The sequence below is a fragment of the Salvelinus namaycush genome, chromosome 6 (assembly GCF_016432855.1).
Source record: "Salvelinus namaycush isolate Seneca chromosome 6, SaNama_1.0, whole genome shotgun sequence".
NCBI classification, from domain to species: domain Eukaryota; kingdom Metazoa; phylum Chordata; class Actinopteri; order Salmoniformes; family Salmonidae; genus Salvelinus; species Salvelinus namaycush.
Window position 1 is genome coordinate 21,891,007 of NC_052312.1, and position 72,089 is coordinate 21,963,095.

General features: G+C 42.8%; 2 protein-coding genes across 2 annotated transcripts; one reads left to right on the forward strand and one right to left on the reverse strand.

Annotated features, from left to right (window-relative positions):
• Positions 1 to 9,244: 9,244 nt before the first annotated feature.
• Positions 9,245 to 13,645, forward strand: wu:fd46g04 (endonuclease domain-containing 1 protein). The gene is made up of 2 exons (XM_038995530.1): positions 9,245 to 9,594; positions 13,016 to 13,645. The coding sequence occupies exons 1-2, from the start codon at positions 9,292 to 9,294 to the stop codon at positions 13,526 to 13,528; spliced, it is 816 nt and encodes a 271-aa protein (XP_038851458.1). The 5' UTR covers positions 9,245 to 9,291; the 3' UTR covers positions 13,529 to 13,645.
• Positions 13,646 to 23,298: 9,653 nt separating this feature from the next.
• Positions 23,299 to 54,870, reverse strand: casq1b (calsequestrin 1b). The gene is made up of 11 exons (XM_038995531.1): positions 54,479 to 54,870; positions 31,136 to 31,229; positions 29,846 to 29,946; positions 29,348 to 29,459; positions 28,973 to 29,046; positions 28,532 to 28,662; positions 28,215 to 28,260; positions 28,047 to 28,101; positions 27,724 to 27,824; positions 24,472 to 24,546; positions 23,299 to 24,254 (listed from the first exon to the last, which is right to left on the reverse strand). The coding sequence occupies exons 1-11, from the start codon at positions 54,713 to 54,715 to the stop codon at positions 23,964 to 23,966; spliced, it is 1,317 nt and encodes a 438-aa protein (XP_038851459.1). The 5' UTR covers positions 54,716 to 54,870; the 3' UTR covers positions 23,299 to 23,963.
• Between the last annotated feature and the right edge of the window lie 17,219 nt (positions 54,871 to 72,089).

A 72,089-nucleotide genomic window follows, 5' to 3' on the forward strand; every position in this document is an offset into this window, starting at 1 on the left:
CAATACCGCATAATGTCAAAGTGGAATTATATTTTTTAGAAACTTTTACAAATGAATAAAAAAGGAAAAGCTGAAATGCCTTGAGTCAATAAGTATACAACACTTTGTTATGGCAAGCCTAAATAAATTCAAAAGTAAAAATTTGCTTGACAAGTCACATGGACTCACTCTTTGTTAAATAATAGTGTTTAACATGATTTTTTTTATGACTACCTCATCTCTGTACCCCACACATACAATTACAGTGCCTTCAGAAAGTATACCCCTTGACTTATTCCACATTTTGTCATGTTACAGCCTGAATTCAAAATGGATTAAATAAATAAAACATTCTCAGCAATCTACACACAATAACCCATAATGGCCAAAATAAAATACAGAAATATCTAATTTACGTAAGTATTAGCACCCCTGGGTCAATACTTTGTAGAAGCACCTTTAGCAGTGATTACAAGTGTAAGTCTTTCTGAGTAAGTCTCTAAAAGCTTTCCACACCAGGATTGTGCAACATTTGACCATTCTTTTTTGATGTCATAAATACACAAACAAGAAACGGCGAGTTGAAAAAAATAAATGGCTTCCAATAATTTCATTAACCTAACTATACAATTTCAAACTAATGCAGCTGCTCTACAGTTTATCAAATGTACAGTATTATGCAACTAAGTAACAGTATTTTACTTTATAAAGTTACTAGTAGCAGTGTTTTCATTTTTGTATAATGCAGGATGTACTGTGAATGTACTGTAAATAAGTGTTATCACAGAGAGTTCCCAGCCCATACAAGTACTGGGAAAGGTGAAGATGACGTTCGATAATAATACACACATCAGTGTTATAATCTTCCCATAACTGTTTACAGTGTTGGAAAACTCCCAGATGGTGTCAGTGCTTCCCCTCTAATAGTAAGGAGGCACTTCCACAAGGTCAAATGGGTTATGAGCAAGAAGAGGAGAATCAATTTCAAAGATTTTACAGATTTACTGTTAGTAGGAGAAAATCTGTCAATTGAAATACATTTGTTAGGCCCAAATCTCTGGATTTCACATGACTGGGAATACAGATATGTATCTGTTGGTCGCAGATACCTTAAAAAAATGGGCCTCACAATGGGCCTCAAGATCTCATCACAGTATTTCTGTGCATTCAAATTGCCATTGATAAAGTGCAATTGTGTTCAGTGTCCTTAGCTAATAACTGCCCATACCATAACCATACCGCCCCCATGGTGCACAGCAGCAAACCGCTCGCCCTCACAACGCCATACACGTGGTATGCGGTTGTGAGGCAGGTTGGACGTACTGCCAAATTCCCTAAAACGATGTTGGAGGCGGCTTAAGGTAGAGAAATTAACATTAAACTCTGGCAACAGCTCTGGTAGACATTACTGCAGTCAGCATGCCAATTGCATTCTCCCTCACAACTTGAAACATCTGTGACATTATGTTGTGTGACTGCACATTTTAGAGTGGCCTTTTATTGTCCCAGCACAAGGTGCACCTGTGTAATGATCATGCTCTTTAATCAGCTTCTTGATATGACACACTTGTCAGGTGGATGGATTATCTTGGCAAAGGAGAAATGCTCACTAACAGGGATGTAAACAAATTTGTGCACATTTGAGCAAAATAAGATTCTTGTGTGAATGGAAAATTTCTGGGATATTTTATTTCAGCTCATGAAACATGGGACCAACACTTTACACTTTGCGTTTATATTTTTGTTCAGTGTAAGTAGAAACAATTTATTTTAAAAGTTTTCAATTTTTTTATTTTAAATTAACATCACTTCTTGAATGGCCCTCCCGAGGGGCGCAGAGGTCTAAGGCACTGCATCGCAGTGCTAGCTGTGCCACTAGAGATTCTGGGTTCAAGTCCAGGCTCTATCACAGCCGGCCGCAACCGGGAGACCCATGGTGCGGTACACAATTGGCCCAGCGTCTTCCGGGTTTGGGTTTGGCCGGCAGGGATGTCCTTGTCCCATCGCACACTAGCGACTCCTGTGGCGGGCTGGGCGAAGTGCACGCTGACACGGTCACCAAGTGTACGGTGTTTCCTCCGACACATTGGTGTGGCTGGCTTCCAGGTTAAGTGGGCATTGTGTCAAGAAGCAGTGCGGCTTGGTTGGGTTGTGTTTTGGAGCATGCACGGCTCTCGACCTTCACCTCTCCCGAGTCCGTGGGGGAGTTGCAGTGATGAGACAAGACTATAACTACCAATTGGATACCACGAAAAAAGGGTAAATTATTTATTTTTTTATTAAAAAAATTAAAAATAAGAAAAATAAATTACAAGAAAAACAAAAAAAATCATCACTTCCTGAATTAAGTGCCTTCAATTCAAATTGACCGCAACCCTGATGAAGGCCTATCACCGTTTAACATGCTTTCATTTACTTGATTTAACTCTCTTACATAAATATTCAGACCTTTTACTTAGTACTTTGTTGAAGCACCTTTGGCAGCAATTACAGCCTTCAGTCTTCTTGGGTATGACGTTACAAGCTTGGCATAACTATATTTGGGGAGATTCTAAAAATGTTCTCTGCAGATCCTCTCAAGCTCTGTCAGGTAACATTCTCTGTTTCACAGAACATGGCTCTCTCGGGATATGTTGTCGGAATCGGTCCAGCCACCGGGCTTCTCCATGCATCGCGCAGACAGAGATAAATACCGCTCTGGGAAGAGGAAGGGCGGGGGTGTATGATTTATGATTAACAACTCATGGTGTGATCACAACAACACACAGGAACTCAAGTCCTTCTGCTCACCTGACTTAGAATGGCCGGCATTTGAATGTAAGGAATTCTATCTACCAAGAGAATTCTCGGCAGTTATAGTCACAACTGTGTACCCCCTCAAGCAAACACCCCCCAAGCAAACACCAAGATGGCCCTCAAGGAACTTCACACGACTCTATCTAAAATGGAAACTATATACCCGGAGGCTGCATTTATTGTAGCTGGGGATTTTAACAAAGCAAATTTGAGATCAATGTTACCTAAATTTTATCAGCATATTGTTTGCACAACACGAAGGGCTAATATTCTTGACCCCTGCTACTCTAACTCCCACGATGCATACAAAGCCCTCCCCCGCCCTCCCTTCGGCAAATCCAACCACAACGCCATCTTGCTAGTTCCAGCTTATAGGCAGAATCTCAAACAGGATGTACCAGTGAATAGAACCATTCAACGCTGGTCTGACCAATCGGAAGCCACGCTCCAAGATTGTTTTGATCACGCGGACTGGAATATGTTCCAGTCAGCCTCAGAGAACGACATTGATCTATACGCTGACTCGGTGAGTGCGTTTATAAATAAGTGCATTGGAGATGTCCTACCCACTGTGACTGTTAACCTACCCTAACCAGAAACCGTGGATGGATGGCGGCATTCACGAAAAACTGAAAGCGTGATCCACTGCATTTAAAACTTCTTCGGGATCGGTGTCCCTTCCACGGGACGGTTGAGCTAACGTAGGCTTATGTGATTAGCCTGTTAGTGTGTAGGGGGCGCTATTTTCACTTTGGGAAAAAATCGTGCCCAATTTAAACGGCCTCGTACTCTATTCTAGATCGTACAATATGCATATTATTATTACTATTGGATAGAAAACACTCTCAAGTTTCTAAAACTGTTTGAATTATATCTGTGAGTAAAACAGAACTCATTTGGCAGCAAACTTCCAGACAGGAAGTGAAAAATCTGAAAACGATGCTCTGTTCCAGGGCCTGCCTATTCAATTGTCTAATTTCTATGGATTTGCATGCACTGCATACGCCTTCCACTAGATGTCAACAGGCAGTGGAAGGTGGAATGGGGTGTCTAGCTTGATCTGAGGTCAAACAAGAGCTCTTGGAATGACGTGACCACAATTTCCTTTCTCTACCTAGGCGCGGGAAGGACATCAGCATTGGCTTCTGAAAAGCGTTCGGTATAGACGGCTAATATCTCCGGCTTTGTTTTTATTTGATACATATTAGAAAAACATCATAAAGTAGGTTTTTTCAACCGAGTTTCATCAGTTTATTTAACGTCTAATGGGTCTTTTGGAGTTTTCCGTTCTATGCGTCGAGAGGAGATGGACATCTTCACGCCACATGGCTAGCTAAGGTTGCTAATTCGACAGGAGAGAAGGACATTCTAAAACCAAACAACGATTTATTCTGGACCTAGGACTCCTTGTACAAGATTCTGATGGAAGCTCATCAAAAGTAAGAACAATTTATGATGTTATTTCGTATTTCTGTGGAAAATGTTTAGTCCTATTCTGCGCACTTTTTGCGGGCGCTGTCTCGCTATAACGTAAGCTGTTTGTTATGGTAAAGTTAATTTTAAAAATCTATGCGGTGGATAAATAGCGTTGTGTGTTTGGCTATTGTGGTGAGCTAACATAAATATATATTGTGTTTTCGCTGTAAAACATTTTAAAAATCGGACATGTTGGCTGGATTCACAAGATGTTTATCTTTCATTTGCTGTATTGGACTTGTTAATGTGTGGAAGTTAAATATTTCTAAAAAATATTTTTTGAATTTCGCGCTCTGCGAAGGCAGCGGAATGTTGTGGGTGTTTCCGCTAGCGGAACCCCGGGGCGAGAAAGGTTAAACAGAAGCAAACAGACCAAAATGTAAATAAACCTACCGGAATTTGTCCAATAGAAACTCTTGTTTGCAACTGTTGGACTAGGGCGAAGGTTCTCCTTCCAACAGGACAACAACCCTAAGCACACAGCCAAGATAACGCAGGAGTGGCTTTGAGACAATTCTCTGAATGTCCTTGAGTGGCCCAGCCAGAGCCCAGACTTGAACCCGATCGAACATCTCGACGCTCCCCATCCAACCTGACAGAGCTTGAGAGGATCTGCAGAGAAGAATGGGAGAAACTCCCCAACTACAGTTGTGCCAGGCTTGTAGCGTCAAACTCAAAAAGACTCAAGGCTGTAATCGCTGCCAAAGGTACTTCAACAAAGTACTGAGTAAAGAGTCTGAATACTTATTTAATTGTGATGTTTAATTTAATTTATTTTGCAAAAATGTCTAAAAACCTGTTTTGCTTTGTCATTATGGGGTAGTGTGTGTAGATTGATGAGGGGGGAAAAAGATTGAATCCTTTTTAGAATAAGGCTGTAATGTAACAAAATGTGGAAAAAGTTGATGGGTCTGAATAATTTCCGAATGACCTGTATATATTGTATCAACTATATTCTAGTCAGTGCCACTCCGACATTGCTCGTCCTAATATTTATATTTTCTTAATTTAATTATTTTGATATTTGTGTGTATTGTTGTGAATTGTTAGATATTACTACACTATTGGAGCTAGGAACACAAGCATTTCGCTAAACCCGCAATAACATCTGCTAAATATGTGTATGTGAGCAATACAATTTGATTTGATTTGATATTGCAGACTTATTAAGGACTCTTATTGTAGATTGGACCTTTTATTGTTACTAATGGCAAGCTTTGTGAAATCTCAACGAAGATACAGGCTATGTGTTGTAATGTGCTATAATGATTTGTACCTTGGTTTTTGTCTTGCTGTTGGTTTTTCTTCACAATAATATAGCAGCTGGATTAATATTGTATAATCAAATATGTTTTGGGGGGGAATGACATACAAGACAATCAAACCATTCAGACCTATTCAATTATTAAATATAGATTATGCTTAAAGATTGTGTATCTTCTCCTTAGCTTAGAAGGTACTTTTTGACCACATTTCTGGTGAATAAATAAAGAAATACATGAAGCAATAAAATATCAGAATAAAAATGTTTTTATTGCTTTTTAATAATGGTGATAGTCATTTGTCTTGGTCTTAAGCAAGCATACATAACATCAAAACAGCAATCACATCAGAAACCCAAGCCAATTTACAACATTTATTCTGGACAGATTGTGGATGTTTTTTTAGTTTAAAAATTAAATATATTTTTCAGGTTTCATTCTAGCCATGTAGATATGAAACATATGTATATAAATATACAAATAGTGTGCTTCCTTATGTTCAGAACTAGTTTCAATTAGGTAAATTAATGATCTAGATGTGGTTTACCCTCTTAGGACAGAACACGGGCACAGTTGTGTCGTTGCCACAAAATCTGTTCACATTCACCGGGTGTGCAACCCTGCTAATCATTAACCTTCTGAGATAAAAGGTATCTTTTGGATGCAAAAATACTTTTCCACAGTTAGTCTTCAGTGCCACATACAGTGCTACCATCTGGGCAAATACACATCATGTACTGGTTCGTACAGATGGGAACACGTAGATGGGAACACATCATGTTCCAGGTCGAGTACATCGCAGGCGTTGCATTCTATCAACCAAGGGTTGTGTGCCACGTCATTGACTGAGCAGACAGGCATCATATAGCTATACCATAATGATGTGGTTAACTGATTTGTTGAACACATAACCAGGCGTTGTGAGATCTGGCATGCTTCTGCAATGTAGTCGGCAGTGGTGTAGTGGAAGGTACACGCAAGCCTTATACCCATATCACATATTTTCAGTGGGCATTGCGCATACTCACTTCTTAATCCCCACAATGCGTATGAAAGTAGTGCGGCAGAGGTATACGCCATGTCAATTAATAAGGCTGATGGAACAGATCAGAATGTTTTGTTTAAAATGTTGATAAATTATTATTTCTTCACAATTTCAGCTCAGCAATGTGCACACTGCGGTAGGCCCAGAACTGTGAGAATGTTCTAAAATACAATTTGCAGGAGGAAACTCTGTTCTAAAATGCGCACCCCACGTGCGAGTGGTTTCATGGACAAAGATGGAAATATCCGTTAGTAATTTAGAGGGGAGATCTAAAGATGCAACAACTATCATATGTTGATAATGTGACTAGGATAATGCCTTTGGCTGCTAGACAATGAAAGAAAGTTGAAAGAAAACTAATAGGCTGGAACAGGAGAAATGCATATGAGGAAGTTTTTATAAAATAATTGCTTCCATGTTTCTATGGTGGAAGTTTGGCTATAGGCCACTTTCAATCAAGGTAAGACACCTCATAATATGAAGTATAATGTCCAGGTTGCAAACAATTAAACAACAGGAAAAACATACGACGCTAGTGATAGGTCTAACCATCTTATGGTAGATGGAAGGCTTTCCAAAACCTGAATTAAATGTTAACTAGCTACTGTACAAAGTATCCTATGCCTACCAGTGGCCAATTGTTTTGCTTTACTCCAACTCAAACACCGCTAACCAAACAACAGTGCTAGGTGCCTGTGCACTTGAATTAGAGGATAACTACACACCAAAAAATCTAAATGTATTTTATTTTAACCAGAGCTCAAAATTGGTCTAGTGAACGTAACACGCCAATGTAAACTCTGATTTTTTTATATAAATATGAACTTTATCAAACAAAACATACATGTATTGTGTAACATGAAGTCCTATGAGTGTCATCTGATGAAGATCATCAAAGGTTAGTGATTAATTTTATCTCTATTTGTGCTTTTTGTGACTGCTATCTTTGGCTGGAAAAATGGCTGTGCTTATTCTGTGGCTTGGTGGTGACCTAACATAATCGTTTGTGGTGCTTTCATTGAAAAGCATATTTGAAATCGGACACTTTGGTGGGATTAACAACAAGATTACCTTTAAAATGGTATGAGACACATGTATGTCTGAGGAATTTTAATTATGAGATTTCTGTTGTTTTGAATTTGGCGCCCTGCACTTTCACTGGCTGTTGTCATATCATCCCGTTAACGGGAATGCAGCCATAAGAAGTTAACCATTTTTGTGGAAACCAGAAAAAATGTGGAAAAATGTCTGACTTAGTTGACAGCCTCATTTATCTGTTTCAATGGTAAGCCTACTATTAGACTATTTGCACAGTACAGCTTTGGTTGGCCTGACTCTGAAAGACCAATATAGGATTTATCATTTTAGGTAATTCGGAGTGTATGTCACTGTTTCTCATAGAATCTTTCGCTCACTGGTAGTCAGCCTGGAATTTAGCCATAATGTTGACCCTGGGGAACTTCCAGGCTTGACAGTATCAGGACGTGCAGGAAAACATGCACTATATGACCAAATGTATGTGGACACCTGCTCGTCGAACATCTCATTCCAAAATCATGGGCATTAATATGGAGTTGGTCCCCCCTTTGCTGCTATAACAGCCTCCACTCTTCTGGGAAGGCTTTCCACTAGATGTTGGAAAATTGCTGCGGGGCCTTGCTCCCATTCAGCGACAAGAGCATTAGTGAGGTCGGGCACTGATATTGGGCAATTAGGCCTGGCTCCGAGTCGGCCAATTCATCCCAAATTCATCCCAAAGGTGTTCGATTGGTTTGAGGTCAGAATTCTGTGCAGGCCAATCAAGTTCGTCCACATTGATCTCGACAAACCATTTCTGTATGGACCTCACTTTGTGCACCGGGGCATTGTATTGCTGAAACAGGAAAGGGCCTTCCCCAAACTGTTGCCACAAAGGTGGAAACACAGAATCATCTGGAATGTCATTGTATGCTGTAGCGTTAAGATTCCCATTCACTGGAACTAAGGGGCTTAGCCCGAACCATGAAAAACAGCCCCAGACCGTTATTATTACTCCTCTACCAAACTTTACAGTTGGCACTATGCATTCAGACACATAGCGTTCTCCTGGCATCCGCCAAACCTAGATTCAGCCGTCGGACTGCCAGATGGTGAAGCGTGATTCATCATTCCAGAGAACGTGTTTCCACTGCTCCAGGCTGCTTGGCCTTGGAAACCCATTTCATGAAGCTCCCGACGAACAGTTATTGTGCTGACGTTGCGTCCAGAGGCAGTATGGATCTCGGGTGTGTGTGACAGATGATTTTTACGCGCTTCAGCACTCTGCGTCCCCGTTTTGTGAGCTTGTGTGGCCTACCACTCCGCGGCCGAGCCGTTGTTGCTCCTAGACATTTCCAATTCATAATAACAGCACTTATAGTTCACCATGGCTGCTCTAGCAGGGCAGAAATTTGACCAACTGATTTGTTGGAAAGGTGGCATCCTATGACGTTGCCACTTTGAAAGTCACTGAGCTCTTCAGTAAGGCCATTCTACTGACAATATTTGTCTATGGAGATTGCATGGAAGTGTGCTCGATTTTCGATAACTGTCAGCAATGGGTGTGGCTGAAAGAGCCGAATCCACTCATTTGAAGGGGTGTTCACATACTTTTGTTTATATAGTGTAAGTGGAAAGCCTGTGGTACTTCTCACCAGAGAACCGCAGCCCAGTCACCATTTTATCTCCACTAGTGCTGACCAAACGTCTTTCACCATGGGGCTCCGGTGTGAAGTTTTTGTTTTGCTGTTGTTTCCTCTGCTTTCCCAGGGGGAAGTGACCTCGTTCGTAAAATGCAGTCAGTTCTTTCTGAACCATGTTCCTCCTACGGTTCTCAGTGATCCTACGAACAATAATCGCTACCAGCAAATATGCCAGTGTCTCCTGGACAATAATAATAAAGTGCAATATTACTATGCCACACTCTACGACACCAATAATAAGATTCCTGTGTATTCTGCCTACGAGCTTCAACTTGCAGACATTGAACGAAAGGACTATTGGCATATCGAACCTCAGGTAGGCACAGAATTGTATTTACTGACATGTATAACATTTGTTTTCACACCTTAACATTTTTGTAACAGTTTACTTGGAGTGGGTATACTGTACATAAGGCAGTATACCTTTATGAGTGTCGCAGTATTTTCCATAACAACCTTCAGTACACATTTATTCAATATCATTCAAAAGGAGTTTTCAAACTAGATCTTTATTCATCCATTTTACAATGTACATTTTTATTTTTACTGCCACGGAACCCAACCCTCTGACACATAATAATGTAACAGGCGCAGGTTGGCATTTATTGGGATGACTCATGCACTGGAGGAAGCTCTGCAGAGTGGTCACTAGCTTTCATAAAAGTCATAAAATCTGATTTTAAGACCAAAAAGCCCATTTCTGTTTTCATGAATTTTATGACATAGCCAATTCTGAGTTTGCAGCTGACCCATCTAGCGTAAATTGTTCAATTCTGCCTCCAGGGCAATTTTCATGACAATAAATGTCAACATACTTAACAGGTTGGGAGTTAGCACAGGATTAGCGATTAGTGACTGTTGTACATCCTCTCTGATATTCTCTCAATTTGGTAGAATGCCACTGGGTAAACATTCCTTAGAATCATCATGAATTAGTGTATTCAATTCTGTACTTTTCTTAGACGATATCCGGGAGAAGGCGGATCTGAAGAAAACAGAGTACCTGGCCTAGAGCGAGTTCTGAAGCACTAGGCATACAGCATGTTCTCTGCCAAGATAAGCTAAAAACGTGTATTTATGTTATTTTGGGGGGTTGGGTACTGTGGTTATAAAAATGTAAATGTCTGTTGTACTATGGATACATAAAGATCTACTTGAAGGGACTATTCTTTTTTTGAAAACTCCTTATGAATGATGTTGAATAAATGTGTTATGAAGTTTGTTATGAATGAAATTGCAATACCCATGAAGGTGTTAATGTCTTGAGTGTACCCCCTTCAAGTAAAGTGTAACCTAAATGTCTATATATTAATGTCTATATATTTTTGGGAAACATACTGTATGTTGTGCATTCACCAACAAGGTACAGAGACAATGGTGTAACGGTTGTCATCGGAATGAGACCAAAGCGCAGCGTGGAAAGTGTTCATGATCTTTATTGTCAAGAATCACTCAAACAAAAATAACGAATACAAAACGAAAGCGAACAGTTCCGTCAGGCACAGACACTAAACGGAAAACAACACCCCACAAAACCCAAACGGAAAATGACAACTATTATATGATCCCCATTCAGAGACAACGATAGACAGCTGCCTCTGATTGGGAACCACACTAGGCAAAAACAACAAAGAAATATAAAACATAGATTCTCCCACCCGAGTCACACCCTGACCTAACCAAACATAGAGAATAAATAAGGATCTCTAAGGTCAGGGCGTGACAGTACCCCCCCCCCCCAAAGGTGCGGACTCCGGCCGCAAACCTGAACCTATAGGGGAGGGTCCGGGTGGGCATCTACTCTCAGTGGGGGCTCCGGTGGGGGCTCCGGTGCGGGACGCAGACCCCGCCCCGCTATAGGCTCCCCCCACTTCGGTGGTGCCTCCGGTGCAGGGATCGTCGCCGGGACCTCCGGACCATAGATCATAGCCGGAGGTACTGGACTGCAGACCGCCACAGGGGGCTCTGGATTGCAGATCGCCGCTGGAGGCTCGGGACTGCAGATCGCCGCCGGAGGCTCGGGACTGCAGATCGTCGCCAGAGGCTCTGGACTGGGAACCGTCGCCGGAAGCTCAGGACTGTGGACCGTCGCCGGAGGCTCCGGACTGGGGACCGTCGCCGGAGGCTCCGGACTGGGGACCGTTGCTGGAGGCTTCGTGCCATGGATTACCACTACAGGCTCCGGGCCATGGATCATCACTGGAGGCTTCGTGCCATAAATCATCACTGGAGGCTCCGGGCCATGGATCATCACTGGAGGCTTCGTGCCATGGATTATCACTAGAGGCTCCGGGCCATGAATTATCACTGGAGGCTTCGTGCCATGGATCATCACTACAGGCTCCGAGCCATGGATCATCACTGGAGGCTTCGTGCCATGGATCATCACTGGAGGCTTCGGACCATGGATCATCACTGGAGGCTTCGTACGTGGAGCCGGAACAGGTCTCACCGGACTGAGGAGATGCACTGGAAGCCTGGCCCAACACGTTCTGGCCGGATACCCACTCCAGCTCGGTGAGTGTGGAGAGCTGGCACGGGACTCACTGGGCTATGAAGGCGCACTGGAGGGATAGTGAGTAGAGCCGGCGCAGGATATGCTGGGCTGTGGAGGCACACTGGAGGTCTGGAGCGCAGAGCTGGCACAACGCGTCCTGGCTGAATAACCCCTGTTGCACGGCAAGTGCAAGGAGCTGGAACAGGCCGCACTGGGCTGTGCTGGGGAACTGGGGATACCGTGCGTAGAGCTGGTGCAGGATATCCTGGACCGAAGAGACGCACTGGAGGCCAGTAGCGCTGAGCCGGCACAATCCATCCTGGCTGAATGCCCACTCTATCACGGCAACTGCGGGGAGCTGGAACAGAGCGCACCGGGCTATGAATGCGTACTGGCGTCACCGTGCGCATCACTGCATAACACGGTGCCTGACCAGTCACACGCTCCCCACGGTAAGCATGGGGAGTTGGCTCAGGTCTAAACCCTACCTCCGCCAATCACCCCGTGTGCCTCCCCCCCAAAAAAATTGGGGGCTGCCTCTCGTGCTTCCGCTGTTGCCTTGACTCCTCGTATCGTCGCCGTTCCTCTTTCGCTGCCTCCGCCTGCTTCATTGGCAGGGTCTTGTCCCCTGCCATTACCTTCTCCCAGCTCCAGGATGTCCTCCACTCCCTTTTCTCCCGGGCCCAGGATCCCTGCTCCTCCTGGCCACGCTGCTTGGTCCTTTTTTGGTGGGGTGTTCTGTAACGGCTGTCGTCGGAATGAAACCAAAGCGCAGCGTGGAAAGTGTTCATGATCTTTATTGTCAAGAATCACTCAAACAAAAATAACGAATACAAAAACAAAAGCGAACAGTTCCGTCAGGCACAGACACTAAACGGAAAACAACACCCCACAAAACCCAAATGGAAAATGACAACTATTATATGATCCCCATTCAGAGACAACGATAGACAGCTGCCTCTGATTGGGAACCACACTAGACAAAAACAACAAAGAAATAGAAAACATAGATTCTCCCACCCGAGTCACACCCTAACCTAACCAAACATAGAGAATAAATAAGGATCTCTAAGGTCAGGGCGTGACAAATGGTATATATTTTGTATTTTAAGTTTTACGTGCATGTCACACAAATCGCTGTAAAATTCTAACTTTGTGAATTTCCCTTTGCCTAAGGTATCTACAGACTGCTAAAAAAAATGTGTTGCCTGTAATCAATGACTTTTCTTGACTCTCACAGCTCGATGGTGGTAGTCACCTCTGCATGAGCGGACTGAACCAAATCCCGTCCAACAATAGGGGTGACCACCAGGCCTTGAACCGAGACTACGAGAAATCTGGCTACGACAAGGGCCACCTCTACCCCGTCCATCACACCTCCACCCATTCCTCCATGATAGCCACCTCCACCTTGACCAACGCCGCGCCCCAAGACCCAGGCTTCAACCGGGGCCAGTGGAGGGTACATGAAGAGGACCTCGCTGAATTACTGAATAACGCCTGCTCCAAGGCCTATGTGGTCACAGGTGTAGTGCCTGGTGACACCCAGATAGGTGATGGTGTAAAAGTGGCTAAGTACTACTGGAGCGCATACTGTTGTGTTAGTAAGAGTCACACTACAGAGTCTGCAGGGTATGTTGGTCCTGATAACAATGGCAAAGTGCAAACGCTGACTGTGAAAGATCTGGAGACTAGACTCAGTGGTCCTGGATATTATGGTACACCTTTCTATGTGTTCCAAGGTAGATGCTAATGCTATATCAGCTAGCTAATGCTAATTTAATCTTGAACAACACTATAATTGTAACAATTGTACATTTTACTGTTTTTAACACATGCAAATTGTATTTTTGTTAAATAAAATACCAAATGTTCATCATAATAAGACAGATGTACCTCCAATATGTGTGAATTAGTTGACTTAGACAATGACAAGGATACTATTTGATGTAAATTAATATTTAATATAAATACTTGTGAGAAATATTCTGTAAATATCAGTAATTGATAATTAACATTTTATTATCTATAACATCATGTGTACCGTTCAGTAGATTCAATTCCTTTATATGTCAATTGACATACTATCAAGTTTCAAGTTTTATTAGTCATATGTACAGGATACACATGGTACTGTATACACCGTCCAACAAAATGCTTACTTGCAGGTTCTTTCTCAACAATGCAACAACAATACCAAATAATGAAAGCTTAGAATATGAACATAAAGTAAATGGCTCAGTAGAATATAATAAATATGTTAGCATAAGTATAATACAGGAAGGCACTATTTATAGTCCACTATACACGTGTTTTGGGGAAGGGGGGGATTGGGGGGCAAGTGTTGTGCACTATTTAGCAATAACAATAAGAGTCTGGTAGCAGCAGTTGTGATGTGTGTGTAGAATGAATGTGTGTTATCCAAAAAGTTATACTTTTGAATCACCTGTCCATAGAACATTCTTCCAAGTCTTCATGATCCTCCAGGTGCCTCCGGGTGCTTTTTGTCAAACTTGAGTAAACTTTTTCGATGACATGGGTACCATTATGCCTGGCAAAAAACCAAATACTGCATTCTACAATAAGAACCTCATACCAACGGTCAAGCATTGTGGTATTAGAGTGATGGTTTGGGGATGCTTTGCTGCCTCAGGACCTGGACAACTTGCCTTAATAGAAGGAACCATGAATTGTGCTCTGTATCAGTGAATTCTATAGGAGAATGTCAGAAGCAATGTCAGAAGCATAGCTGGGTCATGCAGCAAGACAATGATTCAAAACACACAAGTCTACATGAAAATGGCTAAAAAGCACCAAATGTTGAGTTTTGGAATGGCCTAGTCTTTAAGGGTCAATGCTGGAGACGAGAAGCAGGTACAGAGAGTGAACATTTAATGAAACACAGACATGGAACAGAACAGGAACAGCGCCTGGACAGGGGAAAAACATTGACATCAATGCTGACACAGAGAACAAAGTGAGTAGACAGATATAATCAACAAAGTAATGGAGTCCAGGTGAGTCCAGTATTTCACAGCTACACGTAATGATGGTGACAAGTGTGCGTAATGAAGGGCAGCCTGGTGCCCTCGAGCACCAAAGAGGGGGAGCTGGAGCAGGCGTGACATAGTCAAAGTCCAGACCTAATCCCAATTGAGATGTTGTGGCAGGACTTGAAAGGAGCAGTTCATGCTTGAAAACCCACATGAAATCTCTGCATGTGTGGTTCCCACTGTGAAGCATGGAGGAGGAGGTGGGATGGTGTGGGGGTGCTTTGCTGGAGACACAGTCTGTGATTTATTTAGAATTCAAGGCACACTAAACCATCATTGCCACCAAATCATTCTGCAGCGATACGTCATCTCATCTGGTTTGCACTTAGTGGGACTGTCATTTGTTTTTCAACAGGAAAATGACCCAACACACCTCCAGGCGGTGTAAGGGCTATTTGACCAAGAAGGAAAGTGATGGAGTGCTGCATCAGATGACCTGGCCTCCACAATCCCCCGACCTCAACCCAAATGAGATGGTTTGGGATGAGTTGGACTGCAGAGTGAAGGAAAAGCAGCCAACAAGTGCTCAGCATATGTGGGAACTCCTTCAAGATTGTTGGAAAAGCATTCCAAGTGAAGCTGGTTGAGAGATTGCCAAGAGTGTGCAAAGTAGTCATCAAGGCAAAGGGTGGCTACTTTGAAGATTCTAAAATATAAAATATATTTTAATTTGTTTAACACTTTTTGGGTTACTACATGATTCAATATGCGTTATTTCATAGTTTTGATGTCTCCCGGAGGTCATGATATTGTCATGACGTTGGCCTGGGGGTAGGTTTATAACAGTCATAAATACCTCTCCCCCCCTTTTTCCTTTCTCTATCCTACTGATGTGACATTTGAAAATCCTTTGGTTAGCATAGAGATTCTGGGAACATCAGAAGGTGGGGGGAAATTAACTATATTCTGGTAATCCGACCAATTGAACATATGCGGTGGTACTTAATGAATATGATGTCAGTTCGGTTGTCATCTGAGACATTCTCATCAATGATAGGATGACATAAACTCTACAGTGGAAAGTCTGCAAATTGTAGTTATCGGATTCACATGGAATTGTTGTTCAATTTAAATGTTTGAATATAACATTATTGGTGAAAAGATTAAATGTAATTTTAGCTTCCAAATGAGAGATTTTGGGTTTTCATAAGGTTAGGGCCCGCCCCTGTGAAGAGACATGGGTTATAAAACGATGAAGACACACCCTTCTCCCTTCACTATATAAAGCCTTGACGAAAATGTAACCTCCTGTTCCAAGTACGTGAGGTCTGCAGCCTCTGCGTTAAAAGGGCAAATAACTTGCTGTTCCGAGGATGTTAGGATGATGATCAGATGTCAGAATGGTTCAGATGTCAACTACAGAACTAAGCCAACCTCAGCGTGAGCTTTGGTTGCGAATGGTATGAACTTTGAACTCTTATTCACTACAGAAGTGATACCTCCTAGCCGTTGAGTTAGCAACAGCAGCTGCAAACTTGGGCTAGGAAAGAACAGACAGAGTATCCCGTCTACCACACAACGACGTTACTACAACGTAACCAATTTACCAGCAGAGACATTCTTCAAAGGACACAGCCTCTCATCTACCACCAACCTACCTGTCACGTTCTTGTATGGAGGAAGAGAGGAGGACCAAGGCGCAGCGTGATACGAATACATTCTTCTATTTATTAATAACGAAACGAAGAACACTTAAACAAACTAATCAAAACAACAAAACGAACGTGAAGCTATATATATAAAGTGCAGACACAAGCAACAAATACATAAACAATAACACACAAAATCCCTAAAGAATATGGCTGCCTAAATATGGTTCCCAATCAGAGACAATGATAAACAGCTGCCTCTAATTGAGAACCAATCTAGGCAACCATAGACATACAAACACCTAGACTAGAAAACACCCCATAAACATACAAAACCCCTAGACTAGACAAAGCACATAAAGCCCCCATGGCACACCCTGACCTAACCAAAATAATAAAGAAAACAAAGATAACTAAGGCCAGGGCGTGACAGTACCCCCCCACCCCCCCCCCCCCCACCCCCCCAAAGGTGCGGACTCCGGCCGCAAAACCTGACACTGAAGGGGAGGGTCCGGGTGGGCCTTCTTACGGCGGCGGCTCGGGTGCACTCCACCATAGTCATTACCCGCTTTGGTGGTGCCTCTGGAGCGGGGACCCTCGCAGCGGGTCCCGGACTGAAGACCATTGTAGAGAGCGCCACTGGACGGAGGGGCGCCTCTGGACTGAGGGGCAGCTCCGGACTGAAGGGCAGCTCCGGACTGAGGGGTAGCTCCGGACTGAGGGGTAGCTCAGGACTGAAAGGCAGCTCTGGACTGAAAGGCAGCTCTGGACTGAGGGACAGCTCAGGACTGAGGGGCAGCTCCGGACTGAAGGGCAGCTCCGGACTGAAGGGCAGCTCAGGACTGAGAGGCAGCTCAGGACTGAGGGGCAGCTCCGGACTGACGGGCAGCTCCGGACAGAAAGGCAGCTCCGGACTGGCGGGCGGCTCTGGCAGCTCCTGACTGGCGGGCGGCTCTGGCGGCTCCTGACCGGCGGGCGGCTCTGGCGGCTCCTGACCGGCGGGCGGCTCTGGCGGCTCCTGACCGGCGGGCGGCTCTGGCGGCTCCTGACCGGCGGGCGGCTCTGGCGGCTCCTGACTGGCGGGCGGCTCTGGCGGCTCCTGACTGGCGGGCGGCTCTGGCAGGCTCCTGACTGGCAGGCGGCTCAGGCGGCGCTGGACAGACGGGCAGCTCAGGCGGCGCTGGTCAAACGGGCAGCTCAAGCGGCGCTGGACAGACGGGCAGCTCAGGCAGCGCTGGACAGACGGGCAGCTCAGGCTTGCCGAGGCGCACTGTAGGCCTGGTGCGTGGTGCCGGAACTGGTGGTTCCGGGCTGGGGACATGCACCTCAAGGCGAGTGCGGGGAGAAGGAACAGGGCATACTGGACTGCCATGGCGCACCATAAGCCAATTTTTTTCAATTGTAAAAGAAAAAAAACTTTGACATTACAGAGCATTTTGTGTTGTGCTAATTACATTTAGATGATTGGACGATTCTAAATATATATCAACGTGGCATTTTTCGTTAGGGCAAATCTGGTATGTGACATTGAGTTACAGTATATATGTAAAACCTTACAGAGAATATCTAACGGGCTTTTATATAATTATAATGCAGGGTTACTAATAATAATAACAATAGTAATCGTTGTATAACAGATTGGCTATCTTCAATATAATCATTCATTCAGAAGGTTAAACCCATAGGTTTTAGGCCTGCAGTAGGATATAATAATCCATGCCTTCTGGGAATGTTAAAAAGTCAAATAATTAAGGGTGGAGTTAGAATTTTGTCTGTCAGAGGTATTAAAATCAACCAATGTCAGCCTTTAAATGCTTTATTATACAAATATTTAAAGTGTGTGTGGGTGACGGAGAGAAACATAATGGTGCAGTTTGAGGCCATGAGGCAGAGAGTGATGCGGGCGCTAGAGATAAAATAAATGAGTTCCAAAAACGATAAGGCAAAATTAAGCTTGCAACATGCATCGTATTTTTCATTATGAATAGGATCCATTTTACATTCTTCATTGTAACCACAATGTCACAAATAATTGAACACACACAACATGAGCAGATTAAATTGGTCAAACAGTCAAAACATTTCTTTGTTAAAGACTATCAGAAAGAATGTTGGTAGTTATTTATTTTGATCCAAAGCCATGAATGAGTGTGTCACTCAGCTTTATGCTGACAAATCCTCGCTGGACTCTTTCATTCCGTTTCTTCTTGACATCAGCAAAGAAGTACTCCGTGTTTCAGAAACTCATTGTATATAGAGGGGCTATCAGTCTTTCACACTGTGGTAAATAAAGCCAGTTTGTTATTTAGAATGATATATTTATGTTTTTAGAGGGAGAGAAACAAAAGCCCACAGTGCCTATTTTTTTTTAAATCGTCAGTCCACGTCAAGTGTAATTCCCCCATTGTATTTACTCAAGTTCTCTGTTAACTCCAGGATCAACAACAGTTTTTTTGTTGTTTCCTGATGCAGGACTCTAGTACCAGAGAAGAGAGTCTCTCAGATTGAAAACAGTTCAATTAATTTACAAATAGATAGTCAATTTGTGCCACAGTTTAGACTACTGATAGATCAGTGTTCTAACTCCCCCTTGTGATAGTGTAGTGCAATTACAGAATGCCACCATCTACCACTAATGGTCAAGGCATAAGCTCAAAACTTTTAACCTCTTGACGCTAGGGGTCAGATTTTTTTTTTTTTAAATAACGTTCCCAAGGTAAACGGACTATTTCTCAGGTCCAGATCGTAGAATATGCATATAATTTACAGATTATGATAGAAAACACTCCAAAGTTTCCAAAACTGTCAAAATATTGTCTGTGAGTATAACAAAGCAGATTTTGCAGGCGAAAACCTGAGGAAATCTAACCCGGAAGTTTTTTTTTTTTTTTTTTATCTGTGTTTCATTTCCCGTCTTTCTTCCATTTAAAGGGGTATCAACCAGATTCCTTTTCCAATGGCTTCCTCAGGCTGTGACCAGGCTTTAAACATAGTTTCAGGCTTTTATTTTTTTAAATGAGCGAGATTTTTCAAAACTAGTCAGGTGTCCTTTGATTAGTTCCTGGGCGCGAGAGGGGTAGTTCTCCATTTTCTTTCTCTCTTTTATTGAATAGGTTACGGTCCGGTTGAAATATTATCGATTATGTATGTTAAAAACAACCTGAGGATTGATTATATTGATTAAACATTTGACATGTTTCTACGAACATTACGGATACTTTTTGGAATTTCCGTCGAACGGAACGAGGCTGTAGTTTTCTGAACATAACGCGCAACCCAAATGGCGTTTTGTTTAAATATTTATCGAACAAAAAGAACATTAATTGTGTAACTGGGAGTCTCGTGAGTGCAAACATCCGAAGATTATCAAAGGTAAGCGATTAATTTTATTGCTTTTCTGACTTTCGTGACCATGCTAATTTGGGGCTAGCTGTTCTAGCATTGATTGATACACTCACAAAAGCTTGGATTGCTTTCGCTGTAAAGCATATTTTCAAAATCTGACACAATAGGTGGATTAACAACAAGCTAAACTGTGTTTTGGTATATTTCACTTGTGATTGCTAGATTATAAATATTTTTTGTAATATTTTTGAATCTGATACGTTTGGGAATTTTCTTCTGCCTTTCAGGACCGGAACGAAGCTGTGGTTTTCTGAACATAACGCGCAACCCAAATGGCGTTTTTTTGTTATAAAAGTAATATTTATCGAACAAAAAGAACATTTATTGTGTAACTGGGAGTCTCGTGAGTGCAAAGATCCGAAGATTATCAAAGGTAAGCAATTAATTTTATTGCTTTTCTGACTTTCGTGACCATGCTAATTTGGGGCTAGCTGTTCTAGCATTGATTGATACACTCACAAAAGCTTGGATTGCTTTCGCTGTAAAGCATATTTTCAAAATCTGACACGATAGGTGGATTAACAACAAGCTAAGCTGTGTTTTGGTATATTTCACTTTTGATTGCATGATTATAAATATTTTTAGTAATATTTTGCGCCCTGCAATTCAGCGGTTGTTTGGGAAAATGATCCCGCTAAAGGGATCCGTAGCGCAGAGAAGTTAAAGGAAGAACCACTGTACACAAACAACAAGTGTGTGGTTAAAATTGCCAAAAAACACACACATTTCTTTCCACAGGGCCGTGGGGTGAGACAGGGATGCAGCTTAAGCCCCACCCTCTTCAACATTGTCACGTCCTGACCGTAGAGAGCTTTTTATGTCTCTATTTTGGTTTGGTCAGGGTGTGATTTGGGTGAGCATTCTATGTTCATTTTCTATGTTTTGTATTTCTTTGTGTTTGGCTGGGTGTGGTTCTCAATCAGAGGCAGCTGTCTATCGTTATCTCTGATTGAGAATCATACTTAGACAGCTTTTTCCCACCTGTGTTTTGGTGGGTAATTGTTTTCTGTTTTGTGTCTTCACCAGACAGAACTGTTTCGTGTTGTTCCATTTTGTTATTTTGTCTCAGTGTTCAGTTTAAATAAATAATCATGAACACTTACCCCGCTGCGCTTTGGTCCGATCCTTCTCATTCCGACGACGAACGTTACAAACATATATATTAACGAATTGGCAAGGGCACTAGAACAGTCTGCAGCACCCGGCCTCACTCTACTAGAATCTGAAGTCAAATGTCTACTGTTTTCTGATGATCTGGTGCTCCTGTCCCCAACCAAAAAGAGCATACAGCAGCACCTAGATCTTCTGCACAGATTATGGCAGACCTGGGCCCTGTCAGTAAATCTCAGTAAGACAAAAATAACGGTGTTCCAAAAAAGGTCCAGTTACCAAGACCAAAAATACAAATTCCCTCTAGACACCGTTGCCCTAGAGCACACAAAAAACTATACATACCTCGGCCTAAACATCAGCGCCACAGGTAACTTCCACAAAGCTGTGAACGATCTGAGACAAGGCAAGAAGGGCCTTCTATGCCATCAAAAGGAACATAAAATTTGACATACCAATTAGGATTTGGCTAAAAATACTTGAATAAGTCAAAGAACCCATTGCCTTTCATGGTTGTGAGGTCTGTGGTCCGCTCAATAATTCTCAAAATGGGACCAACACCAAATTGAAACTCTGCATGCCGAATTATGCCAAAATATCCCCTGTGTACAACGTAAAACACCAAATAATGCATGCAGAGCAGAATTAGGCCAATACCCGCTAATTATTATCAAAATCCAGAAAAGAGACGTTAAATTCTACATCCACCTAAAATGAAGTGATTCCCAAACCTTCCATAATGAAGCCATCACCTACAGAAAGATGAACCTGGAGAAGAGTCCCCGAAGCAAGCTGGTCCTGGGGCTCTGTTCACGAACACAAACAGACCCAATAGAGCCCCAGGACAGCAACACAATTAGGCCCAAACAAATTACTTGACACATTGGAAAGAATTAACAAAAACAGAGCAAACTAGAATACTGTTTGGCCTTAAACAGAGAGTACACCGAGGCAGAATACCTTACCACTGTGACTAACCCAAACTTAAGGAAAGCTTTTTACAGACTCAGTGTGCATAGCCTTGCTATTGAGAAAGGCCACTGTAGGTAGACCTGGCTTTCAAGAAAAGACAGGCTATGTGCACACCGCCCACAAAATGAGGTGGAAACTGAGCTGCACTTCCTAACCTCCCGCCAAATGCATAACCATATTAGAGACACATATTTCCCTTAGATTACACAGACCCACAACGAATTTAAAAACAAATTTTGATAAACTCCCACATCTTTTGGGTGAAATACCACAGTGTGCCATCACAGTAGTAAGATGTGTGACCTGTTGCCACAAGAAAAGGGCAACCAGCGAAGAACAAACACCATTGTAAACACCACCCATATTTATGTTTATTTATTTTCCCTTTTGTACTTTCATTATTTGCACATAATATGACATTTGAATGTCTTTTGTGAGTATAATGTTTACTGTTAGTTTGTATTTTTTATTTCACTTTTGTTTATTATCTACTTTACTTAACATATGTTTCCCATGCCAATAAAGTCCTTAAATTAAATTGAGAGAGAGAGAGAGAGAGAGAGAGAGAGAGAGAGAGAGAGAGAGAGAGAGAGAGAGAGAGAGAGAGAGAGAGAGAGAAAGAGAGAGAGAGAGAGAGAGCAAGAGAGAGAGATTTCCAGATCTTATGGTGATCATTATACAGACACCTACCTTATGTACATGTTTGTCTGGTTTTGCTGTATATACAGTGTAGCCCTTTTACTGTCAAACAGGATTCATACCAAATACCCATTTACCAAAATATTAATGCATTTTTTTTGTGAATGGCCATCTGAGATTTTAAAAGAGTCAACATACAATACTGTAGCTCCTCTAGTTAATGTGTAATCAGTCAGTTGAGCTTTCCAACAAGAACCATGTAGCGAACCTGGGAGGGTTCAGGTTTTATCAAGACAACAGAATGTATTTGATCGTCTTACTCAGTAGAGTACTTTATAGGAAAGCTGCCTCACCATAGCCAGTTAAGTTACTGCAAGCATAATGCATACTCTATGTGTGCTATATCATAACACATACCTGTATACCATGTGTTTTATGCCTCCTGTCATCACAGCAGTAACATACTCTCTGAGCCAGATTTATCAAATGTTTGCTGTTGTGGGAATTTTGCAGCTTTTATTTTTGCCCAGAAACATGAAGCTAACATAGTCTTGTCTCTCTGACATTCTCAAATGTTTGAATTCGATTGTTTTTGATTTGTAAAGCTTCACCATCATCAATATGAATTCGTTTTTTATAGGTTCACACTTATGTAGTTTAGAAATTGTTATGAAATGGAAATGTATTTGTTTGATAGTGTGTTACACACACACACACATTCACATTCATTAAGAAATTATGACAAACAACAAGAATGGATTTTTAAATATTTAATTTTTTTCCTAATATCGGACCAGAAACAATCAAATGATTTTGTATTTTTTGTGAATTCCAAGATCTTTATCACTTTTTCAAACTGTGTTATTCTTAAGACGTTTCAGAGAGGTTAAGTCTCCTTTTCTTTAAAAAATTGTACAATAAGTTAGTTGTTGCTTCTCTTTACCAGTAGAAAACATGTAGTTGTTCCAGAATACAGAAAAATGGGATAAAGGAGGGAGGGGAAAGGGGGCATCCCTGACTAGTGCTAAACGAGATAAACAAAACCAGGTCAAACATGCTAGTTTTCCTCAGCTTAGTCCTCATATACACACAGACAGTTATAACCCCGAGAGAGACAAACATTTCATACTGAACAAAGAACACTGAACTTACATTTCAACCACAACCCATTCTTTTTATCACAGACAAAAACTTCCCCCTGCTTTCCTGTCTTTTCTTACCCAGTGAAATTGATTTAGGTGTTGCCCTTTGGTCGTGTCACTGGACTATCTGACCAGGGCTTTGAGAAAGAGATACAGAAAGCAAACAGGAAGGGACACAGCATGTGTTTACGACGAGATGTTAGGAAACAGAATATTGGTGCCGGCTTTTGGCCACTGTTGGTTAAAGCCGAGTAAACCCAAGGATGGCAAGCGATCATTTATTCGTCGTCGTCATCATCGTCATCATCATCATCATCATCATCATCGTCATCATCATCGTCGTCATCATCGTCATCATCATCGTCATCATCGTCATCATCATCGTCGTCATCATCATCGTCGTCGTCATCATCATCGTCGTCATCGTCATCATCGTCATCATCGTCATCATCGTCATCATCATCGTCTGGGTCGATCTTTCCAGACAGCACGTCCTCGATCCAGTCCTCAAGCTCATCAGCAGTGGGCATGTCCTCATCATCATCCATCTCCATCCACACACTATCAGCCTGAGAGGGAATACACAGTGAGAACACACACAAGATGGACACTAAATAGGCTAAAGACAGACAGGCATTGAAGCTAACGAGAAGGCTGAAAATAGACCAGCAACAATCCCCAGGGAGCAAGGAGGAAAAGGTACAGTAGAGCCTGATGAAACAGCATAATGAGATTACTGTACTAAGACAGCAGAGAGACCAGGAAGGATGAGAAGATCAGACTTACATCTTCCACATCCACGACACCGATTTGAGGAGAACCAAGGTCAATGCCAAATGTCTTCTCCCAGTAGGGCACAAGCTAAAGGAGAGAAGGAAATAAAGAGAAAAAGGCAAAGGAAATGCAGAATTTAGAAAATAATTTTTCTGCTATGTTTCGTAGGTTTTGCCACAATAAATTATATTATAATCTACCCCCTTCCCTAAAAATGTTACCCCCAATAATTTATTGACAGGTTTGAAACCCTACCAATCCTGTGACTCTCAATATCCAGTTCCTCCCTTGGCAATCCCACCCACAGTGATTGATTGACAGGGCAAACTATTAAGAATGTGGCCAGGATAACGCATGACAATGTGCAAAGGAAATCAAAATGGAAGGAATAATATTGTTTTATCCAATAAGGATTTGAATTAGAACTTTGTACTTTATTTTGTACAGTTATCTGGTAGGGCATTGAACAAAAACATAGATTATGTTCACATAAAAATAATATTGCAAACGTATTATTAATTTATTTGCCCAGAATCCACGATAGAATAATATATATTTTGAACGGTTTGGGCTAGAGCAGGGGTCTCCAATATTTTCTTTCATACAAGTCATTTCATACCCAATACATTTTTTGAGAGCTACTCATATACAGCCTGCATATTTCGTTATTGTGTACAGTCGTGGCCAAAAGTTTTGAGAATGACACAAATATTTATTTCCACAAAGTTTGCTGCTTCAGTGTCTTTAGATATTTTTGTCAGATGTTACTATGGAATACTGAAGTATAATTACAAGCATTTCATAAGTGTCAAAGGCTTTTATTGACAATTACATGAAGTTGATGCAAAGAGTCAATATTTGCAGTGTTGACCCTTCTATTTCAAGACCTCTGCAATCCGCCCTGGCATGCTGTCAATTAACTTCTGGGCCACACCCTGAATGATGGCAGCCCATTCTTGCATAATCAATGCTTGGAGTTTGTCAGAATTTGTGGGTTTTTGCTTGTCCACCCGCCTCTTGAGGCTTGACCACAAGTTCTCAATGGGATTAAGGTCTGGGGAGTTTCCTGGCCATGGACCCAAAATATCGATGTTTTGTTCCCCGAGCCACTTAGTTATCACTTTTGCCTTATGGCAAGGAGCTCCATCGTGCTGGAAAAGGCATTGTTCGTCACCAAACTGTTCCTGAATGGTTGGGAGAATATGCTCTCGGAGGATGTGTTGGTACCATTATTTATTCATGGCTGTGTTCTTAGGCAAAATTGTGAGTGAGCCCACTCCCTTGGCTGAGAAGTAACCCCACACATGAATGGTCTCAGGATGCTTTACTGTTGGCATGACACAGGACTGATGGTAGCGCTCACCTTGTCTTCTCCGTACAAGCTTTATTCCAGATGCCCCAAACAATCGGAAAGGGGATTCATCAGAGAAAATGACTTTACCCCAGTCCTCAGCAGTCCAATCCCTGTACCTTTTGCAGAATATCAGTCTGTCCCTTATGTTTTTCCTGGAGAGAAGTGGCTTCTTTGCTGCCCTTCTTGACACCAGGCCGTCCTCCAAAAGTCTTCGCCTCACAGATGCACTCACACCTGCCTGCTGCCATTCCTGAGCAAGCTCTGTACTGGTGGTGCCCCGATCCCGCAGCTGAATCAACTTTAGGAGACAGTCCTGGCGCTTCATGGACTTTCTTGGGCGCCCTGAAGCCTTCTTCACAACAATTGAACCGCTCTCCTTAAAGTTCTTGATGATCCGATAAATGGTTGATTTAGGTGCAATCTTACTGGCAGCAATATCCTTGCCTGTGAAGCCCTTTTTGTGCAAAGCAATGATGACTGCACGTGTTTCCTTGCAGGTAACAATGGTTGACAGAGGAAGAACAATGATTCCAAGCACCACCCTCCTTTAAAAGCTTCCAGTCTGTTATTCGAACTCAATCAGCATGACAGAGTGATCTCCAGCCCTGTCCTCATCAACACTCACACCTGTGTTAACGAGAGAATCACTGACATGATGTCAGCTGGTCCTTTTGTGGCAGGGCTGAAATGCAGTGGAAATGTTTTTTGGGGGATTCAGTTAATTTGCATGGCAAAGAGGGACTTTGCAATTCATCTGATCACTCTTCATAACATTCTGGAGTATATGCAAATTGCCATCATACAAACTGAAGCAGCAGACTTTGTGACAATTAATATTTGTGTCATTCTCAAAACTTTTGGCCACGACTGTAGGCCTAATTTGAATGAATATGAATACAAACCAGTGGAGGCTGCTGAGGGGAGGACGGCTCATAATAATGGCTGGAACGGAGCGAATGGAATGGCATCAAACACATGGAAACCATGTGTTTTGTGTATTTGATACCATTCCACTTATACGCTCCAGCCATTACCACGAGCCCGTCTTCTCCAATTTAGGTGCCACCAACCTCCTGTGATAGAAACAAAGAACGGCACGGCATACATAATATAATTGCGTTTTGGTTCTTAAAACCACAAATCATTATACTGTAGCATACATTTTCGAATATTGCTTTTTAAAGAGAAAAATAAAAACAAATACATTTGAACAAATATGTAGCCCGTAGTTCTAGGCCTAGGCTATGCCTACTATCAATTATTTTCAAATATTTTTTAGATTCTCATTCTGTTTAATAGTGGCCTTTTGAACAACACACCACAGTGAGTCGGCTACGTATTTGACAACAAATCGTGAAAAACAGTATTATCATGAAAAGGTATGAGGAATAGCAAAAGTGTTGTTTCAGCAAAAACATTACCGCTTTCCCTTCCAACATTTCACAAGTGAAGTGAAAGGATACAATGAATTTGCTTGTGGTGTGCACCGCTCAAATGATATGTAACAACACAACCTCAGTGCATCGGACATGAAACAACGATACAAATGTAACAATAGAACAGCAAAACAGATTTTTTTTAAATTGCATCTGCCTTTTTATCAGTGGTGCTGGTGCAACTAGTGAAAATGCACTGTGGCATGCAGGAGCATAGGGGAGGAAGTGCAAAATGTAATCTGTTAATTATTATATAACATATTATAATGTACATATCTGTTTTAATATAGACTAGCTCAAAACATGACTTATTATGAAAAATGTCAAATTTCCCAATGGATCATGATCATTTTCTGCTAAAAAAGTAGGTGTGCAAAAACATACTTTTGCACGCCTATTTTTAAAGTGGGTCTGCAGCTGCTCCGTTTACTCCATTGCTCAGGCACATATGCATCCGATTTATTCAGGTCTTACCAGGGGGAAATCGTCGGGGTCAATCCAGATGATGCTGAGGTCAGCGTTGTCAGTGTTCTCACGGGCCACCTCCTTTAGGATCTCCAGGAACTCATAACCATCTGGGAAAAGGTCAAAGGTCAGGTACTGCTGTTTTTTCCCCCCTGTTACCTTTCTTCATTGAAAGACAATTCAATTCTCAACCTTTCAAACTATTTTCCAGCAATCATTTTATGACCTAAACTAACATACATGTAGCAGCCGTAGAATGACGCCTGAAAAACAGAAGTTCCCACTTCCGTTTTTTCCCCAGCTTTACTTTCAACTAGTGCAATGTACATTACCAGGGTCATCCTCCTCAGCAAAGGCAACAATGTGCTCTCCATCTATGTCATCCTCCTGAAGGAAAGAAAGAAAGAAAGAAAGGGATGAGACTCCGGCCTACTGTACATCTCCATGAAAAGTAGGCTTACTGTATAGTTCCAGTTCAATAGTGAGTGAAGAAATCTTACCCAGGTCTCATACATGCTGTGGGGCTCAAGCTTCCTCAGAGTGGGCCTGGAATGAGAATGACATCAGTCAATCAATCACATTTATTTATAAAGCCCTTTTTACATCAGTTTTCACAAAGTACTTTTACAGTAACCCGGGCCTAGACCCTAAAGAGCAAGCAAGCAAAGGCAGAAGCAAGAGCATAGTGGGCAGGAAAAACAAGAAATGTAGTTTGAACCGCATTTTGTCTACATGTGTGAAGTAAATCACCTCATAACCTACCATAGGACTTCCGGCTTTGCATTGTAGGTCAGCTGTACTGTAGGGCCAAACTCACCTGTCATGCTCCTCGATGTAGTCTACAAGCTCAGCCTCAGAGTAGGGCTGTCCTGGGATGGTCACTGGCTCCTCCATGAAGGGTTCATAGAAGTCAACCTCATTCAGTTTCATCTTTAGCTTCTTGGCAATCTGGATGGGGACAAAGACCATCAGTTAGGCTGTAAATAATTTGTGTTTGAATTTAAAAAGATGAGTTTACCTCACTGACAAAAGTTGTTTCTTGTAATGTAACTTAAATTGTAATGTAACTCCACTTAATTGATTGAGTTGACTCAACTTAAAACGTGAAGGCATTTTGGTAACTTATGTCTTCAATTTGAAAAAACAAAAAATGTTACAGCATAAGGAAAGGGTCAGTTTGCAATGGGAACAATGACACTTTTCCAGAATGGAGTTTAGAATATAGCTGAATCTAATTCAGCCCTCCGTGGTTCCATACCTTGGCATCAAAGGTGGCGAAGAATTTGATGAAGGGGTGGAACTCCTCGGCAGCATCGTCATACTCAATGAAGTCTGTAAAAGAGAAAAAATAACATGAACCTAATGTGAGATTCCCCTTGACATACTTGATAAGAGGAAATTGTCAGAATACAGCATCGAGTACCTGTATGTGGTTCACAAATATACTGTAGGTGTTGTGACTAGCATCCCGTTAGACTGATCCCAGATCTGTTTGTGACAATTGTGTGACAATGACCACAGGAGCTAGCATGACAGCACAAACAGTTCTGGTACCAGGCTAGCTTTCCATATCCAAGCAACTTTAGTCCTGATTTCTCGGGTCTTTCCTGCAGAGTTGATTGGCTGTACTTACGGGGGGATTTCTCACTCTTGAAGTAGCCGACCAGCTTGATGTCCTCATCAATGTTGTGGAAGCCCTTGAGCTCACGCTCATTATCAATGATCTCCACAGGGTCCTCAATCACCTGCAGAGTGGAAGAGACATGGGGAGAGAGAGAGAGAGAAGAGAGGTGAAGGAAGAGGGAGAGAAGAGGTGGAGAGAGAAGATTTATGTGAGGAGCAGATTAGAAGAGATTTGACACTGACAATGTATATAGTATTAGGCAATCATTTTTTGCCTTCTTTGACAAATTAAACTCTTTTTCAAACAATTTTTCTAAGTATTGATATTATTATGAAATTACATTAGTAAATAGATTGTAATAATACCTCATATTCAGCATTGTAATTACAATTTTGGGTTTACACAGAGTAAGAGCACTTTAGTAAAGTTACAACCAAATGACTGCAACCAAAATAAAGTAAAGTGACGACAACCAAATAACGATATAATGTTATTATAGTTACTCACATCATAGAGAAACTCCACCAGGGTGTCAGCGGCCAGCTCACCATCGTACTCAATTATCTCATTATCGACAAAGATATAGATGCTCTCCACCTCATCCAGACCTGGGATATAAGAGAAGGACAGGTTAGAGACTTTCTTTAGGGGCTAGGGACTAAGAAATGGATGGGGGCTTGGGGGAGGAATGGGGCAGGTTAGAAACTCTGGGTAGGGGCTAGGTGTTAGCGGACAGGTTAGGAAACTCTACTTAGGGGGCTAGGGTTTAGCGGACAGGTTAGGAACTCTGGTTAGGGGCTGAAGTTTAGAGGGGACAGGTAAGGATTTCTAGCTAGGAGGTCAGAAATAGGGGCTAGGGAAGCGATGGGGCAAGTTAGTTGGTAACGGCAAGCCATTCTTCTTGCAGAGGATTTTTTCCATTGGATTTTGAATATGGGCTTGAAACCACACTTGGCCCGAATAAAATACAGCAATGTGGTTAACAAAGTTATCTGTGATTGAATGAATTCCATCCAGACAATGTTGTTTATTGCATGAACCAAGTTCGACCCCAGTAGGATTCACCATTTACAGTTGCATGACTCATACTGTAAGTATGTCAAAAAGGAGACTTTGACCTCGCTTGTAAAACAATGTAATTTTTTTTAATACACAGTATAACCATCATGTGAATGCCTCCCTCTGGAAGTAGAATGCTTTTGTTGTTTTTTTGCATACCGGTGACTGACCCCTTTCGACTTTTATTCGCCCAGCGGCGTGACAGTATGAGAAAAGGATCAGATTTATATGACAAAGAGACATAGGTTGTGTAGAGAAGCAGCAAGTTAGTAAGACACTGAACGTTAGAGCCTAAGATCTCTGCTAGGGATGTTTTTTAGACCTCTACAGCTCTCTGGTGGCTGAATAATGTCCTGTAGGTGATACTGAGGTGTTTACTGTATGTGTCTGGTCTCTAGGGCCCTGAGTGTTTCCTAACCGCGTATCATGAACGTCATTTTTCATGACTATAGCTATACCAGGGCCAAGAACATTCCTTGTCAGGAAAAACTCAGGACCCATATAATATGTTCCATATTAAAGTTTAAGCTACAAATATACGTTAAAACATTGCCTGTATTTTGGGTCCCAAGTTACTGTAAATGCCATGCCTGTCTACTTCAGTCTATTCCAACAGGAGTGATACCACTCCTCAGGCAGAAGAGGGCAGGACAGATCAGGATTTCATGCGAAGTCAGACCGAAGAGCTGGCGTTTTAATGATGATGAAAAAGGGGTCAAGAGATGACTGCGGTCTTACCCAGCTTCTTGGCAACAGAGAGGTCCTTCTTCTCATCCACAAGGCCGAAGCCAATGTCTTCATCGTCGAGATCATCCAGAACCTGGGCTGCAAGCTGCAGAGAAGAGAGAGAAAGAAAGAAAGAAAGAGAGTGTAAGAGTCGGAGCAGTGTCAGAGCCCTAATGTTTATCGCTCCATTTCAAATAGATCACTAGCCCTGTTTGCGCACTGAACGATCCTGAATAGATCTGATAGTTATTAGCAATAACTTAGTAGCTCAACCTTGCCCTCTGATAGGCTAAGTGGAATCTTCGCCATATTGCTTATGCCTATCATATCATTTCAGATCTACACAAGTGCCTATAGGGGCATGGGGTTGATTTAGAACAGAGTAGATATGTGTGTGAGCCAACACAATCCCCCCCCCCCCCCCCAACCCGCCTGTTCAGCTTGAAAGAGGTTCCTATTGGCTAAAGTTATACCTGTAGTCTATGTTAAAAGCTGTGCCGTCCCTCACTTAAGAATGAGGTGCTCAGCACTCCAGTCCAGCCCTAGACACATATGACCGCACTGCACTCCGCTTGCCTGAATGAAAAATATATTTCCCACATACTCTGTGTATAAGGACCCCCACTCCCAACCCCCCATCCATGGTATTTCTTCCTACTTTCAAGGCCTTAAAAGCAACAGCTTTAGAGCGCTGCCTTGCACTTTCTAAATCTGTGTGAAACTGGACCCATTGACGGACAGCTAGCCCGGCCAATGAGAGGGCAGAGTAATGAAAAGGGGGGGCGGTGGTATGGGACATAGTGTGAGTGTGTCGACGGGAAAAGACGTGGTCACGACAGGTGCAGTTGGCAGCGGAAAGGAGAAGGGCTCAGGCTATGGGAAAGTAAACTCACATACTGTGTGGTTATTGCCTACATACGCAAACTCACTAACACACACTCGCAAACACACACACACACACTTGCACACACACGCATGCATGCACGCACACACACTCACAGAGACACACACATTTTGTTCTCTTCTTATCCACTAGACGCCACCAATCTATGGCAATATGTGAAACACATGTCATCAGTAGAAAAAACATTGTACTCTTTCATTGCAGAATATGTATAATTTAAAAGCAGCCAATATCCATAAAAAAAGTTGTGTTAATATATCCAGCTCAGATAACACCAACTCAGGGAAACAGTCAGCTGGGGAATATTTACACCCTTTCGAGCCAGGTCATGGTTCAGCCCAAGCCTCTACTCCACCTCAGCCAAACCAGCCTCCCACAGCAACCATGAATTTGGCAGCAAGATGGCCGCTAAACCTAGATGGCCGCTATCATGTGACTTTGGTTTACAGTAAAGCCAATGGTACAAGTTCTGCTCTCTTGTCAAGCAATACCTTGCGGCCAGCATCTCTGTTTTGCAAACATTTGTTAAAGGATTGGGTGGGTGGGTGGGTAGGTGGATGGATGGATGGATGGATGGATGGATGGATGGATGGATGGACGAACGAACAAATGAAAGAACAAATGAATGAAGGGATGAAGGGGTTAGACCAGCTATAACCTATTTCATTTGTTTTGCTTATTTCTTTCTCAGCTGTGGTGAGTATAGGACATCTTTACTTGCAACATTACATTCATTACTGCAGTCCATTTGTGCACAATCTTAGCCTGCCTCCCAAATGGCAACCTATTCCCTATATCGTGCACTACTTTTGACCTGGGCCCTACGGCTCTGGTAAAATGTAGAGCAATTAATTAGAGAATAGGGTGCCATTTGGGACACACACAGCCACAGAGCATTGAAAGAAAGCTGCTGAGGGGTTGCTGTAGGGCAGCAGCTTTCTAGAGGGGTGTTTTGAGGGCCTGAACATACCTGGTACGTCAGGGCGGCTGGACTGGTGAGTAACTGTAGAGAGAAGTCTTGCTTTAGCACAGGACATTCACATATAGGCTGCGATTCAATCAAAGGTGCATCCTTGACAAGCACACTGCACTTGACTTTAAAGGTCATTTACCCTTGAGCCAACTTCCGCAGAGTTACCGTGAATGCGATCTCCACGAACGTCTGGAAGTTGCCTTCAGAAGGTACATTGTCGACAATGTGTTTTTGATTGAATCCTGGCCATAGTCATTCACCTTCAGAGACTATTACAAGACTATATCAAGACCCTCATTCAACAGGACTGTAAAAAAATGACCTTAAACAAAGCATAACACAGAGTGTATGTGTCCCAATATCCAGACTAACATATTGTGCCTAGTCACAGTATTGCTTTTAATAATGTGAACTAATCTGGATACTAATCCACTACTATGCTTGTCAATTTTATTACGTCGTCATTCATTTTTGTATGTTAGTATGGTAGTTGCACCCCCTTTTGCCGTCAGAATAGCCTCACTTCGTCAAGGCATGGATTCTACAAGGTGTCGAAAGCGTTCCACAGGGATGCTGTCCCATGATGACTTCATTGCTTCCAACAATTGGGTCAAGTTGGCTGATGTCCATTGGGTGTTGGACCATTCTTGATACACACGGGAAACTGTTGAGCATAAAAAAACCAGCAGCGTTGCAGTTCTTGACACACTCAAACCGGAGGGCCTGGCATATACTACCATACCCCGTTCAAAGGCACTTAAATCGTGCTCATTCACCCTCTGAATGGCACACAAGCACAATCCATGTCTCAATTCTCTCAAGGCTTAAAAATCATTATTTAACCTGCACCTCCCCTTCATCTACACTGATTGAAGTGGATTTAACAAGTGACATCAATAAGGGATAATAGCTTTCACCTGGATTCAACTAGTCAATCTATGTCATGGAAAGAGCAAGTGTTCCTAATGTTTTGTACACTCTGTGTATATTAGGACATTTGGTCATGACATAACCAGATGGTATATAGATTGCAGAATATTTCCACCATACAGTACTGTCAATAGTACACAGATATGCTAACAGGTCAAGACGCAGAGTACAGAATAATCCAACTTCAACAGACAACTGAGATTCAGAATAAGCGCAACTGCTCTTCCAACAACAGACTGAAAGATTATAGTTCAGGGCCCGTATTCACTAAGTATTTGCCCTCCTAAGGACAAAGTGCACTTTTGATTGGTGGCGTTTAAAAAAAAAGAATTGCTTTGTATAAAATGTTTAGTCTCTTATCCCTTGTAACTTTAAATGCAACAAATTGCTTGCCTCTTAAGGATCGGACCCTTTTTTTAAATTTTCACCTAAAATTACATACCCAAATCTAACTGTAGCTGTAGCCTGTAGCTGAGGACCTGAAGCTCAGGACCTGAAGCAAAATTATGCATATTCTTGAGACAATTTGAAAGGAAACACTTTGAAGTTTGTGGAAATGTTTAATTAATGTAGGAGAGTATATCACATTAGATCTAGTAAAAGCAAATACAAAGAAAAAAACATAAATTATTTTGTATTTTTTTATACCATCATCTTTGAAATGCAAGAGAGAGGCCATAATGTATTATTCCAGCCCAGGCACAATTTAGATTTTGGCCACTAGATGGCAGCAGTGTATGTGCAACGTTTAAGACTGATCCAATGAACCATTCAAAATGTTGTATCAAGACTGCCCAAATGTGCCTAATTGGTTTATTAATACATTTTGTGCACTCTTCTCGAACAATAGCATGGTATTCTTTCACTATAGTAGCTTCTGTAAATTGGAAAATGCAGTTAGATTAACAAGAATTTAAGCTTTCTGCCAATATCAGATATGTCTATGTCCGGGGAAATTTTCTTGTTACTTACAACCTCATGCTAAGTCACATTACGTTAGCTCAACCGTCCCGCGGGGGACCCACCGATCCTGTAGAGGTTTAAAGTAGATCAGTTCTCATAAACTCATGAATCTTGAAAAAAATCCCATCCCCCGCCCTTCTGCCACCGCGAACGCGCCAGTGCATTGCGTCCTGGTAGCATGCGTGAGCTACCCACCAGCTCACAGCAGTGAGTTTGAAATAAATACCGCCAGTAGTAAGTTACTTTGGAGTTGCTAGCATGTCTGGACTCACATTGAGGGAAAGGGGCGACTGCAGTTCTACTGCATGTCATTAGCAGGACAAATTTTAAAAAAGTGAAGACTCGCTTGTATTGACAGCATAGCTGTGCTAACTAGCTGATTTATCTAGCCCACATTAGCGATGATTAGCTGATATAGCCCACTCCAGTAGTGGTTCAAGACACACTACATGACCAAAAGCATGTGGACACCTGCTCGTCGCACATCTCATTTCAAAATCATGGGCATTAATATTGAGTTGGTCCCCCCTTTGCTGCTGTAACAGCCTCCACTCTTCTGGGAAGACTTTCCACTATGTTTGAACATTGGTGTGGGGACTTGCTTCCATTCAGCCACAAGAGCATTAGTGAGGTCTTGAACCCATATTGGGCGATTAGGCTGGCTCGCAGTTGGCGTTCCAATTCATCCCAAAGGTGTTTGATGGGGTTGAGGTCAGGGCTCTGTGCAGGCCAGTCAAGTTCTTCCACACAAATCTCGACAAACCATTTCTGTATGGACCTTGCATTGTACACAGGGCATTGTCATGCTGAAACACGAAAGGGCCTTCCCCAAACTGTTGCCTCAAAGTTGGAAGCACAGAATCATCTAGAAGGTCATTGTATGCTGTAGCGTTAAGATTTCCCTTCACTGGAACTAAAGGGCCTAGCCCGAACCATGAAAAACAGCTCCAGACCATTATTCCTCCTCTACCAAACTTTATAGTTGGCACTATGCATTCGGGCAGTTAGCGTTCTCCTGGCATCCGCCAAACCCAGATTCATCCTTCGGACTGCCAGATGGTGATTCATCACTCCAGAGAATGTGTTTCCACTGCTCCAATGGTGGCGAGCTTTACACCATTCCAGCCGATGCTTGGCATTGCGCATGGTGATCTTAGGCTTGTGTGCGGCTGCTCGGCCATGGAAACCCATTTCATAAAGCTCCCGACAAACAGTTCTTGTGCTGACGTTGCTTCCAGAGGCAGTTGGGAAGTGAGTGTTGCAACCGAGGACAAACGATTTTTACGCACGACACGCTTCAGCACCCTTTAATCTGTTGTTCTAGCTTGCTTAGCCTACAATGTGTGAAGACTGTGTTTTTGCAGAAAATTAAGGCACCTGCCCCACTAAAGGTCTGTCCCCCCCCCCCACAGCCCCCTCCAACTTATCCTCCTCCATCACAGGCTATCCATCCGATACCGCCAAGACACTTCCATATTAGTCTAAGCAGGGGTATTTATAAGAGAGACTGAGACTGAACTGGGAGGAGCTGGGCAAGACAGTCCTACAGCTATATAAGGCCTTCTGGGGAGCGCAGAGAGAGACCGGGAAAAACGTGAAGGGGGGGGGGGGAGGAGGGTGGAGAAGGGAGAGAAAGAGGGAGGGGAAGGAGACCGGAGAAGATGTGAAGCTTCGATACATATGGGAGGGGGAGGGACAGGAGGGAGGAGAAGGGAGGGAGAAGGATAGCTGATACACGACTATCATTCACTCTAGTCTGTCAGACTATCAATCATCTCTCACAAAGAGGTTAGTCTCACTTTCTGTTTCTCTCTGACTGCAGCTTCTATCTAACTCATTGTGACCTCTCTCTTTAGCACTCTCTCTTTCTCTCTCAATATTTCTCTCTGTCTGTCTCTCACACAAACTCTCTCTTTTTCTCTCCACCATGCTCTGCTAATGTATGTGCCAAGAGAAGGTGTGACTTCCTGGTTCCCTCTCTCACTGTCCAGCCACAGGTGAGAGGTGTTGGCTGAGGGGACTAAAGGGAAAAGAGGGTGGATCTGACGGTGACGTGGTAGAAGTTCCTCCTAACCACAGATCTTGGATCAGATTACCCAACTTTCGATCATCCCAAGAGGGTTGAAGAAGTGTCAGCCTCTGTATCAATGTTTCGAGGCAACCTCATTCATATTCTATGGTTGAATGAGGGACGGACTAAGTGCATGGAAAACACAGCTAGTATAGTAGATCCGTAATTTCCTGTAAATCATGCATTCACGTCATGTCCATAAACTAAAATAACTCATGGTTACAGTACAGCTGTCACTCTATCAGGTCACCTCAACATTGTTGTGTGGCAGTGCAGTACAACTGTTCTGGGAGCTGTATAGTATCTTTACGCTGCCAATGTGGTTGTAAGTGCACGTTGTTCGATGAGTCACCACACATCTGTGTGTGCGTCACCTATGAGCCACTCACGGGGATAGTCTGTATGATGCCGATGTTGTTGTTATTTATCGACTGCGCCAGTATATAGAGTGAGAAAGGAGAGTGAGAAAGGAGTGTGTGTGTGTGTTGGGAGGGGGGGTTGTAGGTTGTGTGTGGTAATAGCTGCATGTGCATCCTTCCCTGTTTCTATGACTACCGTTGCAACGTTTCGCAGCTTTATTCAAACACAAACCATCCTCATCATTCAAACGCAGAACCATCTCCACAGCTTTAACATGCCATGATTTTAGCAAGATGTAGAATCTCCCATTTGGTCTGTTTTCTCACTCCATCTCAGCCTGCCGTATGTCAGAGCTTCTCTACTCAGCCTCGGTTCAACTTCACACCCCAAATATCCCGAAGGCTTTTCACAATTCAATCTTTGTACCCTGAGACGCAAAGAAACTCAGAGTGCTCTTCTCCCCATTTCCAGACCAGGAAACAAACTTTTCAAACACATAACAAAAGTGATGTGTGTACAGAATGTATCACAGCACCAGCAGGAACCGACACTAGCAGGGGAGATGGTGGATTTATCATGACACTGTGAGGGTGGAAGACCCTCCCTTTCTGATCCTGTGTGTGTGTGGGGCGGGGGGGGGTATATACTAAAAGATGGCCTGTAGCCTTCCAGTTCTATTGTATCCGCTTCCAGCTATAGTGTCAATAAGTGTGTGTGTGTGTGTGTGTGTGTGTGTGTGTGTGTGTGTGTGTGTGTGTGTGTGTGTGTGTGTGTGTGTGTGTGTGTGTGTGTGTGTGTGTGTGTGTGTGTGTGTGTGTGTGTGTGTGCCTGTGTTTGTGTTTGTGTGTGACAATGTAGCTTTAACACACCAGGACATCCCTACACCGACATGTTACAACAACACTGAGCAGGGTGGGCATTACAGAGTTAAACAACAGATGTATACACGTTGCTACAGTCACATACTGTAGGTGTGGCTAAAATAAATGCCCTAAAATAGACATATATGTAATAAAAAAGCTGTCCGGGTATGAAATATGTGATTTCTGAAACTTTTATTTCTGGTCAAAAGTGTTGCCCCTGTTCTTTGTAGTAGGGAGTGGGTCTTGATGATTGTAGAGGTCTTGGCCTAATTTAGCCAATTTTTTTATTAGTCCTATCTCATTCCACTGTGGAATTCAAACGAATTGAAAGTTACAAATGCACCTTTAATAGCCTATCACATCAGTTTTACATGATATTGAATGTCCATTCCAAGTCATATCGGACTTCACACCAGCACATACTACAGTATCTCCAGGTAAATAGCTGAGGAGTGCGGTTCGGACTCTGGAGGAGTGTGAAGGAGTTAATTAAGCAGGTCTGTCTGTCACCGACTGTGAGTGACTCATGCTCCCTACACAGCATGAGCTCCATTGCAAATATGTCACACAAGAAACCAGCCAATGTTCTCATCGCATCACACATCACTCTGCGGGCGTCAGCTGCTGTTTAGCCAAGCAGGATAAATCAATCGGAGAGAACAGTGAGGCTTTGTGGCAAAGCGTTATCAGAAACGGTATATTCTCCTGGAGTACATCATTCTGGCTGTTTTACCTGGATGTCAGAAGTCCAATAATGCACAGAACTGGGTTCAACTTGACTACTTATAGATAGGACCATGAGTTTTTCCAGACCACATGACTTGAACTGGCAAAACTCCAGGACCTACAACACTAAGAACTACAGCTCATTTATTTACCAACCTGTACTGTGTATTGTGTATTGTATATTGTGTACTGTATATTGTGTATCACTCCAAACGTGCTCAACACAGGAGGTTGGTGGCACCTTAATTGGGGAGGATGGGCTCGTGGTAATGACTGGAGTGGAGTAGGCGGAATGCTGTCAAATACATCAACACACAGGGTTCCCATGTGTTGGATGTCATTCCATTCACTTCGTTCCAGCCGTTATCATGAGCCGTCCTCCTCTCAGCAGCCTCCACTGGTGCTCGAGATAGTTGGCATATTAAGCCCAAGACGTTACCACATGATACGCCAAAGAACAGGTGTTTATAATGTTTATACTCCAAAGTAACCATGACACCAACAAGTGACAACCCTTACAGCCTTTCCTACTTTGGCTCTCTCTCTAGTTCTAGCTCGAGGGGATGAAACAGGGAATGTAAACCGTGTGCTCGACAAAATTCAAAAATGTGAGTTTTAAACTTTAACCAGGCACTTTTTTTGCGCGTTTGCCTTTTCGTGTGTGTGCGTGTGTGCAGAGATGGGCAAAATATACATAAACATGTATCTTGTTAGAAATACAAGATACTCTAAAGACTAGTGTATCAAACTAAAATACCAATGACATCAAATTACAGTTATGTTGAGGTATCAGAAATACTGCCCCTCTTTGCGTGCGTGTTTGCACCGCTTTCCCTGACATTACCTCTCCTATGAATAAGATATGACAATACATTCCAACATTCAGGAGGCCTACGGAGAGAGCGGAGGGTCATCTATTAATCATTAGGCACAACATGAAGTACAGGCTATTATAACACAACAGCAACGTTGTGTGTGTGTGTGTCTGTGCATGTGTGTGTGTCCTCTAGAGTCTAGTCCTTACAGTACAAACGCAATGGAACAACAGTGTGTCACGTTGCCTGTCACTTGTGACTAAATCTGGGAACCACAACCTCAAGGAACCTGCACTGAGGTCAAATTCACCTCATGGAAGCGCAACAATGAACATGTATTCCCTTTGAGACATTAAAGACATCGTAGGCTCTGAATGTACAACATTCTTCTGAATTCCACCTCAGACTATACATATGCTATTCAGACAGCAGATGATATTCACCCAGATATTCACGGAATGGTCCTAAAATAAAAACATATTTTAAAAAAAGAAAAAAAGAAGCTATTCCAGAGAAGACCGTAGAAATCAACTCAAGCTCAGCAACCTAGTCGCCACCATCAACTGCACCATGTGTTAGTGGAGATGGCATGGTAGGTAGGTTAAATGTAGCTCCACACAGACAGAGAGAGAGCAGCTGGACGACCGGTTCTCTGGCTTCATCAGGGACTTTCTTGGCAAGGCTTTGGAGACTTGCTGACAAGTATAGTACTGAACCCCCATAGCTGTCTGCTACAGCCAACGCTGCAGAATTTGTGTGTATGTGTGTCCAGAATCTGGGGATAGGAGTCTGATTATCTGCTAGGTTACAAAACTGGGGTGTGGGGCTTCCCGAGTGGCGCACCAGTCTAAGCCACTGCATCGCAGAGCTTGATGCATCACTACAGACCCGGGTTCGAATCCAGCGTACACGTTACAACCGGCCATGACCGGGAGTCCCGTAGGGCGGCGCACAATTGGCCCAGCGTCGTCCAGGTTAGGGGGGGGCTTTACTTGGCTCATCATGCTCTAGCGACTCCCTGTGGCGGGCTGGGCGTCTGCAGGCTGACTTTGGTCGTCAGTTGAAAGGTGTTTCATCCAAACACATTGGTGCGGCTGGCAACTACTTCAAGGTCTCCGAGCAAATGGCATCAATGATTGAATGCTGCTACTAGCATACACCGCTAACTAGCTAGCCATTTCACATCAGTTACATAAGTATAATGATTAAGTAGTACCTTTATATAGAGGGCCATTTGAGATGCATCCATAGTGTCTTCATTGGTTGGTTGGTGTGAGGATAGTGCAAGGGTCACTTGGCATTACGTAAACACAGTAATGATGATTATGACTGATAGTAACTCCAGGTAGACTTGCTGTCATCATGTTGTCAGCTAATGGGGACCTCAATAAAGAAAGACGACATTGCATGAACACACACATCTTTCTATGACTGATAGTACACAAAAAAAGGGTTCCAAAAGGGTTCTTCGGCTGTCTCCATAGGATAACCCATTTTCGTTTCAGGTAGAACCCTTTTGGGTTCCATATAGAACCCTCTGTGGAAAGGGTTCTACATGGAATCCAAAAGGTTTCTACCTGGAACCAAAAGGGTTCTACCTGGATCAAAAAAGGGTTATTCAAAGAGTTCTCCTATCGGGACATTCAAAGAACCCTTTTAGGTTCTAGATAGTGTGTAACCTCCTATGCTGTGTAACCTATTTAGGTCACACTTTACTTGAGTAGTACCCTATAGATCACAGGTGTCAAACTCATTCCACGGAGGGCCGAGTGTCTGCGGGTTTTCGCGCCTCCGTTGTTCTTGATTGATGAATTAAAGTAGCTAATTAGTAAGGAACTCCCCACACCTTGTTGTCTAGGGCTTAATTGAAAGGAGAAACCAAAAACCTGCAGGCACTCGGCCCTCCATGGAATGAGGTCTACATGCCCAAACTATGAACACAAACTGCATATCTGTTTATATGTAACCGCTTAGAAGGGTTACATTTAGGGTTAGGTTTAGTGTTAGAATAAACATAGTAAACTTTCTATGGCTGATAGTAACATAGCTATGCCATGAAATTCACTCCATTACTTGCTTCCCGACTCCCAGCGTACACGTTACTGAATAACGCCTCACCAAGGGGAAGTAACAGGGACCTTTTTTAATTTTTTTACTGGTGAAGTTGGGTCCAAATGCCACTGCCGAAGCAACCGCGGATGCCTCAGCCGGCTCGTCAGGCTCCAGCGCCTCAGCCGGCTTGTCAGGCTCCCGCGCCTCAGCCGGCTCTACATGTTCCCGTGCCTCAGCAGAAGCGACCGGCCCGCTCCTGGTCCTTGGGATCGTCCCTCTGGTCGGCGTCGTTCGGCGACTGGGGCCGCGCATCAGGGAGGGGGTACAGTTACGTTTACACCCTCTCCGGCGCTCAATGTCGCCAGTTGTCTTATAATTACGCACACCTGCCACCATCGTTACGCACACCTGCCACCATCGTTACACGCACCTGCGCCTCATGACACTCACCTGGACATTATCACCTTCCTGATTACCTCCCCTATATCTGTTACTCCCTTTGGTTCTTTCCTCAGGCATTATTGATTCTGATTCTGTTTCATGTCTGTACACTATTCGTGTTTTGTTCCATGTTTTATTTATTATTACATTTTCACTGCTGTACTTGCTTCCCGACTCCCAGCGTACACGTTACAGAATAACGCCTCACCAAGGGGAAGCAACAAGGATCTTTTTATTTTTACCAGTGACCTCGGGTCCAAGCAACCGGGGATGCCTCAGCCCACTCATCAGGCTCCCGCGCCTCAACCGGCTCGTCAGGCTCCCGCGTCTCAGCCGGCTCTTCAGGCTCCCGCGCCTCAGATGGCTCTGTCACTCCCCTTGGTTCTTTCCTCAGGAGTTATTGTTTCTGTTTCATGTCTGTACACTATTCGTGTTTCGTTCCATGTTTTACTTATTATTACATTTTCACTCCCTGCACTTGCTTCCCGACTCCCAGCGTACACGTTACACATGCTCGCGTACAAAAACACAGGGAGGAACTATAGTTCTAGAAGTTCTAAAATGATCATGCTAAATAACAAGATATTAATAAAGTTGTTGTTTTCCGGTCACATGTTGTCACATGGGATGAAGCAAAAACAACCACACATACACATACATACACACACATAAATAAATACAATGCATTCGGAAAGTATTTAGACTTTTTCCACATTTTGTTACGTTACAGCTTAATTCTAAAATAGATTCAATTGCCCCCCCCCCCCACCATCAATCTACACACAATACCCAATAATTACAAAGCAAAAACAGGTTTTTAGAAATGTTTTCAAATATCACGTTTACATAAGTTTCCAGACCCTTTACTCAGTACTTGGTAGAAGAACCTTTGGCAGCGACCTTCAGCCTCGAGTCGTCTTGGGTATGATGCTACAAGCTTGGCACACCTGTATTTGCGGAGTTTCTCCCTCTCTTCTCTGCAGATCCTCTCAACCTCTGTCAGGTGGGTGGGGAGCGTCGCTGCACAGCTATTTTCAAGTCTCTCCAGAGATGCTAAATTGGGTTCAAGTCCGGGCTCTGGCTAGGCCACTCAAGGACATTCAGAGACTTGACCCGAAGCCACTCCTTGTCTTGGCTGTGTGCTTAGGGTCATTGTCCTGATGGAAGGTGAACCTTCAACCAAGTCTGAGGTCCTCTGTACTTTGCTCCGTTCATCTTTCCCTCGATCCTGACTAGTCTCCCAGTCCCTGCCACTGAAAAACATCCCCACAGCATGATGCTGCCACCACTATGCTTCACCATAGGGGTGGTGCCAGGATTCCTCCTGACGTAAAGCTTGGCATTCAGGCCAAAGAGTTCAATCTTGGTGTCATAAGACCAGATAATCTTGTTTCTCAAGGTCTGAGAGTCCTTTAGGTGCCTTTTGGCAAACTCCAAGCGGGCTGTCATGTGACACTTACTAAGGAGTGGCTTCCATCTGGCCACTCTCCATAAAGGCCTGATTGGTGGAGTGCCGCAGAGATCGTTGACCTTCTGGAAGGTTCTCCCATCTCCACAGAAGAATGCTGGAGCTCTGTCAGAGTGACCATTGGGTTATTGGTCACCTCCCTGACCAAGGCCCTTCTCCCCGATTGCTCGGTTTGGCCAGGCGGCCAGCTCTAGGAAGAGTCTTGGTGGTTCCAAACTTCTTTCATTTAAGAATGATGGAGGCCACTGTGTTCTTGGGGACTTTCAATGCTACAGACATTTTTTGGTACTCTTCCCCAGATCTGTGCCTCGACACAATCCTGTTTCGGCGCTCTACCGACAGTTCCTTCAACCTCATGGCTTGGTGTTTGCTCTCACATGCACTGTCAACTGTGGGACCTTATATATACAGGTGTATGCCTTTCCAAATCATATCCAATCAATTGAATTGACCATATATCAATTTCGAGTCTCATAGTAAAGGGTCTGAATATTTATGTAAATAAGGTATTTCTGTTTTACATTTTTAATACAGTACCAGTCAAAAGTTTGGACACACTTACTCATTCAAAGGTTTTTCTTTATGTTTACTATATACCACATTGTAGAATAATAGTGAAGACATCAAAACTATCAAATAACACATATGGAATCATGTAGTAACCAAAAAAGTGTATAACAAATCAAAATATATTTGAGATTTGAGATTCTTCAAAGTAGCCACCCTTTGCCTTGATGACAGCTTTGCACACTCTTGGCATTCTCTCAACCAGCTTCATGAGGTAGTCACCTGGAATGCATTTCAATTAACAGGTGCGCCGTGTTAAAAGTTAATTTGTGGAATTTCTTTCCTTCTTAATGCATTTGAGCCAATCAGTTGCATTGTGACAAGCTAGGTGGAGTATACAGAAGATAGTCATATTTGGTAAAAGACCAAGTCCATATTATGGCAAGAACAGCTCAAGTAAGCAAAGAGAAATGACAGCCAATCATTACTTTAAGACATGAAGGTTAGTCAATGCGGAAAATTTTAAGAACTTTGAAAGTTTCTTCAAGTGTAGTCGCAAAAAACTTTCAGTGCTCTGATGAAACTGCCTTTCATGAGGACCGCCACAGGAAAGGAAGACCCAGAGTTTCCTTTGCTGCAGAGAACAAGTTCATTAGCATTACCAGCCTCAGAAATTGCAGAGATTCACAGAATTCAAGTAACAGACACATCTCAACATTTACTGTTCAGAGTAGACTGCGTGAATCAGGCCTTCATGGTCGAATTGCTGCAAATAAACCATTACTAAAGGACATAAAAACGAAGAGATTTGCTTGGGCTAAGAAACACAAGCAATGGAAATTAGACCGGTGGTCCTTTGGTCTGAGTCCAAATGAGTTCAAATTTGAGATTTAGGGCCTCCCGGGTGGCGCAGTGGTCTAGGGCACTGCATCGCAGTGCTAACTGCGCCATCAGAGTCTCTGGGTTCGCGCCCAGGCTCTGTCGCAGCCGGCCGCGACCGGGAGGTCCGTGGGGCGACGCACAATTGGGCTAGCGTCGTCCGGGTTAGGGTGGGTTTGGCCGGTAGGGATATCCTTGTCTCATCGCGCTCCAGCGACTCCTGTGGCGGGCCGGGCGCAGTGCGTGCTAACCAAGGGGGCCAGGTGCACGGTGTTTCCTCCGACACATTGGTGCGGCTGGCTTCCGGGTTGGAGGCGCGCTGTGTTAAAGAAGCAGTGCGGCTTGGTTGGGTTGTGCTTCGGAGGACGCATGGCTTTCGACCTTCGTCTCTCCCGAGCCCGTACGGGAGTTGTAGCGATGAGACAAGATAGTAATTACTAGCGATTGGATACCACGAAAATTGGGGAGAAAAGGGGATAACATTTAAAAAAAAAAAAAAAAAGAAAAAAAAAAAAAATTGAGATTTTTGCTTCTAACCGCCGTGTCTTTGTGAGAAGGAGAGTAGGTGAACGGATGATCTCCGCATGTGTGGTTCCCACTGTGAAGCATGGAGGAGGAGGTGTGATGGTGTGGGGGTGTTTTACTGGTGATACTGTCAGTGATCTAATGGAATTCAAGGCACACTTAACCAGCATGGCTACCACAGCATCCTGCAGCGATACGCCATCCCATCTGGTTTGCGCTTAGTGGGACTATCATTTGTTTTTCAACAAGACAATGATCCAACACACCTCCAGGCTGTGCAAGGGCTATTTGACCAAGAAGGAGAGTGATGGAGTGCTGCATCAGATGACCTGGCCTCCACAATCCCCGACCTCAACCTAATTGAGGTGCTTTGGGATGAGTTGGACCGCAGAGTGAAGGAAAAGCAGCAAACAAGTACTCAGCATATGTGGGAACTCCTTCAAGACTGTTGGAAAAGCATTCCAGGTGAAGCTGGTTGTGAAAATGACAAGAGTGTGCAAAGCTGTCATCAAGGCAAAGGGTGGCTACTTTGAAGAATCTAAAATATATTTTGATTTGTTTAACACTTTTTAGGTTACTACATGATTCCATATTTGTTATTTCATAGTTTGGAAGTATTCACTGTTCTTCTACAATGTAGAAAATAGTCAAAATAAAGAAAAACCATTGAATGAGTAGGTGTTTCCAAACTTTTGACTGGTACTGTACATTTGCTAAAATTTCTAAAATCCTGTTTTCGCTTTGTCATTATGAGGTATTGTGTTGTCTGTTACTCGGAAGCGGTGGATGGTGTGCATGCCTCCTGAGTCGGACTAGAAGCCCACTCCGAATACCTCTTCTCCGCCGGCGGTGTTTTGGAGCAGCCTCTGGAATAAGTTAAATTGCCCTGGGGGGTACGAACAAAGGATACAATTCGGGAAAGTCGTATTCCTGGTTTTAATGCTGGTGAGTTACCGCCGCTCTGATACCCCCCCAAAACATCCGGCTGTATGTAATAACACAAAAAAACGTCTGGGCTAATAATGAAATAACACACACAAAAACAAAATACTGCAAAGTTGCTTAGGCGCTAGAAGCAGAGCTGCCATATCTGTCGGCGGCATCTTACTCAAAAGTAGGGAGCATACAGTCAGGAAGTAGAGAGCTATAAGGAAGAGCAGGACCATGGAACTGTGTTAAAAGATTAAATGATCACAATTTAGAGTAATGGATTGAATAGAATAAATCAATCGCAAACTATGAAGCCCAAGACGCACCGTTTATTGACCTTCACAATATCCAAACTTAACCATAGGATACTTTATCCTTTGTAACACTGTAATCATCCCCAAATGTTGTACTCAACCACTTCTAAAACCTTTTCAATTTGTTAGTTAGTAGCTTTGGGCTTGCATTACATCACTACTCTCATGAGAACTGGCAGTAATACAAGTATTGTTGTTGGTGTTGCTGCCTAATGAGCAGTGATGATGTTATTTCGCATCAGCAGCATGGTGCCAGAAGAGTGACACGGTTGCCATGACGATGGTCTGAACGTTCAGCTCAATACTGCAGAGAATGTCTATTCCACATGGTCCTGTAGAAGATGCAGCTAGTCATGTAAGAAAGATGTAGAGGAACTAGCTAATGTAGTATTATCCACAGGTAGCTTCAGGGGTGGCCAATCAATCTCAGCCATTGAGGGACACAGTGTGTAACGGTTTTTGAACTGAAAGAAATGCAAAATGCTTTGAAAATAAAAAAGCTCGCAGTATGCTCACTCAGTGCTCCAGTGACATTTCACAGAGATACGTTTGTTTTTGAGAGAAATCTTCTTACAAAAAGAACAGGAATCTTGTATTAATATGAAAAGCTTATACTAAAATATGTCATGACTCAAAATCAATATCTATCCTACCTCTATGTTGTTTTTATGTCCTGTACATGCGAAAAGAAAAATGATGAGTTCAACGGGAAAGTGAGACTGTCAGGTAGCCATTATTCTCGCACGGCGTCCAGCCTGGACGACACGATGCTTTATGATTTTTGTACCACTGTTTTTCTCTGGCCTCCATTGATTTAGTCACCCTCATTCTGTCCATCCTACAAGGGTAAAAACCAATAACCTTTGAACAGATTGTGATAGACACATGAGGGTTGAACCATTGGTTTTCTTGGAGGATTATCGACACAATTAACATAGTCTTTTACCTGTTGGTCAAAATATGATTTAAGCCCGCTGCCCCATATCCCATTTCATGTCAGGCTAGCTCCATACCTATCCCAAATAAGAGAACAAACTACACCCCACTTTGACCTATGAAAACGTATCATTTGGACTTCACCACTGATAGATGCATCTATTTTTCACTATTTCCCTGTTCAAAGCCAGTGAGCCATAAAAGCTTAACTGCCTGCTGCCCCCCTTCAAAGACATAGAGAGGATTCAGCATACTTTTAATGCAATCCTGTGGGACAGTAGATGCTGCAACAATGAAATGCCCAGCCAGGCAGACATAGATATATTTTCATAAAATGTTACACACAGTCAAGTACAGCAATGCTACACACACTCTAGATGTGACTCATACCCAAAATCTACACAGAATCCACCGTCCACCGTGTACTAATGCTAGCTTAGCTAGCATGTAAATAAAAAATATAATATATGTTTTATTGTCACATACACCTGATAGGTGCAGTGAAATGTGCTGTTATACAGGGTCAGCCATAGAAGTACAGTGCCCCTTGAGGAAATTAGGAGTAAGTGCCTTGCTCAAGGGCACATTGACAGATTTTTCATCTCAATTACATTGTGCATGTTCATTTATACAGTAACTATTATTTAACATGGGATTCACCTGGGATTTGAACTCACAACCTCTTGGTTCATGGCATTCCCATCTTCCTGCTACACCACCATGTCTGTGTCAGTGACTGGATTCACCTGTATTGCTACACTTTGCACTTTTAATTAAATCTCAGCTTGGTTAAAAGTACACTCAAGAAAAACAATTTTTATTTATCATAGTGATAAAGGAGTAACATTAAAAGAGAGTAATATGCCACACCAACATTAGAGCACTATACAGAAAACCCTAACATTTCTGAAATAAGTCAATTAAATCATTGATGAGAGAATAGTTAGATTAACTGATAACTGACACATACATGGTGGCACAGCAGGAAGATATGAATGCCGTGAACCAAGAGGTTATGAGTTTAAATCCCAGGTGAGAAAATGTAAGCAACTCCAGTGTACGTATATTTGGGATTGTGTTTGAGGTTATTATCCTCCTGCTGAAGGGGGAATTTGTCTCCCGGTGTCTGTTGGAAAGGAGGCTGAACCAGGTTGTCCTCTAGGATTTTGCCTGTACTTAGCTCTATTCCATTTATTTTTATAGACAAAAAAAACTCACTAGTCCTAGCCAATGACAAGCATACCCATAACATGATGCTGCCACCACCACACTTGAAAATATGAAGAGTGGTACTCAGTAATGTATTGTGTTGGATTTGCCCCAAACATAACGCTTTGTATTCAGGACATAAAGTTCATTTCTTTGACACATTCTTTGCAGTTTTAATATAGTGCCTTATTACTAACAGGACGCATGTTTTGAAATTTTTGTATTATGTACAGGCTTCCTTCTTTTCACTCTGTAATTTAAGTTAGTATTGTGTAGTAACTACAATGTTGTTGAACGATCCTCCGTTATCACAGCCATTAAACTCTGTAACTGTTTTCAAGTCACCATTGGCTTCATGGTGAAATCCCTGAGTGGTTCCATTCCTCTCCGGCAAAAGAGTTAGGAAGGACGCCTATAGCTTTGTAGTGACTGGGTGTATTGATACACCATCTAAAATGTAACTAATAACTTCACCATGCTCAAAGGGATATTCAATGTCTGCTTTTTTTTTTACCCATCTGCCAGTAAATTCACTGCTCAATTGAGGGACCTTACAGATAATTGTATGCGTGGGGTACAGTATTTTACCTTTATTTAACAAGGCAAGTCAGTTAAGAACAAATTCTTATTTTCAATGACAGCCAGGAGCAGAATGACAGATTTGTACCTTTCGGCTCGGGGATTTGATCTTGCAACCTTTCGGTTGCTAGTCTACCGCTCTAACCACTAGGCTACGCTGTTGCCCACCTCAGTGATGAGGTAGTCATTCAAAAATCATGTTAAGCACTATTATTGCACACAGTGAGTTCATGCAACTTATTATGTGACTTGTTAAGCAAATATTTACTCCTGAATTGATTTAGGCTTGCCAAAACAGAGCGGTTGAATATTTATTGGCTCAAAACATTTCAGCTTTTAATTTTTTATTAATTTGTTAAAATTTCTAAAAACATAATTCCACTTTGACATTATGGGGCATTGTGTGTAGCTCAGCGACACAAAATCTAAATGTAATACATTTGAAATTCAGGCGGTAACACAACACAATGTGGAAAAGGTCAAGGGGTGTGAATACTTTCTGAAAGTACTATATGTCAAATATGTAAGTTGAAAACGCTGCATGTTGAAAGAACTGTTTGTCCCTATCCTTGCCAACAAACATCTGTGAATGGATCAGTGGTTCAACCAATCAGGGCCCTGATAGGCTTGGCAACAGTAACAAGGGGTGGTCTGTAAAGATATATATATATTTTTTTTACATTTCTAAGGGACCATCAGGTGACATCTTAAAAACGTATTTAGGGACGTACCTGAAACAAGCTGGGAACAAGACAAAAACCTCCAGGGGACCACAACAGAATGTCCTGTGTTTTAAATGACATTGGACACAGGAATGTTCTTGCAACATGCCCATGAAACCTGTCTAGAATATTAACATCTTATATTCTAAGAACATGGTAACCATGTTTTGTGTGTGTTTGGTCTGACGTTGATGGAATATTCTCCTAACCCTCAGAAAACTAGACACAGGAACATTCTTGCAACATTCCCATGAAACGTGTCTAGAACATTAATATTAAATGTTCTGAGAACATGGTAACCATGTTCTGGGTTCCGGTTAACTTTGAGAAAATGGTCTCTTGGAAACAGTCCTAGCACATCACTGGAACATTCCTATGAAAACGTAAGGTAATAACCTAATGCGACTCTTAAGAGAACGTTCCTTAAAGTTGTGAGAACGTTTGTTGTTAGTTGAGGTCTGTTGATTGAGCCTAGTACAGTACAACAATGGCAGCTAGCATGAGTCTCTGTTATTAGGTCTAGTGCAGCGATGCTAGCTTAGCTAGCATTAGTCACTGACTGACTCAAATGAATACAAATCTCCATAGTGACCAAACAGCTGCGATCTGGACCAAATTACAGTAGGCAACATGACATGGGACTTTCCTTGAGAACAAAGAACTCTCTCTATTTCTCTCTCCTCTTCTGTCTCTCTCTCTCTCTCTCTCTCTCTCTGCATCTATCATCTCCTCCTTGCAAATACACAAATCATTCAATCAGGATTGTTATTATTACACTTCATAAACACAAACTTCACCCGCGTGAACACTGATACTCTCCCACACCCAAATCATCCTCAAGTATCCTCATACACCCCTTAACGTCACATAAACCCAAAAACCAACACAGCTCCAAAATCAACGCCCAACCGCATATAGATATAGCATCTTCATCTCCATTATCTTGTTTTTGACCGAGAGAGAGATAATCTGACTCCAGTAATCTGACTCTTAGAGGGGTGACATTTCAGGTGTGATTGGCCGGGGAGACACTGGCTAGCGTTCTGACCTTTGACCTCTCAGAGAAGAAGATGCCGAGGAGGATTACTTTCTCGCCAGGCTAGGTGGGGTAGGGAAGTCGCAGGCAAGAAGATGGTAACCGGAGGTTGTTTTTGTGATCTTGCTCGGGCTATCTGTCTTAAAGCGACGCAGCAGAGTTTTTGTATAATTTCAGCCAGTAGTTTTGAAAATAGCACTCACAAGTTTAAAAAAATATATCTTTTTTTAAATAATTCATTTTTTAATTCCGCAATTCGTTTGATATGTTACAAATTCCAATTTGTATAATACGTTATGAATTTCTAAGTGCTTACGATTCCGTTCAATCTCATTAACTGTCAGTGTTTCTGGTGCATCTGCATTTTAACTTTCTATCTCTCTCCCTCAACACTCGTAACAATTACTGTATGGCACCAAAACCTCTAGATTACCATTTTCTTCAATTGTTCACATAAGCACCGCTTTTGAATGCAGACACCACCACAACCTCAACAACGCTCAGTCTAAAGAAACAAGATAAATCTAGAAATTGTGGGACTACTCTAATTTGTATATGGCTGAATCGTTGTCATCCACACTATTTATGGTTTGAGACATCCATGAGGAGACAGCAGCTCAGGAGCCTCATTACTACGGATAGAGTGCATTGGATTACACACCTTGTGCTACTCATCTGTCCAATAGCATTACTGAACATTACAGGGTTGAAGTGAAATCATATGATATTTTCCATCTGTGAAATGCATCAGAGCAAGTCACACAACATAAACCGTCGTGCTGGACCAGTCCTCTGATCAGTATCTTGAGATATTGGGGTCTTTCCTGCAATAAAACCATTCACATATTTTTATATACTGGTGGATATTGAGTTTTGTACTCTTAACAATCCAATTACATCTGATTTTGTCAGGGTGCATCATTTAATAATTAATATATCCTGTTTGGTGGAAATACTATTTTCAGTATGTATTTTAGACCCCTGAAAGCTTGTTTCTGATTGGCTAACGAACGCTCCACATTGACCAGTAGTCAGCAGTAAGACAGTGAGGGGTCAAGCTACTCAGCAACTCAGCAGGCTAGCTACTCACACACACACACGAGCGCACACACACACACACACACACACGAGCGCACACACACACACACACACACACACACACACACACACACACACACACACACACACACACACACACACACACACACACACACACACACACACACACACACCCTACTCAACTCAGCTACATGGCTACACATGGGCACACACAGGCTTGCAGTCAATCTATCGTATTCGAAGTGTGGTAGGTACATAAAGGATGGTGTAGCCCGTTCTGCAGTCAAATAACCTAGTGCCTCATGGTTGGAATGTTATTCATATTTTTCATAATTTCATAATTAATAAACATATATATTTTTAAAACACTGAAAATCCGGTGTTTCTATGTCAAACGGTTTTGTTATATTTCAGTCTTCTGGGATTTATATCAAATGTAATATTGAGATGCAAACTAAAAATGTAATACAATTCAACTCTATATCTGACATGGTACATGTGTCTTCTATTTTTAAGCTCATAGCCATATGTGTGAGCTGTATACTTTTGTCTCAAAGTAGATTTGTTTAAAAAAAGAAGAAGAACCCTGATTTAGCCCACTGCGGTGAAAGGTTAAGATGTTCACCTGCGGCCTAGCGTTGTGTATTATGGTGCCAGGAGAGCATTGAAAGCACGGATAGAAGTTAGAGCTGTGACATATGTCTCTCTGTCTCTCCCCGGAAGGCTTTTCGCCTTCTTGGTAACTGCGCCATCCCTGTCCAGAGCTATTTACAGTTGTGACAGCTAGCGCTACTCTAGACCTGTAAGAAGACACTGTATGTGTCAAGCATCTCAAAGTATGAGTGCTGATATAGGATACATTTTCCCTTTTTGATCACAATGAATAAGATGACATGGATAGGGGGGGACCTGATCCTAGATCAGTACTCTTACTTCGATACTCTTGATACAAACAGCCCCAGGTCCCTCCTGTCCATGTAATCTTATAGACTATGATCAAAAAAACGGATACTCGATCAGCACTCCTTCTTTGAGACGCTTGATACATACAGAGCCAGACTTACCCTGATCTGCTGTGGGCGTGCAGTGCTGTGTGCAGAAGAACTGCAGGGGTAGATATCGGGTTGTTGTTATGATGTCATAGTCTAATTTTGATCCTCTTTGAATTCAGCAGTTTGATAGTTCATCCGCTACAACCCAGATACCGTACCTGTATGCACGCACACATACCCATATACCCACAAGCCGCTTGGACACCCTCAAGCAGAACTAAATAGCACAGAGAACCCCGAAGCAAAAACCTATGGATTTAGGACTCAGCTACGCAGACCAGACCAGACCAGCTTCAACTCTTGTTTTCCAACGACCAGTAACATGACGTGTCCAAGGCCCAACCATTTGGAGTGCTCCACATCCTGGTTCAGTCTAACTAACCAGGCTCCTAATATTCTTAGGAAAGACAGACTATATTTTCTATTAAGGTGCTTTTTTAGCATCTCTCAGCGTGTAGTGTTCTCCCCTGCCACCTTGTCTCTTTCTCTCTCTCCCTCATCCCCTCTTCCCTCCATTTCCCCCTGAGTTGATGATACTGCTGGCTTCCTGGAATGTACCTGCAGCGCAAATTATGCCATGTCTCTCTCCCTCATTGTTGCCCCTCCCTCCATTCTCTCATCCCTCAGTTTCCCTCTATCCACTCTCCCCCTCTTTCTCATCATCCTTTTGCCCCACATCAGGGGTCATGTTATCTAGCCTCAGGTACCTTCTCCTCCATAAGTCCTCCCTCAACCCTTCATCCCCTTTTTCCCCCTTATCCCTCAGTTTCGTCATGCTGTCCCAACACCCACGTCCAGGGTCAACTCCTCCATTTCACTCATCCTTACTCCCTCTTCCCCTCCATTCCTCCATCCATTCCCTCCAAAGAACCCACCTCCAGGGCGAGCTCCTCCATCTCACTCATCCTTACTCCCTCTTCCCCTCCATTCCTCCATCCATTCCCTCCAAAGAACCCACCTCCAGGGCGAGCTCCTCCATCTCACTCATCCTTACTCCCTCTTCCCCTCCATTCCTCCATCCATTCCCTCCAAAGAACCCACCTCCAGGGCGAGCTCCTCCATCTCGAATGCTTTCTGGGCGTTTTTGTTGTTCTCCACATGTGCATGGTAGTAGATCACCATGACATCGTACTTCTTCATCACAGACTTGTAGTTCTTAGCGTTGAGATCATGGACGCGGTCTTTCCCATCATACTCGGGGATCTCCAGACCCTTCTCTCCCCAGGACATGTTCCCCAAAGAGAGCAGGGCCCCCAGAAACACCCAACCCCACTTCATTGTTCCAGATTATTGTTGGTTCCCCCCACTCAGGTCTCCCACGACTTGGACGTCAATTACTGAATTGTTTAATGTTGCGGAATTCTTTTTATTTTTGCGTTGTTCCTAAAATAAAAAATAAAAAAAACGCCACTTAGGAACAAGGTCCACTTCGTTTCGACGCCGGCCAGAGAAGAGCAGGTCGGAGAGTTGAACCCCCCCTTTTACACGCGGGCTCAAACACTACCGTCCAAGGGGGTGAGTGAGGGGTGGGGTTCCAACGACGAGGGCGAGTTGGAGGGAGAGAGAAGCAGGCTGCAACCCGGGGAGAGTGGGCAACCAAAAAGTAGGGAGAGCAAGTGGGAGGGGGATGGGGGGGCTTGATGGCGATGGGTTTGGGGGGGGGGTTAGAAAATAGCAAATGGATGGAAACGTGGGAGGGGCTATCTTTGATCACATGGCCACCTGTTGGATGAGAGAGAGAGAGAGAGAGAGAGAGAGAGAGAGAGAGAGAGAGAGAGAGAGAGAGAGAGAGAGAGAGGGAGGAGATTCCATTCCCATATTAAGTTTTGTAGAGGACCCTGACCACGGCTAAAAATACTGACACAAACGGTGGGAGCAAGATGGCCGCCATGGAATCCTGAGGGTCGATGAGCTTGGTTTGATGGAGGTGTACTGTAGCTTGCAAGTTCAAAGAAAGAGAGAGAGACCGAAAGAGAGCGAGACAGAGAGCGAGACAGAGAGAGAGAGAGAATGGGGCATATTGAGAATGTCATAGATTCTATGGCACAAAGTATAGGGCATGATGCACATTGGTGATTATGTTGAACTAGGTAGTGTTGTCTACCAGTGCCTAGCTGGGTGGCAGACAGAGAGAAATAGACAGGGAGAGGCATATTCCGGGTGGCACAGAGTATAAAGAGCATGAGACACATAGATGTCGAACGAGGTCGGCCCTACTGTAGTCTGTCAGTGCAGTGCATAGCTGAGTGCCTAGACAGACAAACAGACAGGATGGCACAGATTCTTTGGCACAGCGTAAAGGCCTTGAAGTACTGTACATTTAGAGTTATGGTGATGACTCCTGGCTTCCCCTAATCCCAGTCCACCTGGTTGTGCTGCTGATCCAGTTTCTTCAATTCTGCCTATTGAACCCTGACTTGTTCACCGGACGTGCTACCTTTTCCCCGGACCTGCTGTTTCGTCTCTCTCTCTCTATCTCTCTCTCTCTCTCTCTCTCTCTCTCTCTCTCTGTCTCTGTCTCTGTCTCTGTCTCTGTCTCTGTCTCTGTCTCTGTCTCTGTCTCCGTCTCTCTCTCTCTCTGTCTCTCTCTCTCTCTGTCTCTCTCTCTCTCTGTCTCTCTCTCTCTCTCTCTCTCTCTCTCAACCTTTGAATGCTTGGCTATGAAAAGCCAACTGACATTTACTCCTGGGGTGCTGACTCTATAACTCTATAGCAAATAATTGTAAATGACCATGTCATTCAAGAGCCAACCAGATATAGCTGATGTTTTTATACTGCCTCTCCTCAATGAAATAAATATCAACAAAGGAGCTGGCCTAGATGGACTGGAACCCACATGTATAAAGTGGTCTGCTAATGTTATAATCTATCCTCTAGCACAGTGGTTCCCAAACATTTTATAGTCTCGTACCCCTTCAAACATTCAACTTCCGGCTGCGTACCTCCTCTAGCACCAGGGTCAGCGTACTCTCAAATGTTGTTTTTTGCCATCATTGTAAGCCTGCCAGACACACACACACTATACGAGACATTTATTAAACATAAGAATGAGTGTGAGTTTTTGTCACAACCCTTATTTGTTCATCGAAAATTGTGAATAACTCACCACAGGTTAATGAGAAGGGTGTGCTTGAAAGGATGCACATAACTCTGCCATGTTGGGTTGTATTGGAGAGAGTCTCAGTCTTAAATCATTTTCCACACACAGTCTGTGCCTGTATTTAGTTTTCATGCTAGTGAGGGCCGAGAATCCACTCTCACATAGGTACGTGATTGCAAAGGGCATGAGTGTCTTATCGTGATTTGCCAGAAACTCTGGCACTGCAAGAAACTCTGGCAGTGGCTTCTGAATAAATTCAATTTTCACAGAACCGCTTGTTACCATTTCGATGAGGCTCTCTTGTTCAGATATAGGTAAGTTGGCTGGAGGCAGGGCATGAAAGGGATAATGAATCCAGTTGTTTGTGTCAACCGTTTCGGGAAAGTACCTGCGTAATTGCGCACCCAAGTCACTCAGGTGCTTCGCTAAATCAGATTTGACATTATCCGTAAGCTTGAGTTCATCTGCACACAAAAAATCATACAATGATGGAAAGACCTGTGTGTTGTCCTTGTTAATGCAGACAGAGAAGAGCTACAACTTCGTAATCAATGCCTCAATTTTGTCCCGTACATTGAATATAGTTGCGGAGAGTCCTGTAATCCTAGATTCAGATCATTCAAGCGAGAAAAAACACCACCCAGATAGGCCAGTCGTGTGAGAAACTCGACATGCAGGCGTGTCAATACTCTGCCCCTTGATAACCAGCGCACTTCTGTATGTTGTAAAAGGGTTACATAGTCACTGCCCATATCATTGCATACTGCAGAAAATACACGAGAGTTCAGGGGCCTTGCTTAAACAGAGTTAACCATTTTCACAGTAGTGTCCAAAACGTCTTTCAAGCATTCCCTTGGCAGCAAGAGCCTCTCGGTAGATGCTGCAGTGTACCCAAGTGACGTCGGGAGCAACTGCTTGCACGCGTGTTACCACTCCACTATGTCTCCCTGCCATGGCTTTGCGCCATCAGTACAGATACCAACATGAGCAGCAGCTACGTTTGGCTACATACGGACCGTTAGTGGAATTCCCGCAAGAGAGGTTAATGTGATTGGATGCTCATTATTTGTCTAGGCTACCTGTATTTGACATTGCGTTGTTATTTCGCTGAACACTAGATGGTTTAATTTTATTTTTGGCAGTGAAACGAGGCTACTCAGGCGAGAAAAAAAACTCACCCAAATGTATAGCCCTGTTGAAAAAATATAAATGGACTGTTTGAAAATATGAAGAAGAAAAAAATGAAAGAAAATTACCAAAAAAATTAACATTTAAATGTCAATCACATTTTGATTTGGTGTACCCCCGACGGCATTGCGCGTATCCAGTTTGGGAATACCTGCTCTAGCAGATCTTTCCACATGTCTTTAACGACTGGTGAAATACCTTTTGTTCGGAAATGTGCCCGAGTGACCCCTCTCTTCATAAAGGTGGAAACTCCTTAGACCCAAATAACTATAGACCTATATCAGTAATTTGTTCAATAGCAAAAATCCTTGAGAAATGAATACATTCCCAAATGTATCAGTACATACATTTCATTTCATTTCACCATTTCAATCTGACTTTAAACCAAACCATTCTACCTCTACAGCATTAGTGAAACTTACTCATTATATACACTGTGTACAAAACATTAATATTGAGTTGCACCACCTTTTGCTCTCAGAACAGCCTCAATTCGTCAAGGCATCCATAGGGATGCTGGCCCATGTTGACTCCAGTGTTTCCCTCCAGTTTGTCAAGTTGGTCGATTTTTTTTATTTGTATGTCCTTTGGGTGGTGGACCGTTCTTGATACACACAGAAAACTGTTGAGTGTGAAATCCCCAGCAGCGTTGCAGTTCTTGAGACACTTACACCGGTACGCCCGGCACCTACTACCATACTCCGTTCAAAGGCACTTAAATCTTTTGTCATGCCCATTCACCCTCTGAATGGCACACACACACACATTCCATCTCTCAATTGTCTCAAGGCTTAAAAATCCTTCTTTAACCTTTCTTCTCCCCCTCATCTACACTGATTGAAGTGGATTTAACAGGTGACATCAATAAGGGATCTCAGTCTATGTCATGGAAAGAGTGGGTGTTCCTAATTTGTGTACACTCAGTAATATGTTAGCTAGTATTGTGTGTGTTTACACATGTAGCCTAGGTACAGTATATGCACGAGTGAGTGTATATATATTTAGGGGATCTTGGAGACAGCGAGATAGAGAGACGAAGCTAGAGCGAGAGAGAGCACTAGAGCCAGAGCGAGATAGAGAGAAGGAGAGAGAGCTAGAGAGAAGGAGAGAGAGCTAGAGACAGAGTTAGAGCAAGAGAGAGAGAGATAGACAGGAGAGAGAGCTAGAGAGAGAGATATCTAGAGAGGAGCGAGAGCTAAAGAGAGAGAGAGAGAGCTAGAGAGAAGGAGAGAGAGCTAAAGAGAGAGAGTGCATGTCAGATTTTAGTTTACCAAGTAGAAAAGGAGAGGAGAGTTATTAATAACAGTTTGCAACCTGATCCTCTCCTCCTCCATGTCATATGCTGGCTCATACAGTTTGTGCCTATTTAGATGCCAGGCAGACAGGGGCAGAGGGGTTGGTAGGTACAGTATATGGGGAAGTTAAATGAAGATTGGAATAACTTCTATTTTATTGGTGGTGTGTGAGAGCGAGAGAGAGAGAGAGGGTGTGTGTGTGTGTGTGTGTGTGTGTGTGTGTGTGTGTGTGTGTGTGTGTGTGTGTGTGTGTGTGTGTGTGTGTGTGTGTGTGTGTGTGTACTAGGACAATCCCCCCTAGGAAATGACGACCGTAGTGTACCTCAGTGGAAAACAGCACCCTCCTCTGGCCATAGCAGTAACGGCACCATACATGTTGAAACATCTCAATCACTATGATTATCAGTCAGTTGCTTTGCATATACAGGCACTTAATAGCATCATATTATGGCATTCAGTACATCTTAAAGGTGCAATATGCAGAAATCGCTACACCAATCCCTGGTTACTAAAATTGCAATAATTCGCTGAATTTCAATTTATGTGACAAAACAAGAAATGTATAGTGTAGAGAATCATTGTACCATCGAAACTGCTGTGAAATACACTACATGACCAAAATAATGTGGACACCTGCTCGTTGAACCTCTCTTTCTAAAATCATGGGCATTAATATGGAATTGGTCCCCCCTTTGCTGCTATAACAGTGTCCACTCTTCTGGGAAGGTTTTCTACTAGATGTTGGAACATTGCTGCTGGGACATGCTTCCATTCAGCCACAAGAACATTAGTGAGGTAGGGCACTGATGTTGGGCGATTAGGCCTGGCTCGCAGTCGGCGTTCCAATTCATCCCAAAGGTGTTCGATGGGGTTGAGGTCAGGCCTCTGTGCAGGACAATCAAGTTCTTCCACACCGATCTCGACAAACCATTTCTGTATGGACCTCGCTTTGTGGACGGGGGCATTGTCATGTTGAAACAGGAAAGGGCCTTCCCCAAACTGTTGCCACAAAGTTGGAAAATCCGAATTGTCCCTAGAATGTCATTGTATGCTGTAGAGTTAAGATTTCCCTTCACTGTAACTAAGGGGCCTAGCCCAAACCATGAAAACAACCCCCGACCATTATTCCTCCCCCACCAAACTTTACAGTTGGCACTATGCATTGGGGCAGGTTGCGTCCTCCTGGCATCCGCCAAACTCAGATTCATCCGTCAGACTGCCAGATGGTGTGGCGTGATTCATCACTCCAGAGAATGTTGAGTGTTGCAACTGAGGAAAGATGCTTTTTACACGCTATGCGCTTCAGCACTTGGCGGTCCCGTTCTGTGAGCTTGTGTGGCCTACCAATTCGCGGCTGAGCCGTTGTTGCTCCTCAACGTGTCCACTTCAAAATAACAGCACTTACAGATGACCGGTGCAGAACTGACTTGTTGGAAAGGTGACATCCTATAACAGTGCCACGTTGAAAGTCACTGAGCTCTTTAGTAAGGCCATTCTACTGCCAATTTTTGTCTATGGAGATTGCATGACTGTGTTAATTTGGTCAAGTCGCCCAAAATGTTCAACAGTATGCAACTGCAGCCCGCAATTCGGGGCGTTCCCTAGAGCATCCCATTAGTGGAGCAACACCGCTTGCTAGTTAGCGACACCATGTGCTAGCTCGCTAGTTAGCTAGCACACAGTGTCGCCCCTGCCTGTTGTGTACCCGAGAAAACTGTGCCTGACAGGCAAGGCCAGGGACACTGTCTACCGGTGTCGCCCCAACCTACCTCTAGCTACTCTGGTATACAGCAGGCGGGAGGCAGGGGCAACACTGTGTGCTACCGACACAGTGTGCTAGCTTGCTAGTTAGCTAATTAGCACACGGTATCGCCCCAGCCTGCTGTGCTCTGGAGTACTCCGTAGGGTAGCTGTCTAAGCTAGCACACAGTTTCCTTCGCTCCCACCTAGTCTGGTTCTCCTAGTCTGTCACATGGTAGGCTGCTGTGGTCATTGTAAATTGTGTTTGCTGTCAAACAAATGAAGACAGAGGAGATGGCACTGTTTACACAAATGTGATAGTCATTTTACCAATCTTGGAGGTATACAAGGTAAATAAAGTGGAAGATAAAATATAAGCAAAGCAATCAACCTATACTATATTAAAGTTATAATAACCTCTGATACCAAAACAATGCAAGGTGAACTAAAATTATTTATCCTTAAATAAGTGAATGAATGTACTCTGTTCATCTAAATCAAGCCTTGTGAAATGCACAGTATGATACGTGTACCGTACATCCTGTCACCTCCTTAAGACCAGATGCATGGTGGGAACTGGGAATGTGACACTTCGACTTACAGTGCTAATGAGTGCTAGCGGAGGGAGGGAGGGAGGGAGGGAGGGAAGTGGTGAAAATGAGAGAAAAAGAGAGCGAGGCAGGAATACAGAGAGAGAGAGACAAAGGGAGACAAAGAGAGAGGCAGGGAGATTAAGAGGGAAAGAGAGATGATGAGAAAGAGAACGGGAGAGAGAGAAAGAGGGCGAGGGTAAGAAACAGAAAATGAGGGGAAATCCATAAAATGTGTTTTAGACAGACATTGCCGTTTTGATTCTATGAGAGAATAAAAAATGATTATGAAGAAAATATAAATTGTCTCTCTGGCTTGCTATGTATCGCAGTAATTGCACTCAGTAGAGACACACTGAAAGACTCGCTGCGACTGTGTATAGTGCACACAAACACGTGCGTGCACACGCACGCATATCTTGCATGGGCACACATATACTGTATATTCGCACACACACACACACACGCATATCCATACACACACATTTGCACACACGCAAGCTCATAAATGCTCTGCATGCTCAACACACAGACACAAAATAAGACACACACCTTTCAGAACAGTCCGTATTGATGTCAGCTTGAACCTCAGATCCATCAGATAATTTAACCCGCATACCCGCCTTATCCCACCACAGCCCCTAATCAGACCTCAATAACTTGCTCTAAAAGCAAACAGGAACACAGACTATAACATACCAAACACGCAAGCGCACACAAACACGCACTCACAAATAAACAACCTGCTGGAACAGTAATGGCCTTAGCGCCTACTCCCCCTCTGTGGCTCGCCCCCACGGTACGTATGCTAGCCTAAACGTTGCTAAGCAGTATATGTGTGTGTGTGTGTGTGTGTGTGTGTGTGTGTGTGTGTGTGTGTGTGTGTGTGTGTGTGTGTGTGTGTGTGTGTGTGTGTGTGTGTCTCATTCTCCTCTGCTGCGAGCTCACCAAATGGGTTCAGGAAACCTGTGCCAGCCTTTTGCACTGGTGTCCAGGCAACCAGAAATGGCAGAAAAGTGTGTAAGACAGCCACAGACACACACACGCACACGCAGACACACATGCGCGCGCACCACAGCCTGTGGAGTGTTACGTTGTCATTCTACAGAGATTTTGAAAAGGGTAGTGCGTGTTATAGAATACAGATGATTTTGACTGCCTTGTATTGCTATCAAAATCACTATCCTTGTAGAAGCCTTCTATTAGACCTGGGTTAATACTATCTGAGTGTATTAAGTGTTTCAAATACTTTATCTGTGCTTGACTGAGCTTTAATGGCCCAATAGTCCTCGCACTGAAAATCCTGCTCATCTGGCACTCCACGCAGACTAGACCAAAACGCTCAAAGTATTTGAAAGACTTCAAAAAGTATTTGTACCCAGGTCTGACACATATTTACATTATATTCCATATTTCAGGATGACAAGTGTTAGTCACTGTTTGCATCCTAAATGGGATCCTAGACTGCACTACGTTTGACCAGGGCCCATAGGGAATAGGTTGCCAATTGGAACAAAGTAACTGTAAAAATTGAAAGATTCTTTGACAGTTGGGACTCGGGGACAACATGTTGCTTGGTAACTGCAGAACCTGACAGAATGAAAAAAATCAAGGCTCCAATTGAACAGTTGGTGTTGATAATTGATGGAGGTGTGTGTGTGTGTGTGTGTCGTCCTTGAATGAAATACATTTGCCTCAGACAATGTAACTATGTCAAACACACTAAAGACACACACACACACACACACACACACACACACACACACACACACACACACACACACACACACACACACACACACACACACACACACACACACACACACACACACACACACACACACACACTAAAGAGCCAGATCTGAGGCAGAGGGTTCTTTAACCAAAGAGCAGTTCAGAGGCCACTTTCTGTGGAAAATATCTTTGTCCAATCAGCCAATCACTTCAGTTCCTCAAATGTCAATGCTTTCCTCAATTCTAGTCAACCTTGAATGAACTCAAAGCAGCCATTTCACACTCAAAAGATACTGTAACATGCATTTGTATTGTCACTTGTTTTGTATATTGTTACAAAGTCAATAAACAAATCATAAAGAAGCAGAACATTCATTTAACTGGCTCTAGTTTTGCAACCCACCATTACATTTTTTCTCTGCATCTCACTGAAACCGCAGCCATTTTGGATCTTCTCCCTCTGCCTGTGCCAAACTGAAACTGCAGCCATTTTGGATCTTCTCCCTCTGCCTGTGCCAAACTGAAACTGCAGCTATTTTGGATCTTCTCCCTCCACCAACACAAACACGGCAGCCTTTTTGGCATCTAAATTAATCTTCTTCTTCTTCGATGGGGTTTAACGGCGTTTGGCATCCAATGTTAATAGGGCATTACCTGAAAAAAAGAAAACATTTCGGGAAAGGGGGAAAACGACATCATACAAAACTAAGAAAACCCATCACACTTCAATCGGAGTCCACTCCAAAATACATCCCTACACAGACTTAGGGGCCTGTGATGGGGGTACATTCACCGACGGGATTTCTTGCACGGCATTGGCTGTGAAATCACGAAGACCCAAAAAACGTTCAGCAGCATTTCACAATGATTCCAATTTTCTTAGACTTGTTCTCTGTTTGTGCTGTACAGTTTATGACCATTACAATAAATAATACAAAGTCCACCTTTTTAACATGTATCATTTCACTATCCCTTGGTTGATGAGAAACCTTCACTGGTCGTGGTGGCTCCACTACCATTGCTTAGACGTGGATGTCGATTAAGGAAACCCCCCGCACCTCTCTGATTCAGAGGAGTTGGGTTAAATGCAGAAAACACATTTGAGTTGGCATTCAGTTGTACAACTAACTAGGTATCCCCCTTTCCCTTTCGTCCCCGCCACTCGATCCTTTCAATCTTCTCACCGCCTCCAGATAGGCGACACGCTGGACACTACTTACCCTCGCCACCTCATTCTCCCTCACACTAACAGGGCACTCCAAGAATTCAGGCTCATGTTCGCCGTCCACCATACAGGTCAGTCGACGTGCAAATCAAATCAAATTGTATTTGTTACATGCGCCGAATACAACAGGTTTAAAGCTTACAGTGAAATGCTTATTACAAACCCTTAACCAACAATGCAGTTTTAAGAAAAAATAAGTGTTAAGTAAAAAAATAGATAAGTGAAAAATAAAAAATATATTAAAGAGCAGCAGTAAAATAACAGTAGCGAGGTTTTATACGGGGGGTAGCGGTACAGAGTCAATGTGCGGGGGCACAGGTTAGTCAAGGTAATTGAGGTAATATGTAGAGTTAAAGTGCATAGATAATAAGCACCAACCACTCCATCGATGTCTTCAGTTATATCCTTTGCCTTTATTTCTTGCGCCACCCCAGAAATAAGCCCCTTGATAGGCGCCCTGCTACGAAAATCCATGCAGGAAACATTCCACTCCGATATCTTTTTGTCTTAAAACACGCTTCTTCTGCTCCGCAGACACACAAAAAAATCTAAATAAGACCACTTCTTGTGATTCTCACCAACTCCACACTGTCCTCCAACACATTCCAGATTTTCTGGGAGACGTTAAACAGATTTCCTAAGTGGCATTGATCCAAAACCCTGACTCCGACTAAAAAACGAGTCTAGTGTTTTCCTATTTTCCAACATAGCTTTACTTCTCTTGTTTCCCTTTTTCTTCGTCACTGTAACCCACTCATTCTCACTTTCTGTGCTATTAGCTTCACCCAACTCACTTGCAGTTCCAAACAAAACCTCAGTGTCTGCCTTCTTCTGTCCCTAACGTGAAACCCCATCTAAATGAATGAGGTAAACTCATAGAGATGTAAAGAGAACTCACGTGCCCAAAAGCCAGTTTTAGCATTGGCAGCGCCACTGAGGACTTTCACCATTTTGAAGTAGTCAACTGGGTGCGACTTCCTATGGGTTAAGGTAGGATCACATAATTCCATAAGTGTAGGTGGCAGTAAATCACCAACTTTGGCTTTATACCTGTTCAAAAAACAGACTACAGGTGGCAGTATGCACTCTTTCAGTTTGTTTACCAACTCATAGAAGTAGTAGAAGAAAATTGACTACCCCGGGGGAGGGGCCTCATTAATGAGCTGCTGGTAATGGATACTAATTAGTGTCACACTCAGACCTTAGACCTGGGCTATCTCCCAAATGGCACCCCATTTCCTATAAAGTGAAGAAAAAAATTACCAAAGCCCTGCGAGCCCCAGGTCAAAAGTAGTACACTACATAGGGAATAGGGTTCCATTTGAGACAGCGATGTTAGACCAGGGCCCGTATTTACAAAGCATCTCAGAAAAGGTCTTAGGAATGCTGATATAATCTGTTTTAAGAAAACAAATCCCAGCTCAGAGTAAGTTTAAGGATGCTGTTAAGACACTGCCCAGACAAACTCTGAGCCAGGAGTGAAATCAACTCATAAAAGTTTATCTCAGCAGGTAATCATGACAGTTTGAGGTACGGCAAAGGAAAGATATTGATGACGCTCATTGACATTAGGCAAGTTTCCATTGACCCAGGTTTATTCGACAAAAGCAATGTCGCAAAAAAAGTATTTGCGACATGTGTAATGGAAACCGCAGATATAGGATAAATTTTCTAAAGATCAACAATATTTTTATCCATTCTTATTGCAACAAATGATGATGTCAATGGTGTTTTTTGAATAAATGATGATTGACAAATAATTTTGAAGGTACGTGGGGCACATGATGTCACCGCCTAACTATAAAGCTCCACATTTCATTCTAAATGCCTGTCTGGCAAATTCCATTTTTTCAACTATAATTGTTTTGGGGTTTTTTGCAGGAAAAAATGTTTCCTGACTTTCAAGAATGCTTAAATTGCTTTGCCTTTTCTGGTTGGCTGGCAAGTTTCACCATCCAATTATTTCAGACCTTCAGGAGTGCAAGTTTCACCATGGCACGGACCTTGGCGATATGTTGGCACATGAGAAGTATTAGAATATGGCAAATATTAGTCAATTATTGCATTCTATTCATGCTGGCTTTCGTGGGCTACCTGTGACATGGAGCAGACAGGTGGGAGGGTATACAGGCTGTCGCCAATTTATTAATGAGCAGTTAGTTTGAATGGGTAATCGAAACACTAGGATTTTGTAGATTTTAATTTTTTTTATAGGTGTGACGTCATTATTTCCATATGTTTTCATCGACACAAGATGGTTAAATGGAATTGTTGCATCTATTTTTTTATGTGAACTTCCCTAAATGTCGACCCCAAAAAGTTCAGGGAAACGTACAGTTGAAGTCGGAAGTTTACATACACTTAGGTTACATACACTTAGGCAAGTTGGTTATGACATCTACTTTGTGCATAACACAAGTCATTTTTCCAACAATTGTTTACAGACAGATTATTTCACTTATAATTCACTGTATCACAATTCCAGTGGGTCAGAAGTTTACATACACTAAATTGACTGTTCCTTTAAACAGCTTGGAAAATTTCAGAAAATGATGTCATGGCTTTAGAAGCTTCTGATAGGCTAATTGACATCATTTGAGTCAATTGGAGGTGTACCTGTGGATGTATTTCAAGGCCTACCTTCAAACTCAGTGCCTCTTTGCTTGACATCATGGGAAAATCAAAAGAAATCAGTCAAGACCTCAGAAAATACAATTGTAGACCTCCACAAGTCTGGTTCATCCTTGGGAGTAATTTCCAAACGCCTGAAGGTACCACGTTCATCTGTACAAACAATAGTACGCAAGTATAAACACCATGGGACCACGCAGCCGTCATACCGCTCAGGAAGGAGACGCGTTCTGTCTCCTAGATACGAATGTATTTTGGTGCGAAATGTGCAAATTAATCCCAGAACAACAGCAAATGACCTTGTGAAGATGTTGGAGGAAACAGGTACAAAAGTATCTATATCCACAGTAAAACAAGTCCTAAACCACCATAAAAAAGCCAGACTACGGTTTGCAACTGCACATGGGGACAAAGATCAAACTTTTTGAAGAAATGTCCTCTGGTCTGATGAAACAAAAATAGAACTGTTTGGCCATAATGACCATCGTTATGTTTGGAGGAAAAAGGGGAGGCTTGTGTAGGGTTAAAGTTGATTTTGGGGGTCTTCTAAAGACCCCCACCATTGATTATGTGTTATTAATTTGCTTACATGCCATTGTACTTATGCTCACTGTATAGCTGAATATTGAGGCCTCCGTCTGTGTCTAGCTCTCTGCCAAAACACGCAGCCCCGTGTCTGTGAGAAAAGGTGAGAAAAGGGACTGAGGGTGATAGCGAGACACAGAAAGACAGCGTCTGTTTTTCTCTGAAACAAGGGCAGATTTGCATACCGCTGAGACAGGTTCTCAGAAACCTTGTGTTAAGAATAACTTGTTCTTTTAGCTGCACATGCAGGGTTTGATATAGGATAAGGTGTGATCCCGGGGATATAAGATGCTGTCTTTCTTTTGTTCGAGGCAGAACTCAGGAGAGACATAAGTTGTATGTTGATCTTTGACTTCTGTCTATGTCTGTATTCTAATTAAAATATCTTAATTTTATATATGCACATTTTAAGTAGTCCTTATTTGTTAAGTAAATAACAGAGCTCAGAAAAGTGGAGCCAACACTTGCAAGCCGAAGAGCACCATCCCAACCGTGAAGCACAGGGGTGGCAGCATCATGTTGTGGCGGTACTTTGCTGCAGGAGGGACTGGTGCACTTCACAAAATAGATGGCATCATGAGGAGGGAAAATTAGGTGGATATATTGAAGCAACATCTCAAGACATCAGTCAGGAAGTTAAAGCTTGGTCACAAATGGGTCTTCCAAATGGACAATGACCCCAAGCATACTTCCAAAGTTGTGGCAAAATGGCTTAAGGACAACAAAGTCAAGCTATTGGAGTGGCCATCACAAAGCCCTGACCTCAATCCTATAGAAAATATGTGGGCAGAACTGAAAAAGAGTGTGCGAGCAAGGAGGCCTACAAACCGGACTCAGTTACACCAGCTCTGTCAGGAGGAATGAGCCAAAATTCACCCAACTTATTGTGGGAAGCTTGTGGAAGGCTATCCGAAACGTTTGACCCAAGTTAAACAATTTAAAGACAATGCTACCAAATACTAATTGAGTGTATGTAAACTTCTGACCCACTGGGAATGTGATGAAAGAAATAAAAGCTGAAATAAATCATCCTCTCTGCTATTATTCTGACATTTCACATTCTTAAAATAAAGTGGTGATCCTAACTGACCTAAGACAGAGAATTCTTACTAGGATTAAATGTCATGAATTGTGAAAAACTGAGTTTAAATGTATTTAGCTAATCTGTATGTGAACTTCCGAATTCAACTGTAGCTCTTGTTGCAAATGATGGGGAATAACCAATTGCAATAAGGGAGTGGTCAAAATGTACACAATTGTTACCCAGAGGAAAATGGGGGAGGGTCATTATTTTTCCATTTCAGTCAGGGGGAGGGTTTACATTTTTTTTATTTAGTCCAGGGGAGGGTCATGTAATTTGTAATCGATTAACAACCCTAAAATTTGTCTAATTAATTGCATAGCTTTAATGTGGAAATATACACAAAGCATACACACTGATATTGGGGCTAGGCCTACTGTAAATGTCATTATGGCTGAGCAGGGACATGCCAAACACTGTCAATAAGCAAGATAAAATTCAGGCCTAAAAAGAGATCATTCGAATCAAATTCTAAACAACACAACAACTAGGCTATGTCTAAATACACTTACAGGCACCATAATTTCTCCCTATGGGCATATAATATTAAAACAACATAGACTATGCAGGGTTTTAAGACATCCAAACTTTTCACAATAGCTGGAATAATATCTAATATAAAGAGAAAGGGAGAATGTCCACTCACAGTGATGCTGCTCCCAAATTGAATGTTTTATATACTGTATATATCACATTTCTCTAGAAGTGACATTGCATACGCACCAAGGACGTTCTCGCCATACAACCAGGATAGTGTGAATCATTCTAAGTTTAGTTAGAATCAAATTCAATGAAAAACAAGCAATCTGTTCGTCTTTTTTTCAACAACAACAGTAAATGTACGTAAAATTGTATAATATCATAAAATAGGCCAGGAAAAAAAACGACGACGCATTGCTGTTGAACCAGCCTTCATTATAGTAGGCCTAGGATACGGGTAGCCTAAGGAGGGATTTGGGTTTTAAAAATGTGATACTGGAAACAAGCAATTGTTACAGGAAAATAACTTCTAAATACGAGGTTTACCGGTATTCACCGAGGTTCTCATCTCTCGTTTCATGATGGGCATGGACACATGTAGCCTACATCATGGAGGGGGTTTTACACACCTCCAAAGCATGGCTAAAATAATATAGGCTAGCCTACAATAGATACAGTACCTTCGGAAAGTATTCCTGACCCCTTGACTTTTCCCACATTTTGGTAAGTTACAGCCTTATTAAAAAAGGATTACATTTGGGTTTTTCCTCATCAATCTACACACAATACCCCATAATGTCAAAGTGAAATTAGGTTTTTAGACATTTTTACAAATTCATTCAAAATGAAACGCTGAAATGTCTTGAGTCAGTAAGTATTCAACCCCTTTGTTATGGCAAGCCTAAATAAGTTCAGGAGTAAAAATATGCTGAACAAGTCGCATAATAAGTTGCATGGACTCACTCTGTGTGCAACAATAGTGTTTAACATGATTTTTGAACGACTACCTCATCTCTGTACCCCACATACTGTAGATAAAAAGGGAACGTCAGCTCACTGTTTTCTGAATTGAAGGGGGGTGTGTGAGGGTATTGTTGCTTTTGTTAAAGAAAATGGGTAAAAGCATAGGCCTACCACTTGTTAGGTGAAGATTTTTTTATTTTGATGGATCTGATTATATAAAGTGATCGATAGCAATGAAAAACGTGACTCCAATGGATATGGGATATCTTCGGTTTGACGCTATAACATTCAAATGCTGCGCTACAACCTTCTATAGCCGAGGAGACAAAAATGCACTTTGCTTGGGAAGTAATGTGTGATTCTGTCACTGTCAATTGACGTTGAATATTTCAACAACATACTAACTCTAAATCAGTCAGGAGCAGGCTATACCCTGCCATTTAAGAAATTAATCCGGAAGCATTTGTGACACACTACAGGCTGGCAGGAGCGCTCAGCTATTCAACAACACATCAACACCAGCACTTCAACAACATGCCTATACACTTTGCATTTAGGCTGTATAAAATGAAATTGAAATAATAATGAAACAAAAACTTCCTTATTAGGCTATACAGTCATTCTACAGTGCCTTAGAATTCAGTTTTAGAAACACGAGTTTGTCCAGTCTTTGGTTTGAAGATCATGTGGTGAGCTATGCATGCCTAGTTTGTTAATTTAGCCTAGGAGATGCGCTTATATTTCCATGCCCTAAACGCAAATCTATTTTCTAACAACAATATCATAATAAAATAGAATAAATTAGAAAATGGTTACAAGTGCATATATGCCTACCTGATGTTATGCGGCTGCTGTGTTAAAAAAAAAGAAGTATTTTTCTCGAATTCATTGATGATTAGATACTTCAGTTGTAACTGGTTCTGTTGCGCTACATTTTTACCGTTGATAGACATCTTCAGCACTGTTCCTGACTATCCTCTTTTTTAACAATAGCCTATATAGAAATCAACATACACTCATTCGTTGTCATGCTCTGTTGTGGTATTTCAAGATTCTTATTAGGGCCTCCCGAGTGGCGCAGCGGGCTAAGGCATTGCAGTGCTTGAGGCGTCACTACAGACCTGGGTTTGATTCCAGGCTGTGTCACAGCTGGCCATGACCGGGAGACCCATGAGGTGGTGCACAATTGACCCAGCATCGGGAGGGTTTGGCCGGACGGGATTTCCTTATCCCACCACACTCTAGCAACTCCTTGTGGTGGGTCGGGTCCCTGCAAGCTGACTCCGGTCGCCAGCTGGATGGTGTTTCCTCCGACACATTGGTGCGACTGGCTTCCGGGTTAAGCGAGCAGTGTGTGCGGGCAGGGTTGTGTTTTGGAGGACGTATTGCTCTCACCTCTCCTGAGTCTCTAGGGGAGTTGCAGCGCTGGGACAAGACTGGATTGGAAATCAGGGAAAAGGGGTACAAGTAAAAAATTCATTAAATAAAAACTATTCTGTTCTATCCCTGGGCACTGGCTGTGATGTCGCTGAAAGGAACGCTTGTTGTAAGAGAAGGGGGAGGGGGAAGAGCAGACAGAAAAGAGAAACAATGAAAATGCAGAGTCATTCTGCCCCTCTCTTTCTCTCCTTTTAAACCCCTGTCGCTTTCTCTGGCTGACACTGATCTGACAGCACTGATTAGGGACTGGACAGTAGTTTGTGTGTGTGTCTTACTGACTAAGTACCTAGGCTGGTCTTCTTTCGTAACACACATCACAAGTACTAATTGGACATCAATAACAAGCATAAAGAAGGAAAGACTGCATGCTTAATATTGACATGTCAAAGGATGTAGAATTGCATTAAATGCGTTTATAAAAATGTTTTTTTTATCAGACCGCAAATAAGATGATAGATCCAAGCAGTGCTTTTATTGTAATGGATATATTTTTACCCTTACCCTTGTCTGCGTTGGAATGTGAATCCACAACCTCTAGCTACTTTGTCATGTAGCCTAATGCTTACAAAACAAAGAACAGTTACTAAAACTGCATGTCTA

Excerpts from the sequence above, each read along its gene's own strand:
- wu:fd46g04 (XM_038995530.1), top strand. The coding sequence starts at position 9,292 with ATGGGGCTCCGGTGTGAAGTTTTTGTTTTGCTGTTGTTTCCTCTGCTT. Across the intron at positions 9,595-13,015 it reads ATTGGCATATCGAACCTCAG|CTCGATGGTGGTAGTCACCT; the intron begins GTAGGCACAGAA and ends TGACTCTCACAG.
- casq1b (XM_038995531.1), bottom strand. The coding sequence starts at position 54,715 with ATGAAGTGGGGTTGGGTGTTTCTGGGGGCCCTGCTCTCTTTGGGGAAC. Across the intron at positions 31,230-54,478 it reads TGGAGGAGCTCGCCCTGGAG|CTTGCAGCCCAGGTTCTGGA; the intron begins GTGGGTTCTTTG and ends TCTTCTCTGCAG. Across the intron at positions 27,825-28,046 it reads TGCTGAGGAGGATGACCCTG|ATGGTTATGAGTTCCTGGAG; the intron begins GTAATGTACATT and ends ACCTTTTCCCAG.